Below are 72,089 nucleotides of genomic sequence, written 5' to 3'. Positions count from 1 at the left end.
CCTTTATTGTAAGAAATAAAGCTAAACAGCTGCCGGGGGGAGGAAATGAAAGTCGGCTTGGTTTTTGGAAATGCTGGATCCAAACACCCACCCATCCACACCACCTCTCACATGGCAACCGTGTCCTTAATCCAGTGGTGAAGGAGAAGGGAATGGGAGCCCTGAAAAGATGGGTGCTGCTTTGGGACTGAACCCAGAACCTTGCTGCTGCTGCTGCCATCCTGTGCTTGGCCAGGCTAGGGTTCAGTCAGCCCTCGGGTTGTACAAAGAGGGACAGGCATGTTGGATGCCTCTTCCTTTTCCTCCTTTTTCCCCTTTCCCTAAGAACTCTGGTCGGCAAACTGCCATTCGAAAACAGCTCACAGGCCTCATGAGGCCTTTTTGCCCTCTTAGGTATAGCTCTCCCATGAAGTGCCAAGTGTGGGCACTGCTTCAATAAGGAACGTGCTTACATATATAGTTTAAATTTAAAATTGTCTCTTAAAAGAAATTTCAGTTATTGTACTGTTAATAATTGGCTCTATTAACTAATAGGTTTTCCAATCACTGGGTTAGGAGTAGTGACTTATTGTTCCCCCACCATTGTATAAAAAAATAATTTCCATGTTAAAATGTGTGTGTTGTTTCAAAGGCCTTTTGTTAATTCTTTTATTAACTCTTTTATAGCTCTGTAATATTGAAATCTTAGTTTAAATATTAGGAGTTGTTAATAATTTCTTTTTATGTAATGTTTAGTTTATTATCATCTTAAAACAATATTGTTCAATGCTAGGTAATATAAAAAAAAGAGTTGTATCCTGAAACTTCTGCAAATCTATATTATCATGCTTTTGTTAAAATTTCTTTTGAATGCTAATGTACTGAATTATTCAGCAGCAAAGAGACTCTGGAATTCTAAAAGAGACACCAAAACCTGTTTTTCTTGATTTAATCCAGCTAATAACGCTGTCTTTTGTCTTTTTTTCCAAGAGTTTATATAGATAGAAAAGGGCTCTCAAACCCTTCAGTGAGATTTTCTGAGCATGGCTTTTAAGGTCTATAATGACCAAGAAAGGAGACAGAAAAGGCAAGTGGATCCCAAAAGAGATCAGGAACAATACCAGCTTTTGGCATATAACCTTAAAGGCTCCAGTTCCCCAAAGGGGCTTCATAGATTTCCATCAGGGCCATGCTTCAAGAGTGGAAAGAAAGGTCATTGAGCTGAGGCCTGCCAGGCTTCTCAGACCCACCAGGGGACATACCTCTGCTGTGAGAAAAAGGGACATGAGAAGGTAAGATGCCCCCTTGCTCCATGGAGGGAGGGTTCAGTTTCTTCTATCCCTAATCCTGTGACATGAGCTTGCCCAGCCTGCTGGGACCTACCACTGAAGGATCATTGGCCCTCATCTCATGACACTGTTTAAGAGCCTAGGGAATTTCTTCCAAGTAGCAGGTAAACATCTCATTTCTTGTAAACACGAGGGCCATTTACTATGCCTTGCCTGAAATATTTAAGTTTTATTTATCCCTCAAAGATCTCTATTGTGGGTATTAACAGTCTAATTTCTGTCATTTTGTTTAATGTATAGTGTCTCCTTTATTCCTCTTGTCTCAATGCCCCCATGCCTATTGTAGGCTGAGGCCTGCTCCTAATTCCAATTAAAAGCATTAATCATTAGGACTTAAACTCTAGCTACAAAGTGTAGAAATGTGACCACAGTTCCAGTGCCTTGTAGACTTTTTCTGAATGTGTATGACTCATGCTCTTTAGGACATTTCTCAGACAGAAATAGAAATTAGAAATTACAAATGTAAATAATATAAAGCAGCAATAGTGTCAACATAGATTTAGTGAAATTATGTTAATATGTTAAGAACATTTGTGACTGTAAGAATTTTATTTTGGATCCTGTTATATTAGTTAGAACTTTGGTCATTTAATAATCGAATAGGTTTTAGTCATTTTATTGTATTAAAATGCTTGTTATAGTATTTGTTAACATTAGCTATTTAAATTTTATTGTTTATTTTATATTTTTCCAATCTACCTCAAAATCGAAACATAGTAATTCAAATGAATAGATGTAACTCCAGAACAGTGGCATCTTAGGACCCTTATTGCCAAAGATTCATTCAAAACCAATTAGAAAAGATTTTAAAAACAGAAAAGAAAGGATTTTTTTCAGGTAAACATTTAGGAATATCTAAAAATAGACTTTAATAAAATAATTTACAAGTAAATAAAAGATTTTCCTTCTAAAATAGGCTATAATAATAATTGTTAGGAAATTAGTATATAGAATTCTTTCCAGGTTTAGCTTTCCCATTCTAGTGTTGGGCCTGCATTTGTGTCCACTGTCTCAAAGCTAGTAAGAAAGGAACCCAATATTAATTAGAAGCTAATTTGAAATTACATTGTGCCTACAGGCACCCAAAGGTTCAGGGCAAGTAAAATTGCATGAATCAAATAGTAAAGGAAATGTAACCTCCCCTTTCCTAAGTACTTGTAGAATTTACAGGTTACTCAGCAAACTGTTTAAAAGACTGTTTGAGAGGCGCTACCAACATTATTAGGAGATCCAGTGCATCCACATGGATGGGTCTACACACCGTGAGCCTGACAACTCCCACTGCTGCCAAAATAGAAGGCGTGCCATACTCCAACCACAAACCGGAAGCTGATTGGTCTATGTATGGCAAATGTATAAAGAAACTTATTAAGGACTCCCATTTTAATCAGACTTTGGGGAGAAGGGAAACTAGGGTAAAAGGAAAGCCAGCTTAATTGTCACTAAAGTTTAAAAGTTTTTAAATTAAGAGTTCTGACTAAAAGTAAATTGTTACAAAAGCCAGTTAATTTTATGTAAGTTACAAGAGGTTTGTGCAGTTTATAGAATATCAGTCAGTAATATTTGTTTGTTTAGTGATCTATATTGCTATTAATGCTGTCTGTTAAATATCTATTATACATTATAAGTTAATATTTTGTACATGACAACATGATCTTCAGTAAATTAAGTCAAGGATTTGACTTAGGAAATAAAAACAGTGGGGATTGTTGTAAGGTATCAAAAGGTACAGAATTAATATTAATATTTTAGGAAGCTTAAAGAACATTTTATTAATTTGGGCTAGGGCAGAGAGATTTTGAACATGGATTTCTATGCTTTGTATTGTAAATGCAGAGGGGAAGGAGAGTTGGATTCTCTGACCTCCCTTCCACACCTGTGAAGAAGTGAGTGAATAGCTAGCCAGGTACAGAAAGAGAAAAGATTAAATTAAACCTTTCTTCATATTGATGGGTCATTTACAGGCATTTGTCCCCATGGAAACTACCCCCCCCCCACTCCTGAAAGCGTGTAGTTAATGTATCTATCTCTGAACAAAGGTTTTAAGCTTATGCCATGATGTCAGGCTTTTTCCCTACCCATGTTTAATTAAGGGTATATAACCAGCCCCTAGATTATTAATCAGACACACAATTTGGGGCTGCTACCCATGTAAGATATATGCGGCCGGCATATTTAATAAATTTCCTCCTTTAATAAAACTTTTCAAATTTTATCTGGACTTGGTGTCTCTATGAAAACCTGCGGAATTGTGAATTGGGTACTTTACAACATTACTACCAAAGTCTCCTTTACCAGATAAACTTGTGAGTTTCAGAGTGAAATAGATAAGAGTATCAACTTCATAACTTTGATTATTTGCCTAAGAATATTATTTCTTACATGGACTTTTGTTGTCTTTTGACTGCCTAACACAAGGGCCCTCCTCCTTATGTTTGGGGGATTCCCTGTTTAATATGACCTGCTATGAGACATAGCCCACCTTGTGCTATGTGAGAAAAATGCTAGATACTTGCTTTCCCAAGATTCCCTGCAGCACATGGGTTTGGCTCTCTGAGCAGGATGCTTCTACCTCAGAAACTGAATCAGCAGCTAGTGTCCACAGAAACCAGGAACTACAGAGAATTTCTCTTTAGCATCAATAGCAGTTGCAATAAAATTAAATTTTCTGGTTTGTGGTAGCAGCAATACACGCTATAGCCTGAAGTACTTCCTGGCAGTGGCAATGACATCTTCAGTAGACCAATTCAGGCCATAGTTTTGCCTGATGGTTCTTTCTGTGCAGCTTTGAGCCTTGTATGTGACTTTCTTAGAAATTTAATAATTGCGCTGATATTAGCCCGAGTCAACTTCTTGCTCGTATGCAGGATTGCTTGGCTTCTTTCTGTGCAGCCACACAGGGCTCTGCACTTGGCTTAATGCTCAGCCATAACTGTTATGAAATCCCTAATAATTTTAACAAGAGAATCTACATTTTTATTTTGTACTAGGCCCCACCTTTTCTGTAGCTGGCCCTCCTGTACCTACCAATGATGACTGATAAAATATCTTTTTCTAAAACACCAGTTAGTCAGATCAGGGTGTTCTGAATTGGCTAAGAAGAAATCAGGAGCAAAGACAGGTGTTTCCTTATGTTACTTTCTTGGGCAGTTATAATGTTTCCATGTGCTAATGTTATTTGTATATCTATATTGTGTCTTCTATTACACTGGGAATTTCTGAGAGTACAAATCTTGCCACTACGATATCATATCCTCTATCCTCTATCATCTGTCTACGTACGTGCAGTTGAACAACATGTTTTGATTATATAAGCTCATCTAATTCTCATCTAAGCTCTCTAGGTGTTGTCACTATTATTATAAATATACACATCTTATTGCTGAAAGACTGTAAATCAAGGAGGTCAAATATCTAAGTTCACTCCCTTCATTATAATAAAGTTAGGGTTAAAACAGGCTGATATGGATAGCTCCTCATTCTATACACTTTACATTTTCTAAGCTGTTTCTATAATCATATCAGGAGTTGCACAGATAAAGATGTTCCAGAGATGTGGGCTGACTGCTCAGAGTATAAGCATAGTGATCAGTGGGCTCAAAGTTTGGTGTAAGGCTGCACAGAATTTTTTATAGTGGTAGGGAAAAGAAAAATTAAGGTATATATACAACCAAACTATTGTCATTTGCATTCCTCAAGGTTTTTGAAAATGGTATGTTTGTATAAGCACATTTTTTTTAAGACAGGAGGGAGGATGAGAAGATACTACTTGTTTCTTTTTATCTCTGCAATTTTATTTATTTTAAAAATGTTTCTTCATGTGCAATCTCAAAATCTGCACAAATATAGTTAAAATAGTTTCAGTGAGTCTGATAACACAGATGTCTTTGGAAACATAACCAGCAGGTACACTCAGTATCTTGAGAGTTCATGGCAACAAAAATAATTGTAAAAGTTATATACACAAGTCAGGTTGCTCAAGTATTTAAACAAATATTTGATTATCTCATTAGCTCTAAAACAAATACTTCCAACTAATGATTAAAAAAAATTCTATTCAGAAAAAAATTAATCTTTTTTGGAAGAAAGTGAGATTTGTGTTGGAAGAAAGCACCCTGATGAAATATCAATTTTCTAAAATTAAATATAATTTGAAATCTGCAATGTAATGTTTATACAATATGACTTATAATTCATTAATCGTTCTTGTAGATATAAGAAGTTAGCTAGTTTCAAAGTTTTTCCACTAAAATAAGTTTTATTTTATTGCCCTGTGATGATATTCTCTAATCTTTTGAAATGATATAATTTTGGTTTGTAAAGAAATGTGTTTTCTGTTTGAAGACAGTTACTCTCTTTTCGTGTGTGTGTGTGTGACAGAGACAGAGACCGAGAGAGAGACAGATAGAGACAGACAGGAAGGGAGAGAGATGAGGAGCATCAATTCTTCGTTGTGGCACCTTAGTTTCTCATTGATTGCTTTCTCATATGTGCCTTGATGGGGGGGGGGGGCTGGAGAGAAGGCTACAGCAGACAGTGGCCACTTGTTCAAGCCAGCAACCTTGGGCTCAAGCATGTGATCCTTGCTCAAACCAGATGAGCCCGTGCTCAAGCCGGCGACCTCAGGGTTTTGAGCCTGGATCCTTTGTGTCCCCATCCAACACTCTATCCATTGCACCACTGCCTGGTTAGAAAACAGTTACTTTCTTGAAATTTGAACATTTATTAGACATTTAATAATATTAAGGAATTAATCATTTATAAGGAGTGAAACTGCAACTTTAAGCTGATCATTTTCTCTGATGCAATTACTACAGAAAAATCTAGCAAAAGACTTTGAGATAATAAGCAAGACTTGCTTATGGATAAAAACCAACACACTCCTTTATGGAAAGAGGGGAGTAATTGATTCACTCAGCTATAAAATCAAATCAAAAGATGGAAAACTGCCCATGGTCAGAAGGAAGCACTACCTATCTCTCTTCTTCCTCACAGAGAGTTTTTAGTTACGAGTTGTGCAATCTAGTTGATGTCAGCATAGAATCATTTCACCCTTGACCTTTGGTCAGAGCCGGCCTCATGGTGGGGTGACCTATGCCATCTCCTGGGGCCCCACACTTGGTAGGGCCTGTGATGCTGCTTGTTTCAGTGCCGTACTCTTGTTGTTTTGAAATTCTAAATAATTTTTGGACAAGAAACCTGATTTTTATTTTGCACTTGGCCATCACCTCCCTAAAAGCCATGTGGCTACTTCTGCTTCTGAGTCAGCCAAACCTGTTTGGCAACCTCTGAGTGGAAACTCCCAGCTAACATCCCATCCCTGCTGACTTTTCTTTCAATATAGGTTTTGTTTCTTGTTTTGTTAGTTCCCAAAGTGTGTCTAAGAGTTACCTGCATCCTGACCTCTTGTTTTTTTCCTGGAAAAGGGAACCCTTTCATTTGGGATATAGGAGCCTTGTCTTGTTTTGTGTTCTCCCGATCCCTGTTCCATCAATTTTCTCCCTCTCCAATGCCTCCAAACTTTCTCTCTGCATTGCTTCATTCTCCTCAACAAACAAGCATAGGCTTTATGAACAGCCCTCTTGCTGGGCAAACTGGCTTAAGCCCCAGGCAACTCCCACAGGGTCCACTTGTGTAATGAAACTCAATCCTTGCTGGGCTCAAAGGAGCAGGTGTAACTCCCCCTTACTGGTTAAGAGTAGTGACTGGAGCCAGCTGCATGTCTCTGTTACAACTCTGTTATTTACTAGCAATGTGGCCTTGGTCAAGTTACTTAACCTCTCCAGACCTCTAAATTCTTGTGAAAAATGAGGATCATAACAGTACCTCCTTCAAGGGTTGTGAGAGAAGTACAATTAAATGTGTTGAGAACAGTGCATGGTACATGGTAACTACTATCTAAGTGTTTTTAATAGTTACTCTACCTTTCTTCAGCTCCACTCTCTCTCTCCTGCCCCACTCTACATATTTAAAACATGGTGTATTGGGGAAAACAATTATTGTTCTGCCTGTTAAAGAATTTATTAGCTGTTTGGAAATAAGTGGAAGAGAACAGGCATTGTGTCTTTCCAATGTCAGAACTATTGTGCTCAGCTGTGGGTTTTGGTTATCAAATTAAAAAAAATTTTTTTTTGTTGATGAGAGAGAGTGAGAGAGAGAAAGAGAGAGAGAAGCATCAATCAGCTTGTTATTTCATTCAGTTGTGTACTCATTGATTGATTCTGGTACATGCCCTGACAGGGGGTTGAACCTATGACCTCTGGTGCACAGGGTCAATGCTTTACCTGTTAAGACATCTGGCCAGGGCTAGATGTCAAATCTTGAAAACAGGAGAGATACCATTTCATATCCTGTACCCTTCTCTTGCAATCTTGCAAACTATTAAATGAAGACTAAAGTTTACCGTTAAAAGCACTGCCAAGCCAGTGCTTAGCATTGCCTGTAGTGTCTTCCTCAGAGGGAGGTGTGGAAATTGTTTTATATATATCACCAAAGGTGATATATTCTTCATTTTTTAATTTTTTTTTTTCATTTTTCTGAAGCTGGAAACAGGGAGAGACAGTCAGACAGACTCCCGCATGCGCCCGACCGGGATCCACCCGGCACGCCCACCAGGGGCGACGCTCTGCCCACCAGGGGGCGATGCTCTGCCCATCCTGGGCATCGCCATGTTGCGACCAGAGCCACTCTAGTGCCTGAGGCAGAGGCCACAGAGCCATCCCCAGCACCCGGGCCATCTTTGCTCCAATGGAGCCTTGGCTGCGGGAGGGGAAGAGAGAGACAGAGAGGAAAGCGCGGCGGAGGGGTGGAGAAGCAAATGGGCGCTTCTCCTGTGTGCCCTGGCTGGGAATCGAACCCGGGTTCTCCGCACGCTAGGCCGACGCTCTACCGCTGAGCCAACCGGCCAGGGCCCAAAGGTGATATATTCTTGATACTCTGTCCTCCTGTGCTCCCCCCAAAGACTGTAAAGGTATTGAATCCTTACCATCAAAAATTGGAAATGTCATTTTCTTCCAAATTCCTGTTCTACCATCAAATAAAGTATAGACTCATTGGTATCTTGCTGAAGTAGTACTTATTTAATATGTATATATATATTTAGAAACATCTTGTTCCTTGGGTGAAGTTTTCTGAAACATTGTTTGGTACAGTTTCATGCCATCAAAATCAATCCAGTAGCCCAAGTGAGAAAACTAGGATGTGTCTGAATTCTATGGGACCCCTGTTCCTTACTCCTTTACTATCCCTTTAATCACCACATTTCCTGGTTTTTATCCCCAATCTCTCAGATCTACCCCTTCTCCCAATTTTAGGTTAAGAACTTTCCTATCTTAGTGGCTCATAACCTTCATAGTACATTTGAATTTCTCTGACCCTAGACATATATATTTATTTATTTCCAGGCCCACCCCAGGCCAGTGGAACCAGAACTTTTGGGGAAGAGGCCCAATCATTGCTTTTCAAGGTTCTCAGGTTGTTCTGATGCTGACCTAGGGCTGAGGATGTTTTGGGGTACTGTGGTAAGTGCTGGCAGGTCTCACTGCTTCTGCTCACCCTCTTCTAATGAATTCCAGAACCAACCCAGAGTGATTCTCTCACAGATAAATTGAGTATGTCCTACTGTGCTTAAACTCCTTCATGGCTTTCTTTCCTTGTAAGTTAAAATCTGAACTTGTGTTGGCAAACACAATCTGTCATGATTCCACTAATGCCATCTTCACACTTGCTATCCCATCCATCACACTATATCCTCTTACAGCAACACGTTCATCATTTTCCTCAGCACTGTTTCATTTTATTTCCTTGACCTGGAATGTCTAAAGATTCGTCCTTTTTTAGAGGTTCAACTCTCTATAAATGCTTTCCTTTTTCCATTAGTTCTTCAAGGCACTCCTTCCCACATACTATCAGTCCAGCTTGCCCACACATTGCCCAACTCTCACTTATAAAAAAAGACTAATATTGACTTGAAAGTATTGTAAATACTGGTGTTTTAGTTTTCCTCTTCTATGTGATTTTCTTCTCCTCAAGAATTCTTATCCATCCCTAAATGGACTTAGCACATATAAGACGATACAGTAAAATCTGTTAAATAATAAGTGTGCTTGAAATTAGGTCAAAAACAGAGTGTGAAATAAGATAATCATGGAATGGGAAGAAATCAATGAGTACCCCAAAGCTTCAGGTTCCTTCCCCTTCAGGTTTCTGTTCTAAGTCAGTTTGAAATCCAGAGAGCCAAACAACCTTTTAAGGGACACCTGGCACCAGCTAAGGGCAATGGTAAATACAGAGGTGGAGTCAGATTTAAGATGGTATAGCCTGTACCTCCTTCCCTCCTCTCTCTCCCCTCCCCCAAAGCGACGCCACAACAAGTCACAAAACGATGACCACACTGACTGCATGTCATGTTGTCCACCCATTTCTAATTTACATCTATTTTCTGATGTAATTATCAACAATGCTCACTTTTACTCTCAAAGTCCTAGTTTGTTTGACAAGTTCTATATCAACTCTGATTCAAACTTACTTCAGTCAAAATACATTTCCTCTGTTTCCTAACTCACTTGGTATGAATGAGTACAAATATAAAAGATGTGACTGCACACACAACCTTCCAGCTAAAATAGAAAGTTAATTGTTTCTATGTAAACTGAATACTCTTTTCCTTTTTCTGGTTTTATTTTGGTGATGATAATGGTGAAGTTTATGAACAGATTATCAGAAGAGCACTTCATGAAAATCAGAAATTAATTCCCTCTATTTGCTCAGTTTCTCACTTTCTAAATGCTTTAAAATTAGTGATAAGCCATGTTGATGCAGGTTGAATATACTGATTTATATTTCCTACTATATATATATTTTTCTTTTTTCTATTAAGCTGGAAACGGGGAGAGATAGTCAGACAGACTCCTGCATGCGCCCGACCGGGATCCACCTGGCATGCCCACCAGGGGTGACACTGGCTCTGCCCACCAGGGGGCAATGCTCTGCCCCTCCGGGGCATCACTCTGCTGCGACCAGAGCCACTCTAGCGCCTGGGGCAGAGGCCAAGGAGCCATCCCCAGCGCCCGGGCCATTCCTGCTCCAATGGAGCCTCAGCTGTGGGAGGGGAAGAGAGAGACAGAGAGGAAGGAGGGGGGGTGGAGAAGCAAATGGGCGCTTCTCCTATGTGCCCTGGCCGGGAATTGAACCCAGGTCCCCCGCACGCCAGGCCGACGCTCTACCGCTGAGCCAACCGGCCAGGGCCTTTCCTACTATATTTTATCTTTAGTTTATAACTAAAAGTTTATCAGTGTAAAAGGGTTTGAAATGTTTGTTTAAGACACCCTTTACAATTTGTTGAAATGTGAACAATAGGATATAGGTGTTAAATTAGGCAAAGGTCAGGAAGAAATGCTTCTGCATATAGACCAGCTGAGACTGAGCTGGTAAAGACATGCTTAGTACTAGAAAGAGAAATGTATTTGTATTTTAAGGGTTTGGTTTACTAAAGCTAAAATATTATTGTTTTTAGTCTTTGTTAATGTTTACTGAAGCTTAGTTTAGTTATTTTAATAAAGAGATCACTTTTTTCCTTTTTGGAATGAAATGAGGGGTATTATTGGTTAAGATTAAATCTTGGTGAGCTCAGGATAAAGGTACCATTTAAGTCGCAGGCTCACTTCAGTCTTTGAAGTTCATAGTGAGTGACCAGGATAAGATATAGTTATCTGGTGGCAGGAAATTCCAGGACATCTTTTTCAATTACAGAGATAGGTTTTCAATGCTTCTGTGATGAGATTGCAGAACAAACAGCAGAAATGGGAGTAGCAGTAGCGGCCTGTAGCCAACATTTATTATGTGCTAACCTTCTGTCAGGCATGGGGCTCAGTATTTTATATGAACTATTTCAATTAAACCTCACCACAGTCTTAGGATAGGAGCTTATCCTTAACTCCATTGTACAAAGGAGGAAGCCTAGAATTGGTCAGTGGCAAAGCCTGGAAAAGAAGAGCCTTCTGTCTAATGCCAGGATCTAGACTTTTAAGCAATACTCTCAGCTGCACCTCTATCAAGACAGTGTCATAATGGCTGCCACTCACTCAGTACTTACTATGTATAAGTGCTTCAAAATTATTTTTAATCCTCAAAGTACAAATAAATGACTTCAGGGTTTGCCAGAAGGAAACTAAGGTTCAGAATGCCTGGATTAGTTTTCTGTTATGCAAATTACCACAATTTTAATGGTTTAAAGCAATGGTCCCTAACCCCCAGGCCGCCAACCAGTACCGGTCTGTGGGCCATTTGGTACTGGTCTGCAGAAAAAGAATAAATAACTTACATTATTTCCGTTTTATTTATATTTAAGTCTGAATGATGTTTTATTTTTTAAAAATGACCAGATTCTCTCTGTACATCCGTCTAAGACTCACTCTTGACGCTTGTCTCATAAAGTCGACAATTATATTTAAAAATACCATAGTTTTTATGCCAGTCGCATAATTTTTTTTAAAAAATTTATTTACAGGGACAGAGAGAGAGAGTCAGAGAGAGGGATAGATAGGGACAGACAGACAGGAACGGAGAGAGATGAGAAGCACCAATTATCAGTTTTTCGTTGCGACACCTTAGTTGTTCATTGATTGCTTTCTCATATGTGCCTTGACTGGGGGGCCTTCAGCAGACTGAGTAACCCCTTGCTTGAGCCAGCAACCTTGGGTCTAAGCTGGTGAGCATTTTTTATTTGCTCAAGCCAGATGAGCCCGCGCTCAAGCTGGCGACCTTGGGGTCTTGAACCTGGGTCCTCGGCATCCCAGTCCAACGCTCTATCCACTGCGCCACTGCCTGGTCAGGCTCCCGGTCGCATAATTTTATTTTGTGCATTTATCCGTCCCACCCTGAAGGCTGGTCTGTGAAAATATTTTCTGACATTAAACCAGTCCGTGGCCCAAAAAAGGTTGGGGACTACTGGTTTAAAGTGACACCAATTTATTCTCCTACAGTTCTGGAGGTTGAATGTCCTACAATCAAGGTTACAGCAGGCTCTTTTCCTTCAGTCTCTGCCTTCAGCATCACAGCTGCACCTCTGACTCTGACCTTCCGGCCTCTTATAAGGACCCTTGTAATTACATTAGTACCTCCTGAAGAATCTCTCCATCCCAAGATCCTTGATTTAATTACACCTGCAAAGTTTCTTTTGCCAGGCAAAGTGATATAATTACAGATCCCTGTGACTAGGAGGTGGACATCTTTGGAGGAGCCATTATTCAGCCTAACTCATTTCCCCAGATCACAGAGCTTGTAAGGATTAAAGATGAAATTTTAATCTAGATGTTTTTAGCTTGCAAAGTTCACGCTATTTCTGGTGAGGATCCCATCAGTCATTTAAAAAACATTTATTGAGATTATGAAAGTAGCTAGATACTGTGATAGGCACTGGGAAAATATGAAGTGCTCTAATGAATTTGAGTCATCTCTGTGCAGGTGCCTTATTAAACTCTGCATTTTTCAAAATGCAAAAGATTAAAGATTAATAAACTTAAATAATTAAAATAAATAAGATAAAATAACTCCCAGAATAAGTATTATTAAGCTTCAATTTTTTACATTAAGATATTTCTTTGCTTATTTTTCTCTTTCAGACTCTAACACCAGGCAAAAGTTTCAGATAGTGTGCTCTTTTTAATATTTGGTCCACCTTCTTCACCCGGACCTATGATATGGCAATCTTTCCTGCATAGCATAAAGATAAGAGCAAAATATCTGGTTTGGTTTGTTTTTTCAATATTTATAAGATTTTCTTTCTCTGCTACTAAAAAAAGCAGCACAAAGCTCAGTGGTCTTCTTTGTATTTTAGGAGGTGCATATATATATCTACTCCAATCTTTCAATGTGGCCTGAAAGGCTGCCTGCCAGCTTGGAGTGGGTTCTAGAGCAAGAACACATTCTTTCTTTAAAAATTTTTTTATTAATTTTAACTTATTGTGTTAATATGGATTCAAGTGTCCCACTCAATATAACTCCCTCACCCCACACCTTTGTTCCCCTCCCCCTAACTACCTCCTCCCATCCCTTTGAGATTTGCTGTCCTTTTATCTATATCTATGTATTATGTATATATAATTTCAATAATCCCTTCACCTTCTCTGACTCCATCCCCTCATCCCCCTTCCCTCTGACAGTTGTCCCTCTGCTCCCTGTGACCCCGCCTCTGCCTCTATTCCATTCCTCAGTTCACTTTGTTCATTAGATTCCACATATAAGTGAGGTCATATGATGTTTGTCTTTCTCTGCCTGGCTTATTTCACTTAGCATAATAATCTCCAGGTCCTCCATGCCATTGCAAAAGGTAAGATTTTCTTCTTCCTCACAGCTGCATAGTATTCCATTGTGTATATGTACCACTGCTTTTTAATCCACTCATCCACTGATGGACACTTGGGCTGTTTCCAGATCTTGGCTATTGTGAACAATGCTGCAATAAACATGGGGGTGCATTTCTTCTTTTGAATCAGTGAATTGGTATTCTTAGATATCTAAAAGAGGGATAGCTAGGTCAAAAGGCAGTTACATTTTTAATTTTTTGAGGGATCTCCATACTGTTTTCCACAGTAGTTGCACCAGTCTGCATTCCCACCAGCAGTGCAGGAAGGTTCCCTTTCTCCACATCCTCTCCAGCACTTACTGTGTGTTGATTTGTTAATGAGCACCATTCTGACAGGTGTGACGTGGTTTGTAATTGAGGTTTTAATTTGCATTTCTCTAATGATTAATGATGTTGAACATTTTTCATATGTCTATTGGCCATCTGTATGCCCTCTTTGGAGAAGTGTTTATTCAGTTTTTTTGCCCATTTTTTAACTGGATTGCTTACCTTCCTGATGTTGAGTTTTAAAAGTTCTTTTTTTGTGTGTGTGTATGTGTGTGAAAGAGAAAGAGACAGAAAGAGATAGAGAGAGGGACAGACAGGGACAGACAGACAGTAAAGGTGAGAGATGAGAAGCATCAGCTCTTTGGTGCAGCACCTTAGTTGTTCATTGATTGCTTTCTTATATGTGCCTTGACCGGGTGGCCATTGCAGACTAAGTGACCCCTTGCTCTAGCCAGTGACCTTGGGCTCAAGCTGATGAGACTTGCTCAAACCAGATGAGCCAATGCTCAAGCCGGCGACTTTGGGGCTTTGAACCTAGGTCCTCTGCATCCCAGTTCAATGCTCCACCCACTGTGCTACCACCTGGTCAGGCAAGTTTTAGATCTTTATTAATTTTGGGTATTAATCCCTTATCTGATGTATTTGCAAATATGTTCTCCTATTGTGTGGGTTGTCTTTTTGTTTTGTTTATGGTGTCTTTTGCACAGCTTTTTAATTTGATATAGTCCCATTTGTTTATTTTTTCCTTTATTTCACTTGCCCATGAGATAAATTGGCAAAAATATTGCTATGAGAGATGTTGGAGAGTATACTGCCTATGTTTTCTTCCAAGATGTTTATGGTTTCATGACTTACATTTAAGTCTTTTATACATTTTGAGTTGATTTTTGTGAATGGTGTAAGTTGGTGGTCTAGTTTCATTTTTTTGCATGTACTTGTCCAATTTTTTTTAACATTACTTATAAGAAGACTGTCTTTACTCCACTGTATGCTCTTATCTCCTTTGTCGAATAACAATTGACCATAGCTCTTTAGCTGGGCCAGCAGATCTGTGGGAATCTTTTAAGACCCTGGGGATACAAGTATCCAAAGCAGATCTGAATGAATGAAATCTATGCAGGCCCTACTGGGGAATCTAAATGGTCTCTTTGACAGATAACAATTCTATTGAGAAGCAGCTCTTGGTTTTCTTTTTGTTTTTAATGAGATTAAATTCTTGGCCACTATACCCTAGGTGTTCCAAGGACCTGCACTGCCCATCAAGCTCTGGTTGATATCTGAACCTAAGCAATATTCTTAAGTGACATAGCAGCCCTTTAACATGAATTTGAAATGGTATTTTGCTGTTCCAAAAGACCAAATTGAATTGGATAAGCAGATGGTTCACACTCCTAGTATGTATACTCTTGCTACATGGCCACATCTTTCTTCAACTCTTGCTTTTGGTTGTAGGGGGAGTTTTCTTTAGATGAGTTGATTGAGAAGAAGAAGAATAAACTCATTTACTGATGGCTATGAACCAGTTGGAACTGGACTGTGGCCCAATTATAGACTTAGAGATGGCCCTGAAGGAGAGTAAGGAAAAGAAATCTTCCCACTGGACAAAACTTGGACCAGGACATTGTATTGTCTAATTTGCCTGGAAAGATGAATCTATATCCAGAATATTTTCAGAATCTTATGCAATAATTCTGGAGGATTTGTGACTAGGACACTTGAGGAAGTGGTAGGTAGTTACATCTTTTAGGATGTGAAAATGTGTATGCTCCATGTATATGCATATGAGAGGTGAGTCCCTCTCCCCCTATAGAGAGGATCTGAATGATCAAGTAGACAAGAGAACTTGCCACTCTGGATTTTTTTTTCTAGTTTCCTTAGTACTTGCTTAATGAGTTTATATACAAGGTAGCATAGAGATTTTTACCAAGACACAGATTATACATATCTTCAACAAAAAGACTTTCTTATACTACAGGTAAAGATAAATGGTAAATTGCCATAATTAAAAATACTCAGACACCAAGGACTTCAATATGTTAGGAATGAATAAAAGTTTGAGTCACTTTATTTGACAAATAACCCAAACCAGCTGAGTTGCTGGCTTAGAACAAAGGAAAATGAAAGATGTGGTAGGAGAAGTAAGTCTTATCAACTGTAATCTTATGATCATTTGCAGAACTGTATCATTGGTTTCTGTTTTCACCCTTGCTTTCTCAACAATTTATTTTAACAAATATTAAATATGGGATGTGCTGGTACAGTTTAACATTACAATTTAGTTCACAGTTTATAGAATGTCATGATAAGGACAATAATATGATAGAGATCTAAGATAATATCTATCATGGATATTGTAGATAGGTTATGGTTTATATAATTATAAAACATAATAAGATATATTATAATATGTTATATTATAGATCATGGTTTGTTGCTGCTGTTTACAAATGTAAATATAGAAGAGGGTGTTTACTGATTTTACAAAGTGAACTGAAGTGGAGGGGACCTTTTAAGCTTTGTCACTAACATTTCCAGAAAACTACTCTAGTTTGAAAATTTTTCCATATTATAATGGAAAGTTATCTTCCCTAAGATAAAAACCTGAAATTAATTTTCCCAGTTATATTTTGCACTTAGGGCATAGGCACTGGCTTTACCAGTGAAATATTTAAGATTTTCATATGGAAGACTGGAAACTGAGGACTGTGTGTCATACAGAATCCATTCTTTTCTGGCAAAAGAAGTCTGACTTTTAGGGGAATCAGTGATGCAGAGTCTGTTCTTTTGTTTAGTATCAGTAATTTGAACTACAGTGTCTGTTCACAATGATATCATCTGAGTTTTTTCTACTGGGGCCAGTCCTAGTTATTTGATGCTGTTTTTGCCTACAGAATACTCAAAATGGATCCTGGTCCTCCTAGAGATTGTGAGAGCCACAGAACATATTTTATAATTTCTTTTGTTTGTTTTTGGTAGCTGCTGTATCCCTCTCTCTTAGAGAACTTACTCTGTACCAGCTGCCATATTGCCCTATGGAGAGGATTATATGTCAAGGAATTGAGGCTTCTGGACAATAGATATATGTAAGTGATGAGTGAGACTGCACGTGAATCTACCAGTTCCAGGCAAGCCATCAGATGACTGCAGTTCTGGTTGTCATCTTGATTGTAACCTTGCGAAAGACTTTTTACCAAAATCATTTTACCCACAGACACTAAAGTAATAAATGCTTCTTGTTCTAAGATATTTAATTTTCAGGTAGTATTTTACTCAGCAATAAATAGAAAACACAGGTAGATTTAATGAAATGAGAAATTCCAAGATGATTAAGGAGGCACTGTGCAATGAACTGCTAGAATAGCTGAGTTTCCATGTTTTCAGAACTTCAAGAACTTTGCACATGATACCTGATTTACTACTTGTATGTATCTTTTTTTCTGCTGCCTAGATTTGATGCCAACAACAGGGAAGCAGAATCCATCAAGTTGGCTGTAAGTGTCTGTTTCTCTAGGTAGCTCACCAGCAGAGCTGCTATGCATGCTACACTCTAGTGAGGCAGTCTACAATGACATTCAATAGGAGACCTATAGAGATTGTGGTACACAAGAAACTCATCAAATGACCAAGGACAAAGGTGTTATTCCATGTTTCTGTAAAGCTAAGGGAATTGAGCATTTTCTTAGCACATGAAAGACTCAATAGCAATAGATCATTTTGTGAACTAAACCCTATCTCAAGAAGTGGAGAGTGGAGGCCCTGGCCGGTTGGCTCAGTGGTAGAGCGTCAGCCTGGCATGCAGGAGTCCTGGGTTCAATTCCCAGCCAGGGCACACAGGAGAAGTGCCCATCTGCTTCTCCACCCCTCCCCCTCTCCTTCCTCTCTGTCTCTCTCTTCCCCTCCTGCAGCCAAGGCTCCATTGGAGCCAAGTTTGCCCAGGCACTGAGGATGGCTCTGTGGCCTCTGCCTCAGGTGCTGGAATGGCTCTGGTTGCAGCAGAGCGACGCCCCAGATGGGCAGAGTGTCACCCCCTAGTGGGCATGCCCGGGTGGATCCTGGTTGGGCGCATGCAGGAGTCTGTCTGACTGCCTCCCCGTTTCCAACTTCGGAAAAATACAAAAAAAAAAAAAAAAAAAAAAAAAAAGAAGTGGAGATATGGTCAGATTTTATGGTATGCTTTGGAAACTTCAATTAATCAAACTGTTTGAATTCTCTGTTCTTTATACCCTATTTTTTTCATTCTCCCCCAAATAGTTCAGAAAACAAACTTGTTCATAGATGGTTCTGGAGGTTAAATTGTCATCTTTAGAAGAGCCATTTGCCAATTCAACAATGACCTCATTTCATTTCTCTTTCACTTTGACATGTGTGTAGAATTCAGCACTGCTGAAGCAAAATGGTTCATTTTCTGATCCCACATGATCAAATTCCTCCTCTTTTCATTTCTGAGACATTCCACCACCAAATTCTTCTCCTGCTTTCTGTGTGTCCTCCCTATTCAACTCCTTAGGTACAATAATTATAACAGTGAAACTGAGGGCTAAAGTTTTTGATATTTTGAGTTTGAGTTAATAAGGAGTGTTAACACAGCTTTGTTAGGAATGGAAAAATGGTCCATTGGACACCTTCATAGACATGATCTTTGAAACAAGTTGTGCATGAAATCATGGGGAAAAGGATAGAAAAAGAGGCACAGAGAATTAGACTTAGTAGACCTTAGCAGGGAATTAAAAAAAAAGGCTAGAAAGAAATGGATAAGTTGTATTTAAGTCACATATTATAATTATAATGAAATATCAATCCTTTACCAGAACTACTAAAAAAGAATTATAACAATATCAACTAATTTTCAATTGTACCTCTTATTTCTCCTGACCGTTTTAAGTATAAGACTAAATTAATAAATATTGAAAGAGAAAGGACAACTAGAGATTTGTACAATGTATATACTGGGTAATTGGTCACTGGAAAAAATATCAGTTTATTAAATAAGCAGTATTTTAAATGTTTTATTAAGGGTAAATAGGAGTCAGATAGCATTATTGAAAGCTAACTAGTCATTGTTCAAGGATAAAATCACCTCTGGAAAAATTGAAAAGCTTAATTTCCTCATGTAGAAAAGAGCACATGTGATTCTTATTCTTTAGAATAAGAATCTATTCTTTATTTGCTGTCAAAGTGTAATTTCAATATTCCAGAAGAGAGAAAGCAGCCCAAATCCTTCTGAAATAAAATTAAGTCACTAGATGGTTATATGAGGAAATGAAAAGGAAACAAACAAAACTTGTCAGATGAGTTGTTCATGCAGTGGTTTGGAAAACTTAATATGAATGAAATTCTTGTATAAAATCATTTGCTAAATTTTATGGACATGGCATAAATTTCTCTTAAAAAGAAAAATTAAGAAAATTTTCATAATGAAGAAAAATATTTCAAATATTTTTTGTTTATTCTATTATAGCAAATGAATGTAAGGAGTTTAAATTACTGTAAAAAATGATCTGGTTGAAAGTTAGAGTGATCTGGCAGCCAAAGTAGGTGGAATAATGACCCCCTAAATATGCCCATGCCCTAATACCTGGAACCTGTGACTATGTTAGCTTACCTGGCAAAAAGGACTTTGCGGATGTGGTTAAAATGACAAATCTTGAAATGGGGAGATTATGTTAGATCACCTGTTTGGACTCAATGTAATCGTAAGAGTCCATATGTAGAACAGAGGAGTCCAATGCAATCATAGGAGTCCTTTTTGGGCTGGGTAACAGAGATGAGATAGAAGAAGAATGAGAGATTCTCAAGGACTTGACCTACCATGCTGGTTTTGAAGATGGAGAAAGGGGGTGAAGAGCCAAAAAATGCAGTGTCCTCTAGAAGCTGGAAATGGCATTAAGCCAATAGCCAGCAAGGAAAATTGGACTTCAGTCCTACAATTGCAGGGAGCTGAATTTTTCCAACAACTGAATGAGCAAGGAAACAGATCCTTCCTTAGAAACTCCAGATAGAAACAGATAGCATTGATTTTAGCAGGCAAGACCCATGTCAGAATTATTAACTTCAGAATTGTAAGATAATACATTTTTTGTTGTTTTAAGCCACTCTACATTTATAATAATATGTTAGAGCAGCAATGGAAAACTAATACACTGTTTTTTTTTTGAAATATGTCTAACTCTTAAATGAATGGTGTTCAGAAAATCTCCCAGTCTAAACATGCTTGTATTAAAGATCTTACTACACTTTTTAGCTTTTTTTTTTTTTTGCTTTTTTTCTTTTTTTTTTTTTTTTTTTGCATTTTTCTGAAGCTGGAAACAGGGAGAGACAGTCAGACAGACTCCCGCATGCGCCAGACCGGGATCCACCCGGCACGCCAACCATGGGGCGATGCTCTGCCCATCCTGGGCGTCGCCATGTTGCGACCAGAGCCACTCTAGCGCCTGGGGCAGAAGCCACAGAGCCATCCCCAGCGCCCGGGCTATCTTTGCTCCAATGGAGCCTTGGCTGCGGGAGGGGAAGAGAGAGAGAGGAAGGCACGGTGGAGGGGTGGAGAAGCAAATGGGCGCTTCTCCTGTGTGCCCTGGCTGGGAATCGAACCCGGGTCCTCTGCACACTGAGCCAACCGGCCAGGGCTACACCTTTTAGCTTTTAATTAAAAAGAAGATCCAATCCAATTCTTACAATGTCTATCATTGTTTTGAATTACACTTTATTAAAAAAGATAAAGTTGAAATAATGTTTTTAGTTGTTATTACAAATCATTAGCAATAATAGATTTCTACTTTAACATTTTTATCCCTATTACAATATAGTTATTTGTGAAAGAAGGAATTTGCTCTCATGACTTCTATAATATGATCATCTTGATAGATCTGTCTTTTTTTTAAAATAAATTTTTATTAATGTTAATGGGATGACATTAATAAATCAGGGTACATATATTCAAAGAAAACATGTCTAGGTTATCTTGTCATTAAATTATGTTGCATACCCTTCGCCCAGAGTCAGATTGTCCTCCGTCACACTCTATCTAGTTTTCTCTGTGCCCCTCCCCCTCCCCCTAACTCTCTCCCTCCCTCCCTCCTGCGTCCTCCCTCCCCCCACCCCTGGTAACCACCACACCCTTGTCCATATCTCTTAGTCTCGTTTTTATGTTCCACCAATGTATGGAATCATGTAGTTCTTGTTTTTTTCTGATTTACTTATTTCACTCGGTATAATGTTATCAAGATCCCACCATTTTGCTGTAAATGATCTGATGTCATCATTTCTTATGGCTGAGTAGTATTCCATAGTGTATATGTGCCACATCTTCTTTATCCAGTCTTCTATTGAAGGGCTTTTTGGTTGCTTCCATGTCTTGGCCACTGTGAACAATGCTGCAATGAACATGGGGCTACATGTGTCTTTACGTATCAATGCTTCTGAGGTTTTGGGGTATATACCCAGTAGAGGGATTGCTGGGTCATAAGGTAGTTCTATTTTCAGTTTTTTGAAGAACCACCATACTTTCCTCCATAATGGTTGTACTACTTTACAGTTCCACCAACAGTAGATGAGAGTTCCCTTTTCTCCGCAGTCTCTCCAACATTTGCTATTACCCGTCTTGTTGATAATAGCTAATCTAACAGAGGTGAGGTGGTATCTCATTGTAGTTTTGATTTGCATTTCTCTAATAACTAATGAAGCTGAGCATCTTTTCATATATCTGTTGGCCATTTGTATTTCTTCCTGGGAGAAGTGTCTGTTCATGTTCTCTTCCCATTTTTTTATTGGATTGTTTGTTTGTTTGTTGTTGAGTTTTATGGGTTCTTTGTAAATTTTGGATATTAGGCCCTTATCTGAGCTGTTGTTTGAAAATATCATTTCCCATTTAGTTGGCTGTCTGTTTATTTTGATATCAGTTTCTCTTGCTGAGCAAAAACTTTTTATTCTGATGTAGTGCCATTCACTTCTCTTGCCATTGGAGTCAGGTTCATAAAATGTTCTTTAAAACCCAGGTCCATGAGTTTAGTACCTATGTCTTCTTCTATGTACTTTATTGTTTCAGGTCTTATATTTAGGTCTTTGATCCATTTTGAATTAATTTTAGTACACGGGGACAGGCTGTAGTCGAGTTTCATTCTTTTGCATGTGGTTTTCCAGTTTTCCCAACACCATTTGTTGAAGAGGCTTTCTTTTCTCCATTGTGTGTTGTTGGTCCCTTTATCAAAGATTATTTGACCATATATATGTGGTTTTATTTCTGGGCTTTCTATTCTGTTCCATTGGTCTGAGTGTCTATTTTTCTGCCAATACCATGCTGTTTTGATTATCGTGGCCCTATAATATATTTTGAAGTCAGGTATTGTAATGCCCCCAGCTTCATTTTTTTTCCTTAGGATTGCTTTGGCTATTTGGAGTTTTCTATAGTTCCATATAAATCTGATGATTTTTTGTTGCATTTGTTTAAAAAATGTCATAGGAATTTTGATGGGAATTGCATTAAATTTATATATTGCTTTGGGTAATATGGCCATTTTAATTATATTTATCCTTCCTATCCAAGAACAAGGAATATTTTTCCATCTCATTGTGTCTTTTTCTATTTCTCTTAACAATGCCTTGTAGTTTTCATTATATAGGTCCTTTACATTCTTTGTTATGTTTATTCCTAGGTATTTTATTTTTTTTGTTGCAATCGTGAAGGGGATTACTTTTTTGAGTTCGTTTTCTAATATTTCATTGTTGGCATATAGAAAGGCTATGGACTTCTGTATGTTAATATTGTATCCTGCGACCTTACAGTATTGGTTTATTGTTTCTAGTAATCTTTTTGTGGAGTTTTTTGGGTTTTCAATGTATAGGATCATATCATCAGCAAAAAGTGATACCTTTACTTCTTCTTTTCCGATATGGATGCCTTTTATTTCTTTGTCTTGTCTGATTGCTCTGGCCAGAACTTCTAGCACCACGTTAAATAAGAGTGGAGAGAGTGGACAACCCTGTCTTGTTCCTGATTTAAGGTGGAAAGTCCTCAGTTTTCTGCCATTTAATATGATGTTGGCTGATGGTTTATCATATATGGCCTTTATTATGTTGAGATATTTTCCTTCTATACCCATTTTGTTGAGAGTCTTAAACATAAAATTGTGTTGTATTTTATTGAAAGCCTTTTCTGCATCTATTGATAAGATCATGTGGTTTTTGTTTTTTGTTTTGTTGATATGGTGTATTACGTTAACCGTTTTACGTATGTTGAACCATCCTTGAGATTCTGGGATGAATCCCACTTGATCGTGATGTATTATTTTTTTTAATATGTTGTTGTATTCGATTTGCCAGTATTTTGTTTAGTATTTTAGCATCTGTATTCATTAGAGATATTGGTCTGTAGTTTTCTTTCTTAGTTCCATCCTTGCCAGGCTTTGGTATGAGGGTTATGTTGGCCTCATAAAATGTGTTTGGAAGTATTGCTTCTTCAATTTTTTGAAAGACTTTGAGTAGAATAGGAACCAAGTCTTCTTTGAATGTTTGATAGAATTCACTAGTATAACCGTCTGGGCCTGGACTTTTATTTTTGGGGAGGTTTTTAATAGTTTTTTCTATTTCCTCCCTGCTGATTGGTCTGTTTAGGCTTTCTGCTTCTTCATGACTCAGTCTAGGAAGGTTGTATTATTCTAGGAATTTATCCATTCCTTCTAGATTGTTGTATTTGGTGGCATATAGTTTTTCATAGTATTCTACAATAATTCTTTGTATATCTATGATGACTGTGGTGATCTCTCCTCTTTCATTTTGGATTTTATTTATTTGAGTCCTGTGCCTTTTTTCCTTGGTGAGTCTTGCCAAGGGTTTGTCAATTTTGTTGATCTTTTCAAACAACCAGCTCCTTGTTTTATTGATTTTTTTCTATAGTTTTTCTGTTCTCTATTTTGTTTATTTCTGCTCTGATTTTTATTATCTCCTTTCTTTGGCTGGTTTTGGGTTGTCTTTGTTCTTCTTTTTCTAGTTCCTTAAGGTGTGAAGTTAAGTGGTTTACTTGGGCTCTCTCTTGTTTGTTCATATAGGCCTGAAGTGATATGAACTTTCCTCTTATTACTGCTTTTCCTGCATCCCAGAGATTCTGATATGTTTTATTTTCATTTTCATTTGTCTGTATATATCTTTTGATCTCTGTGCTTATTTCTTCTTTGACGCATTCATTTTTTAGAAGTATGTTGTTTAGTTTCCACAATTTTGTAGGTTTTTCCCCCTCTTTTTTACAGTTGAATTCTAGTTTCAAGGCTTTATGATCAGAGAATATGTTTGGTATAATTTCAATTTTTCTAAATTTGCTGATATAGTCTTTGTGGCCCAACCTATGGTCAATTCTTGAGAATGTTCCATGTACACTAGAGAAAAATGTATACTCTGTCGCTTTCGAATGAAGTGTCCTGTAGATGTCTATCGTGTCCAGGTGTTCTATTATTTCATTTAAGGCCACTATATCTTTATTGATTCTCTGTTTGGATGACCGATCTAGAGTCGTCAGCAGTGTATTGAGGTCTCCAAGTATGATTGTATTTTTGTCAGTTTTTGTTTTAAGGTCAATAAATAGCTGTCTTATATATTTTGGTGTTCCTTGGTTTGGTGCATATATATTAAGGATTGTTATGTCTTCTTGATTCAGTGTCCCCTTAATCACTTTGAAATGACCATTTTTGTCTCTGAGTACTTTTTCTGTCTTGTAGTCAGCATTATTTGATATGAGTATTGCTACACCTGCTTTTTTTTGGGTGTTGTTTGCTTGGAGTATTGTTTTCCAGCCTTTCACTTTGAATTTGTTTTTATCCTTGTTGCTTAGATGTGTTTCTTGTAGGCAGCATATAGTTGGATTTTCTTTTTTAATCCATTCTGCTACTCTGTGTCTTTTTATTGGTAAGTTTAATCCATTTACATTTAGTGTAATTATTGACGCTTGTGGGTTCCCTATTGCCATTTTATAAATTGCTTTCTGTTAGTTTTGTATCTTATTTGATTCTTCCCTTTGTTTTTCTATCATTTGTTTTTGTTTGTTTGTAATCCATACTTCTTTCCTCTGTTGCTACCTTTTTTAAGTCAAGTGTTTTTGTGGTGTTTTTTTCAAGGGTGTTTACCATTAAGTAATGAAAAGGGTACCTACCATATTCATTGTAGTACCCTATCTTATGAGTATTTCTGTGTTTCGTCGTCCTTTGCTACGGTTAATCTTCATCCTTTCCCCTCTTTTTTGCTTTTGTTGTAACAGTTTAAGTTTAGTTTTATTCTTTTCTTGGTGGAGCTGTTACTTGTGGTTTTGTTTTCTTTTGTTCTTTGAATCTGGTTGGAAAACCCCTTTTAGTATTTCCTGGAGTGGGGGCTTTCTGATGATAAATTCCCTCATCTTTTCTGTATTTGTGAATGTTTTTATATCTCCTTCATACTTGAAGGATAGCTTTGAGGGGTATAGTATTCTTGCCTGAAAATTTCTCTCTTTCAGGGCTTTAAATATTGGTGTCCACTCTCTTCTAGCTTATAGAATTTCTGCTGAGAAATCTGATGATAATCTAATAGGCCTTCCTTTATATGTTGTACTCTTCTTTTCCCTGGCTGCCTTGAGAATTTTTTCTTTGCTGTTGGTTTGTGTCATCTTCATTATGATGTGCCTTGGAGTGGGTTTGTTGGGGTTAAGAAAACTCGATGTTCTGTTTGCTTCTTGAATTTGAGGCTTTATTTCTTTCCACAGGCTTGGGAAGTTCTCATCTATTATTTGTTTGAGTATATTCTCCATTCCATTTTCTTTCTCTTCTCCCTCTGATATACCTATTATTCTTATGTTATTCTTTCTGATGGAGTCAGACAATTCCTATAGGGCTTTCTCGTTTTTTATTATTTTTGAGTCTCTTTCTTCTTCTCTCTGTTGTGCCTCAAGTTGCTTGTCTTCTATTTCACTAATCCTATCTTCTATCTGGGCTGTTCTATTAGCTAAGCTTGTTACCTCATTTTTCAGCTCGTGAATTGAGTTTTTCATTTCTGTTTGATTTGTTTTTATAGTTTCAATTTTCTTGGTAATATATTCTTTGTGATCATTGAGTTGTTTTCTGATCTCTCTAAATTGCCTTTCTGTGTTTTCTTGTATATCTCTGAGTATTTTTAAGATTTCTAGTTTAAATTCTCTGTCATTTGGCTCCAAGGCTTCCAATATGTTAAATCTTTTCTCCATAGATTTTTCCACATCTATTTGTGTTACCTATATTTTGTATCCATAATATTCGATTTCCTTTTTCTTATTGGCATTTGAGGGTGGTCTTGTTGATAGTATTAATTAGAATTAATAAAGAATAAAATGGGAAAAAAAGGAAAACACCCCACAAAAAAAACCAGTAATAATTTATTATTTCCCCTTTTTCTTTCTTCTCTTCCCCTCCTCTCCCCTCCTTAGGGAAATATCGTGATGACCTGTGAATTTTATTATGCTAAACGAAACAAAAACTGCTTATAATGGAGGACCTGATTTGGGGTCAAGAGTTCAAGGGGCAAAAAAGGGAGTAGGGAGCTACTAAATGCAAAAAAAAAAAAAAAAGGAGAAAATCTTAGACAAGCACAAAATGATTTGCTTGTAAGTGATGATCAACTAAGAGATATAATGAGAGGGGTAAGAGGGAAACAGAAAAAAGGAGAGAAAAAATAATAATAATTAAAGAATAAAAAAATAAAAATAATAAGTTAAAATCTGTTGTATTAAGTGAAGCGAAGACTAACTACAACAGAGACCTTGGGTTGGGAGGAATGATAGTGAGTTAAAAAGCAATGTAAAAAGTACCCAAAATGCCACAAAAACAAACAAAGGAAAACCAAAAAGAAAAGCAAAGAAAAGAAAAATAAAAAAATAAAACCAAAAAAACTTGAGTCCCAAATTAAATAGTTTGTTCGTGATTGAGGATTGAATGGGAGGAAAAGTAAAAGGAGAAAAGAAGAAACGAATAGAAAGGAAAAAATAAGAAAAAGAGAGAAATGAAGGAAGAAAAAAAAGAAGAGAAAAAAAAGACAAAAGGGGAGAGAGTGAGAGTTAAGGGTTTTGGAGTGTAATCCTAAAGGAGAGTAAGGATGAAGAAAAGAAATAAAATGTAACACTCATGGGTAGTGTAGTTCAAGAAAAAGGAAGCGTAAGATGGGCAGAGAATAAAAGGACCGAGGTGAGGAAATAAAATAATAATAAAGGCAATAAGATAGAAGAAAGAAACAACAACAAAGAATTAGTGGAACAAGTTATAAAGTTTGTGGATTTTTCTTGATTTTGAGAGGTTAACTTCTTCCTTTTTCTTTTCTCTCCCTCTTCTGGTCGGTGACTCTGTACACCAGGCTCTGCCCCTGTGTCACGCTTAGGTAGAGATTTGCAGTTGATGGGATTCTATGGCAATGTCATATAATTGGCTTTAGTCTCGCTGGTAGTCAAGGCTTGTTGGCATTTGTAGGGTCCAACGATGAGAGAGTTTGCTTTCCTGGAGTCTCTCTCCTAGTCTCCCCTTCCTTAATTAGCAGCCTGGTGATCCAGTTATGAGGCTGCCACTGCTTCTGTCTGGGGAGTAAGAGGCTCAAAGAGCTGGGAAATCCCCACTCTATCCCCACTCAGCGCAAGGCTCTGGGTAAGGTTCTGGCAGTCAGAGCCTCCAGCATAATCAGGTGGGGCTGGGAGTCAATTGTTGTCAAGGTGACTGTTCAGCACCTAGCATTCAGTTGGACCACTCAACCCAGGCTTTCCACACTTTGTAACCTATTTTGGCTGGGAAGAAGAGGCACTAGTCGCTGCTTGCTATATAGATCTTAATATCTGCCAAGTCCCTCTTGTTAGCGTATATCCCTGAATATGGAGGCTCTGTCAATCAGAAGTTGCCCCCGCCCCTTTAGCAAGAGGCACTGAAAAATATCACACCTCTTGTCTTGGATCGCTGAATGGAGAGAGATCTTATCAATTAGAGCCCTGTGGGTACGCAGATTTCGTGGGTTAAGCTAATTTCAGTGATTGGATCCACAGCTGTGCTCCAGAGAGTATTTCAGGCTGCCTGAACGCCCCTTCCCCAGTGCTTGATTGTTAGCTTGAATGGCTGGGTGAGGTGCCCCGCCCACGGAGAGAATCTCCGGAATGGGGAAGACAGCCTTAGCGCCCCTCCCGGACTGCGGCACGGGTGCGCGCGCGGTTTCTCAGGGCACTCCGGTGGTTGGGGACCCTCACTTGCAGTGCGCGGGCCGCTGTGGATGCTGGTGGTGTAAGGGAGCTCACTCTGTGCCCGGACTGCAGCACAGGGTGCGCGCACGGTTTCTCAGGGCACGCTGGTGGCCGCCAGCGCCCAGGCTGCCGCTCCCCGAGTGTGGGCGGGCAGTTGCACGCGTGGGTTGACTCACCACAGGCGTACTCCCTCCTCGGCTTGAATGAACGTCAGTGTGTTAGTTAGCTTCCTTCACTCCGTCAGCTCTGACCCATCTCTCAGATTCAAGTGATAACATTCCTTTCTCTTTCAGTGTGTGTGGAATTCCGGAATGCTCCAAGGATAAATTTTTCTGTTTCTAGTTGATAAATTTGATGAGATTTTGGGGAGATCTGTCGGACGCGCTGCTCACGGTGCCATTTCCGTGATGTCACTCGATAGATCTGTCTTGATTATACATGCAGATGTGGTTTTTTTCTTGGCTATGCTAAGAAAGCTGACATACAATGTTACTATATATTCCCTTTAACCAAAGACGAAGAATTCAAAATCACTCAGTAATTTTTAAATGCATGCAGTATGGCATTGTAGAATGAGCATGACTTTTAAAATAAGAAAACCATCTTTGAATGCTAGCTTCACCACATATTTTATCAAACAAGTCAATGAATCTTTCTGAGTGGCAGTTTCCTAATACATGATATAGAAATAATATTTTTTATTAAAAGTTTGTTCTTGAAGTAGAATGTGAAATAAGCTCAGTTACCCAGAGAGAAGTTGTTCAGTCTCTTATTAAGAAGTCAAAAGTCCCTGGGGCAAGGGCTGCCAATAGCCAAAGCCAGAATAATGTGAACAACTCAAAAAAGAGTATTAAATTACAGCTCAAAATATAAAATAAATATTCATGAATTCAGGCTAATATAAATAAGTGATTGAATGGATGAATAAATAAGAAAAAAGAGACACACACATCTCCCATGTAGAAAAGCTCCAAATAATTTTTGTAGATGCTGTGTCTTTAAGGAAGTGGAACGTAATTTACCAGTTCTTATCTGCCAATTTTATAGGGTGGCTTTCTCCCAATTACTACAGTATGGAAAAAGGGGAAAAGAGAAACTTTAGAGGGGAGAAACCTGACCAACACCACCTCAGCCAGGTGATCAAGGTCAACATCAACAGTGATAAGTAATGTTGATAGCATGCACCCTTGATATGATGTGATGAGAATAACAATTTATCTCTGCGTTTTTCTTCATCAAAACTGTAACTCCAGTGTAATCATAAGAAAAACATAATATGAATTTTAATTGAAGAACATTTTACAAAATACCTAATGAGTATTCTTCAAAATGGTCAAGGTGAAAAAATATATAAAAAAATAAATATAATGTATCAATATTGGTTCATTAACCGCAGTGAATATACCATACTGGTGGAAGACTTTAATAATAGGGAAAATAGGATGTATGGGGTTTACAACCTTCACAACTTTTCTGTAAGTTTAAATTTACTATAAAATAAAATTTTGTTTAAAGAAATCCTTGGAGACAAGACTGATGAACTCATCTTGACTCAGATATCCAGCTTGAGCCAGTCAACTGAAGTCAAGAGTAGTGAGGCCAATTCTCAGATATGGTAGCGTATTATAGTTATAGTCATGTTGGTGTAAATGTGTGTGTGTGTGTGTGTGTGTGTGTGTGTAAGGAAGCAGGAATGTTAGTGGAAAAATACAAGATAATAATTCTGGGCAGATAATTTAATAGGTGCCCATTTCATTTGATTTCCTTCCTTACCCACATATCTTGTATGGTTATATTAAAAGACTGAGATTTTCTCCTGATATCACAAATAATTCTTTCATTTTCTTCATTCTAGCTCCCCCTTCTCTTTTACCCTAGGTTGATGTCTGTTGTCTCCACCATGCTAATGCCCCTTGTACCTTCCATGACATCACTGCTGAGGAAACAGTCCAAGACACTGACCCTCAGGGTAGCAAAATATTGCTAAAAAAATTAATAGAAACTTTGGAAGATAGAGATGAGAAATTGGCCAAAAAGTAAGACAAAGCTGAAAAAGATACATAAATCTAGACACAAAAGAAACCTAGAATCCTACAAAGAAATAACAAAGAAGCTGTAATGGAGAACACTGTCAAATAAAAAATACAAAGCAATTTCCCAGTGCTGAAACTTGCAATTAAATACTATACTGCATTCCTGGAACAGTGAATAAAGACACAGCCCAAGACACATCATTGTGAAAATTCAAATAACTAAGGACAAAGAGAAGATTCTAAATTTTTCTTGGGAAATAGAAATGTAACCTACAGAAGAATGACAAGTCTGGTATCACGTTTTCCATCAACAGTGTTCAATGTTAGAAGACAGTGAAGAAATCACTCTTAAGTTCTAATGATAATGTCATAAGATTCATAAAATATTTCCTGCACCCTCGAAAAGAAGTTTATTTGAGGTTGGACTAGATCCAAATGAGGAAGAAAATTAAGACAAAAAAAAATCTTGGCATCCTTGAAATAGTGGAGCCAATTTGTCTCTAGAAAAGCAGCAAAGGGAAACTCCTGAACTACAGTTATGCAACAGGCCTGGAGGTCAGCCAGTCTAAACCAAGGCAGCTGAAGAAATGGTATTCAATGAGCACTTATTACTTTGTGTCTATTGGTATTGGGATAAAGGCAAGAAATTATTACAATGAGAAAACTGAAAGCAAAGGCTGTTAAAAACACATCACAAGAACCAATCTACACTGCTTGTGTCTGCAGGAAACCATATTTACATTCTCAATATTCTTATTGACTTTCATCTTTTCCATCAACCAACAGATAATGCATAGAAGAATTAATCATACACAAATGTTATTATCTTTAACCTTGCCCCAGTTATTATGCAGATGGTAGAAGTTGTGGGAGCAAAGAACAGAGTTATGCTGAACTGATAACAGTGGTCATTAATATCATGTTAAAAAGTGGGGAAAAATTATGGATGCAGCATGTTTGGATTTGCTTTGGTATTTGGCCAAAGTATGCATTTGGTTTACTGCTATAAAATATACTGTCCACAGCTGTTGAAATGAGGAAGAGAGATGTTATTATTTCTCTAAATATACAAAGTAACTACGTGAGGAACTAAAAATAAAAATACATATGACTGGTTGGAAGGGGGCTGGTTGTAAGCCAGCTCATTCTTTATTATAATAAATTAGAGTATATCTAAAATTTAAAAATCAAGAAATAGAGTGAAAAGCATATTATTAAAAGATATAGAAGTAAAAATCAAGCAAAAATAATGTAGGGGTAGAATAGTTATTTCTAGAAAATAGGCTTATAGATAGAAAAAAGTAACAGTGCACATATTAATTTAATAAAATGGAAAATATCTTTAAAAGAGATCAGCAAGTAGCAAAATGATGTTTGGTAAGGGTGAGAGAATTATATTTATAAATCTTACTATGATTCATCTCAGAAAAGAAGATGTGTTTATTTAGAAAGCTCTTTTGATAAATTGCTTAGAGCTGAAATTCCTTTTAGGTTCTAGTAATTGTGCATAATGTTTCCATTCATCTAAATTTCACTTAATTTATTTTAATTTTAAAAGTATTTTACAAATAAAATATGACTTTTATTATCTGCCTGATCTCAATAAGAACAGTACATTTAAGGGAACTGGCTGAGTTACTCAGTTGATTACAGCATCGTCCTGATACGCCAAAGTTGTTGGTTTGATCCCCAGTCAGGGCACATACAAGAATCAACCAATGAATGCATGAACCAGTGGAATATCAAATTGATGTTTATCTCTCTGTCTCTCCATTCCTTTCTCTAGAATCAATCAATAAAGAAATAAACAGTACATTCAAAACAGGAAATTCAAGGAGGGTTTGTTTACAAAGGAATTATTAAAAAGGTGCAGAAGGGGGACCTATAAGAAATGGTTCACTTACTTGGAGCCTAGTAGCAAGCCAGCATCACCAACCTCTAGGTCTAAAGCAACAAGAAGAAGGAATGGTTTCTAGAATTTAAGAGGAAAAGTTTGTGTATAGTGTCACCATGATGGGGTATTGACTTTCAAATGGAGGATATAGTCAGCTTGAGGTGACCTTGCAAAGACAGATTTAGAGGAATAAATACACTGGTTTCACTCTTTTGCCTTAATCTACTGTCTGACCAGAGATATTTATCAGTAGAAGCCAATTAGAAGCAGAGGGCATAGGAATCTTGTTATAAGTCAGCATCTGGAGGCCAAGAAAAGGGTAGAGAGATATATTGTAGTTCAACCCTTAGACATTTACTTTTCTTTTCTTTTTGTGTCAGTGGTAAACTTGAATTTCCAACACAAGTGAACAAATAAATTTTTAACAGCTCTTGCATCATGGCGGGATACAATCAACCCAGTCACAGTCCTATTAAAACTTAGATTATTCACCATTAATATCCTCCATATAAAGTAATATGGGGAAGGGAAAAATTTAGTCGCTGTAAAGCATCACTGCTATTTTCCTCAGGCAGTCATTAAGCCTAAGTTGCATAAAAATAAGAGCTGCCTCAGTGAATTTCTTGAGTTGCAAGAAATCTTTCCTTCTTTCTTTTTTTTTTGTGTGTGACAGAGAGAGACAGATAGGGACAGACAGACAGAAAGGAAGACAGATGAGAAGCATTTATTTTTTGTTGCGGGATCTTAGTTGTTCGTTGATTGTGCTCTTGCAAGAAATCTTTCTTATCTCTAATAGGTACTAGTAACTCCATGTCCCCCAAGGTAGTTGCTATCAGTCCCTCTTCTCATAAATTAATCATTTTTCTCTGCCTGGTGGTTCAGTTATCAAGAGGCAGTTTCTGCTTCCAACTTTCCAGTGCCACTCCACATTCTCTGATAGAAATATCTTCCTATTGGACCATAGGACTTACAAACACACCCAGCTTGAGATCACAAGATGGGAAGCAAAACTATTTCCAATAGTTTATTTGAATGTTTTATAAAATATATATAATAATATACAACAATGCTTTGTTTTCAGTGGTTGATATAGGTATTAGAATAAACATTCTTAACTTCTCAGTCTACTTAGAGATAATTTTATATTATTTCACGTGACATAGGGAAATATTTGCAATTTTATAAATACATTCACGTCTTCCACCATATTTGAGGCTATATGTGTTATGTATTATATCTACATACATGGTAAAACCCACAAATCAATATCATAACTTTGCTGTAAATAGTCATATATTTTAAAATACAGGATATGAATAACCTTCCATATTTACTTAGATATTTACTATTTCTGATGCTTTAATTTCTTCCTGAAGGTTTGAGTTTACTTCTAGCATATTTTTCCTTCTGTTTGAAGAACTTTTTTTTAACTTTTGCAACCTATAAGACTCCTGGACTATAATATTAAATAAGAATTAGGTAAATCTTTATTTTATATATTCAGAAAAATTATTTTTTTATTTATTGCTTAAACTGAAGCTTGTGTTAAAAACAGAGGTAACAAAGTATTAAAAAATTTTGAGAAAAAGGAATAATGTAGTGTAGTATGGGTGTCCTCAAACTACATCCCATAGAACAGTATAACATTTTATGAGTATAAGAACCATGGTCCACAAGAAGCTTGTATAGACAACAAGATTTGGGTTTAGGTATTTTTGTTACTTCATGTCTATTCACTCTTAAGAGAATCATTTCAGCACTCTTAATATAACTTGTAAATGACACAAGCCAAATTTTCAAATACCTACACAATTCAGGCAGGACACCCAGATGAATAGAGCATGTGGTGACAGTAGCAGCAGAGCTTGGTGAGGACTGTGGGAAAGGAGAGAATACCTGTTCTGTACTCAGACATCATTGGCTATAGGCTCCAGCTCATCATTACTATGTGGGAACACCAGCCTAGTTTTGCCAGATCTTTCAATATCAATGTATTGTACAATCTCCACATTTTGAAATGTGATAAATAATTTAAAAAGTTCAAAAAGATTGTGTGTGCTAAACAACACATCTCTTTAAACTGAACTCTCCTTATTATTTTTTAAATCTTATTTGTATGTTTCAAGGAATTTGTCCATTTCATCTAGGTTGTCTAGTTTTTTGGCATACAGTTCTTCATAGTATTTTCTTACAATCCTTTGTATTTCTGTTGTGTCAGCTGTTATTTCTCCCCTCTCATTTCTAATTTTATTTATTTGAGTCCTCTCTCTCTTTTACTTGGTGAATTTAGTTAAAGGTTCATCAATCTTGTTTACCTTTTCAAAAAACCAGCTCCTAGTTTCACTGATCCTCTGTATTGTTTCTTTAGTCTCTATGTCATTTATTTCTGCTCTGATCTTTATTATTTCCTTCCTTCTACTACATTTAGGCTTTACTTGCTGTTCTTTTTCTAGTTCTTTTAGATGCAGGGTTAAGTTTTTTATTTGAGCACTTTCTAGCTTTTTAAAGTGTGCCTGTAGTGCTATGAACTTCCCTCTCAGGACTGCTTTTGCTGTGTCCCATAAATTTTGAGTTGTTGTATGCTCATTATCATTCATTTCTAGGAATTCTTTTATTTCTTCTTTGATCTCATTCTTAATCCATTTGTTATTTAACAACCTGCTATTTAGTTTCCATGTGTTTGAGAATTTTTGAGGTTTTCTGTTGTGGTTGATTTCTAGTTTCATGCCATTGTGATCAGAGAGAGTGTTTGATATGATTTCAATCTTCTTAAATTTGTTGAGACCACTTTTGTGCCCTAACATGTGGTCTATCCTAGAGAATGTACTATGAGCACTTGAAAAGAATGTATATTCTGCTGCTTTAGGGTGAAAGGTTCTGTAGATATCTATTAAATCAAGTTGATCTAGTGTGTCCTTTAAGTCTGCTGTTTCTTTGTTAATTTTCTTTCTTGAGGGTCTATCTAGTGATGTTAGTGGGGTATTAAAATCCCCTACTATTATAGTGTTGCTGTTGATCTCGCTCTTTATATCCATCAAAGTCTGCTTTATATATTTAGGTGCTCCTTTATTAGGTGCGTAGATATTTATAATAGTTATATCTTCCTGTCGGATTGCTCCCTTTATCATTATGTAGTGGCCTTCTTTATCTCTTACTATATTCTTTATTTTAAAGTCCACTTTGTCTGATATAAGTATTGCTACCCCAGCTTTTTTTTCACTTCCATTTGCATGAAATGTTTTTTTTCATCATTTTACCTTCAAACTATGTGCAACTTTTGTTTTAAGGTGTGTCTCTTGTAGACAGCATATGTACGGGTCCTGTTTTCTTATCCATGCAGCTACCCTATGTCTTTTGATTGGATCATTTAATCCATTTACATTTAAGATTATTATTGATATGTAGCTGTTTATTGCCATTTTATTCTTTAAAGCTGTATTTCTCTTTTGCTATATTCTTTTCCCACTTTGATCTGTTTACACCATGCCCCTTAACATTTCCTGCAGCATTGGTTTGGTTGTAATGAATTCCTTGAGTTTTTTTGTCTTGGGAGACAAGGCTGGTACAATATTCACAAATCAATCAATGTGATTCAAAACATAAACAAAAGGAAGGAGAAAAACCACATGATAATTTCAATAGATGCAGAAAAAGCATTTGATAAAATCCAGCATCTGTTCATGATCAAAACTCTCAGCAAAGTGGGAATACAGGGAACATAACTCAACATGATAAAAGCCATCTATGACAAACCCACAGCCAACATCATACTCAATGGAAAAAAATTAAAAGCAATCCCCTTAAGATCAGGAACAAGGCAGAGTGCCCCCTTTCACCACTCTTATTCAACATAGTCCTGGAAGTCCTAGCCACAGCAATTAGACAAGAAATAAAAGGCATTCAAGTTGGAAAAGAAGAAGTAAAATTATCATTATTTGCAGATGATATGATATTGTATATAGAAAACCCTAAAGTCTCAGTCAAAAAACTACTGGACCTGATAAATGAATTCAGCAAGGTGGCAGGATATAAAATTAATACTCAGAAATCAGAGGAATTTTTATACACCAACAATGAACAGTCAGAAAGAGAAATTAAGGAAACAATCCCCTTCACTATTACAACCAAAAAAATAAAGTCCCTAGGAGTACATTTAACGAAGGAGACTAAAGACTTGTACTCGGAAAATTATAAAACATTAATAAAAGAAATCAAGGAAGATACAAACAAGTGGAAGCATATACCATGCTCATGGTTAGGAAGAATAAACATCATTAAAATGTCTATATTACCCAAAGTAATTTATAAATTCAATGCAATACTAATTAAAATACCAATGCCATATTGTAAAGATATAGATCATATATTCCAAAAATTTATATGGAACCAGAAGAGAACACGAATAATCTCAGCAATCTTAAAAAAGAAGAATAAAGGGGGAAGTATCATACTTCCTGATATCAAGCTATACTACAAGGCCATTGTACTCAAAACAGCCTGGTACTGGCATAAGAACAGGCACATAGATCAATGGAACAGAAAGGAGAACCCAGAAATAAACCCACAGCTCTAGGGACAACTGATATTTGACAAAGGAGGTAAGGGCATACAATGGAGTAAAGACAGCCTCTGTAATAAATGGTGTTGGGAAAATTGGACAGCTACCTGCAAAAAAAATGGAACTAGACCACCAACTTATACCATTTACAAAAATAAACTCAAAATGGATAAAAGACTTAAATGTAAGGCGTGAAACCATAAGCATCTTAGAAGAAAACACAGGCAGTAAGCTCTCCGACATCTCTTGCAGCGATATATTTGCCGATTTATTCCCACGGGAAAGGGAAATAAAAGACAGGATAAACAAATGGGACTTTATCAAACTAAAAAGCTTTTGTACAGCCAAAGACAATAAGAACAGAATAAAAAGACAAACTACACAATGGGAGAACATATTTGGCAATACATCTGATAAGGGGTGGATAACCAAAATTTATAAAGTACTTGTAAATTCTCAACACCAGAAAGACAAACAATCCAATCAATAAATGGGCTAAAGAAATGAATAGACACTTCTCCAAAGAGGACATACAGATGGCCAATAGGCATATGAAAAAATGCTCAACATCACTAATCATCAGAGAAATGCAAATTAAAACCACAATGAGATATCACCTCACACCGGTCAGAATGGCACTCAACAACAAAACAACACAGAATAAGTGCTGGCGAGGATGTGGAGAAAAGGGAACTCTCCTACACTGCTGGTGGGATGCAGACTGGTGCAGCCTCTGTGGAAAACAGTATGGAGATTCCTCAAAAAATTGAAAATCAAACTGCCTTTTGACCCAGCTATCCCACTTTTAGGAATATATCCCAAGAACACCATAGAACTGCTCCAAAGGAGAAATGCACCCCCATGTTTGTGGCAGCATTGTTCACAATAGTGAAGATGTGGAAACAGCCGAATTGTCCGTCAGAGGATGAGTGTATTAAATATTGATAGCTTTAGTACATATATACTATGGAGTACTACTCAGCCATAAGAAATGATAATATCAATCATTTACAATAACATGGATGGACCTTGATAACATTATATGGAGTGAAATAAGTAAATCAGAAAAAACTAAGAACTATATGAATCCATGCATAGATGGGACATAAAAATGAGACTCAGAGACATGGACAAGAATGTGATGGTAACGGGAGTGGGGTGGGGTATAGGGGTGGGGAGGGGGCAAGGAAGGAGAGAGTGGTGGGGGAGTAGGGGAGGGGCACAAAGAAAACCAGATAGAAGGTGATGGAAGACAATTTGACTTTGGGTGAGGGGTATGCAACATAATCAAATGTCAAAATAATCTGGAGATGTTTTCTCTGAACATATGTACCCTGATTTATCAATGTCACTGCATTAAAATTAATAAAAATTAAAATAAAAAACATGGTAAAATGCATATAACACAAAATTTATCATCTTAACCATTTTTAATGTAAAGTTCAGTGGCGTTAAATATATTTACATTATTGTGTAACTACCACCATCATATGTCTTCAGAATTTTTCATCTTCCCATAATGCTTTATTTATTCACAGAATGAATAATAGTCATAGTAGTCTGGATATTCATTATAAATTTGGAATAGTTGTTTAGATGTCCATATATATAGAGGTGGACCCAAGTTTATCCAGATTTTGAGTGATAGGGAGACTTCATATGACATCTGGGCTACAAATCAAAAAGAGACATTTCTTGGAATGATATAGTGTTGTCCTGTAGACCAGTGGAGGCAGATCAGTGGATTTCATTGGCACCCTGAAACAGGAGAGAAGTCAGGGAACAAAGTAAATCCTTAGTAGAAAGCATGCTTATACTCTTTGCATCTTCTGTAGTCTTCAGTTTCTTCAGGACAAAATTATATTTCTACTATGTCTGTAGCTCCTGCCTCGTCAAGTGCCACCAACCAACTAATTATGGATTCTGAATACCAATTCCATGTCCCTAGGAGAGGGAATATGATGGCCTGATTCATGTCCACTCAGCCTCACCTCTGATTTAACTGTGACTGGAGTGGAGAGCTCTGGACAGGCTCAGACATAGATATTTGTTTTTTGCCCTGGAACTCCTTTGATGTTAGTAATGCCCCTGGGAACCACTTTGTCCATGTCCACTGGTTTGTAAATGTGAGGGAGTCAGCATCCCTGGGAGCTGACATCACTCAAATGATGAGTGAGAGCTGCTGCAGAAGTGCTCCTGCCTTTTATTCTTTGAGCACGTGATTCTGGGAGGCATTGTGTACATTTTTCTGGAAGTCCAAGTAGAGTTAAGTTCCTTGTGTCCATGGTGACAATCTTGATACACACCTTTACATTGGCTCTTTTTCCTTCTCTAACCCTTTTTATCCCCTCACATGGCTCACTGGGATCACTTCCTGGAAAATGCATTTAATTCCCTTCTAATATCTAACCCAATGTGCACATGAGTCTTATCACAGGCTCTGCTCTTAGAGGTGATGCTGAGATAGGCTGGTTTTTGCCAAGTGTTTATTCATTTGTTATGGCTTGAACTGTGTTCCCTCAAAAAGATATGTTGAAGTACAAAGCACCTCATATTGTGACCTTATTTGGAAATAAGGGTGTTGCAGATATAATTAGTCTTTAGTCCAATAGAACTGGTATATTTATAAGAAGAGACACAGAAACAAAGAGGAGAGAACACCATGTGATTATGGAGGCAAGATTGAAGTGCTACAGTTGCAGCCAAGGAACATCAAGAATCACCAACAATAATCAGAAGCCAGGAAGAGTCAAGGAATAATGTCCCTTGTAAGTGTCAGAGGGAACATGGACATGATATAATGTCAATTTTATCTTAAAAAATTAGATTATGGTTAAAGACAAAAAACAACTTTCCATATGATCTTAGAAAGACTGTGCAAGGTTGTCCTAGTCCACTGATTCTCCTCTGGAGGGGATTTTGCCTATCAGGGACATTTGGCAACATCTGTAGATATTTTTGATTGTCATACGGGGTGAGGTGGGAACGGTGAAGTGGGAATGGTTTGCTACTGGTATCTAGTGGGTAGAGGTCAGGAATGCTGCTACATATTCTACAATGCACAGGCGCATGCCCCACAACACAGATTTTTTTGTGGCTGAAATTTTCATAGTGCTAAGGTTGAGAAACTCACAAATTTTTAAACAAAAGCTGTGTAGTTACTGAATTTGTGATGTATTACACAGCATCTCTTTTATTTATTTATATTTTTAAAAGACTATTTTAGAGAGGAGAGAGAGAGGGAGAAGAGGGAAAGAGCTTTTTATCTCTAGGTTGAGAATTTTAACATTTTCATTTGAGCTAAATATATATTTAGTAAAATAAGACATCAGCCTTCATATTTAGAGTTTTCAAATATAGTAATCTTTAAATTGGAGTATGCATATTCCTGGAGATGTTGAAGGTTTTCTAGAAGACATATCATCATAGATTATTATAAGGGGATTGACTATGGTTGCCACAACTTCCATATGCATAATCCTGGAGCTAATCTGCCTGAGAACCTCCGTGGTAACCAGGCTTCTTTCCTAACCTTCTTTCATAATCTTCTTTCTTTTACCTGGAAAAAGAATGACATAACTCTTACCCTATAAAAATTGTATTATATAGCACATTATAATTATAAAAGCCTTTGAATACCATTAACAAGATTGTTTGGGAATGTATTCCTCTGGGAGGCGAGCAAAGGGAGTTTTAGGATGAAATATTAAGGGCAGTGGTGACATATTTAATTTAAGATCCCAGCCTAAGACAAGGCTCTTTGCTTCTGATATTTATCTTCCTACTTTAAGAACTAATTTAGAAGTGAGAGGGTTGCTATGTAAATGGATATTAATTTTGTGAATTTTAAAAATTAAGTTAGATTTTGGGGGTTTAAGTTAATTATGAAATCCAATTATTGTATTGCTCTTAAATGCAAGGTTGCCACCAAAGACAAATCAAAAAGGTAATATTGTTTATGTCTAAACTACATAGCCACACTTTTTGAAAGATCATACGTTGACTTCTCTAGTCTCTTTTCTGTCTATAAATTGCCTCTTGTTCCATGAGTTCTAAAATATAATAACAATCATTATTCAATTTCTTTCTTTAAAATTTTTTTTCTCCATTGATTTGGGGGTGGGAAGGGGAAGAGAGAGAGAAAGAGAAGGATGAACTCATTGTTTTACTTAGTTGTTCCATTTAGCTGTGCATTCATTGACTGCTTCTCTTAGGTGCACTGACCAGGGGTCAAAGCGTGACTTCTATTGTGTGCAGGAGACGCTTTATTCACTGAGCCACCTGGCCAGGGCTAATTTCTTTTTTCTTAATCAAAAGGCTGAAAATAAAGATTTTTTAGAACTCCAGGGTTAAAAAGTTAATAAACGTTCTTGTTTATATATAAAATATTTAAGCCTGGCCTCCTAGGGGTCACCCCTGTGACAGCATAGCTTAGTGGCCTGTCTGTCAGTTCAGAAATTGTGCTCAAATACCTTGACCCAGGAAGATCCCTGTTCTCTTCCTATTGGTCTGATTGTGTGTTTGGGTCTGTCCCAGTGTTAGCTTTCTTCCAGCTCCCTTCGCTGTCTCCTGTGCCTGCACAGGCCTCATGGTCTGCAGGGAGGGATGGGCACTAGCCGATGAAGTCCTTTCTGGTCCCTTCTGTGCACGTGCAGCCATGCAGCCCTCCAGATTTCCAGGGACTTGTAAGAACTTATCAAGTCCTGCTTGAATGTAACTGTGAGACTATAGTAGCCTCATTCCCCAATCTTCTTACTTTTCTAGCTAGTCTGCCATTTTGTTGCTTGCTCTGACCAGGACTACAACATCTGTTTGCCACAGAAGTTACTACTATTTTGGACCATGGCCACAGCAGAGTTGTTCAGCTTTCTACTCCAAAACAAGTGATCTCCTTGCAACAGCAAAGCTGAAGTTTTTTCACAGTTTGCCTGCCCTTGTGTATCATGCCAACAAAGCTGGGGGACAATGGGGGAAGGGAGCAGACCCAGACAAAAATGTTATAGACATTGACAGTTCTTTCTGGAGATTTCTTGTGAATAAATGATTCCCAATTTGTTGTATGCCTTTTTTGGTCAATTTTTAGAGTCTTGAAATAGTTGATTTTTGACAATTTTCTTGACCTTTACCATTGCTTTTTTTGGGACAGCATTTGCTGAGCTTCTTATTTAGCCATTTTGGAAGACTCTTGCTCTAGAATATTTAATTGTTGACAAGTATTATTTACTTCCTTCCTAGTTTTCAGTCATGTGGAAGATAGTTAACGTGCTTAGATAATAAACAGGTGTATTTTACTTGTGGCTCCATAAATCTATTCTGATTTCTGGATGGATATATATATATATATATATATATATATATATATATATATACACACACACACACACACACACACACACACACACACATACACACATATTTATATATATATATAAATGGGCTAATTTTCTTCATGTTTTAGAATGACTATTTTATACTTATTTTTTGATTCTTTGCCTATCTCAACTTTAAGCTGTGGGGTGATGGAATAGGAAATAAAATTGAAAGCTCTTGATATTGTCTATAGAGTAGAATGAATATTTATGATGTCTTTTCTCTTTCTTGCTGGCTTTTCAGTAGTATGAATTACAATGTTCAACCATTAATGGTTGCACAACTTTTTGAAACCAAACCTTTGAAGCCTTCCAAGAGCTGCTCTGACAAGCTTTTGCAGGTCAAATGCATAATAATCTTGTAAGGAAAATAATCTGACCCTTTACCCTCACCCATAATGACAAATAAAATGGAACTGCCTTTAATTTGATAGCTTCAAGGAGATTGTACATATATTTATGAATATTCTGAAAATAAATTATGATATCTATGTTTTGAAACTCATGATCAAATTCATCTTCTCATCTGTGGGGAGTTTAGTGAAGAACCATATTAAGTTAAAAAAATAAAAAGCCCAAACACTGTCCCTCTATTTAGGTAAAATGGAATTTTACTAAAACAATGGAATTTAAAATTTAAATTTCTTCAAAGCAGTTGTAGTTATAATTGTTTCCACTAAGGTGTGCTAGATCTCCAAATATTATTCATGCTCTCCTTGTGTTACCAAATACACTGCACTGAATTCAACAATGTTTGCTGTCTTTCTTGGGCTGTGGAGCCCTGTGCCACATAGGTTTTTGAGCTGGATTAACAATGTACTGCACACAAATTCAGCAAAAATACAAAAGAAGATAAGAGACCACTTAAAAATTTTAAATGAGAAGGACAAATAGTAGCTTTTTGAATTGGTGATTTTTACAAACAGACTTGGAATATTGGCTTTGGTTTTGTAGAATAATTTGTTTTGTCTGAGAAATGCTAGAAGGTTAACCTGATAAAAGGGAGTTTCTCATGCAATTTTTTCTTCTGCTAAAATTCTCTAATGTCCTATTATTTTTATAACTAGTGTTACCAATGTAAGTTATCTTTGCCTTAGTAGCACATCAGTCTATCATTATTCATGATGATTTAAATCCCTGTTGGTTTCTGAGATCATCTAGTGAAATTCAAAAAACAACACAAAAGAGCAGTTCTAAATCAGTGTTTCAGGCAGGAAATGGCACAGATTCAAAAGCATAACAAAAAATTTTGTGGGTGGGTGGAAATAAAAATTATTATTTTTTATTTGAGGTAACAAATTTAATTTTTTTTCAAGTCAAAGTTGCCAATCAAAAATTTAGCTACCTTGACCTGACCTGTGGTGGCGCAGTGGATAAAGCGTCAACCTGGAAATGCTGAGGTTGCCAGTTCGAAACCCTGGGCTTGCCTGGTCAAGGCACATATGGAGTTGATGCTTCCAGCTCCTCTCTCTCTCTCTCTCTCTTTCCCTTTCTCTTCTCTCTAAAATGAGTAAATAAAATAAAAAATAAAAAAAAATTAAAAAAAAATTAAAAATTTAGCTACCTTGTTAAAGCCTTCTACATAGCTGGTAATTTAATAGTAGAACTTTGAAAGATTTGTCAGGAGAAGATGCCAACTGTTCCCATTAACCAAATAGGTTCTATATGTAGGGTTCTACATGACACCTTAGTCTGGAAGCTCTTCTATATATGCAAAGAGTTCTTTTTGGTCATATAATTTTATTTGGAATATGCTTTGAAACCCTTTCTTTTCTTTATCTTGCTGTAGTTTCCATTAAAAAGACAATTTACCCTTCACCTCCAAACCAATGTTACTATTAGCTTCAGCACCTTGTCTACTGATATAATTTGGTTCTATAACTTTCATTATATTGACTAATTGTTGTGATCCATGACTATTTTAATAATAAATAAAAAACATTAGCTCTAAACTTAAATTAATCTTAAAGAAAATCTTAAATATTGTAGCAATTAATCTTAAATTATTGGCATGATTTATTTTTATACGCAAAAGTACTTTATATGCAGGTAAAGAGCCAGGAATCAATTGGTAAGTAATTGCTTATGGGTTGTTTCAAAAATAAAAATATTTTGGACTGACCTGTTCCACCAAAATATATCTTCATACATAATAACTATAGTTCTGTAGTTTATATTATTATAAAATATTGCCTTCTATACTCAGACCAAATTTTGTACTATTTAAAAAATATTTTTGGCTCTGGTATGATTCCTTTGGTTTTGATGAATTTTCAAAATAATGGTAGAGTGCATAATCAAGTAAGTGAATTTTCATGGATATAAATTAATTTTTGAAAAATTTTCATTTGAATATTTGGGAAAATGACAGCCTTTGTCATTCTACTGCTTTCTCATCTGATTATTAAGTTAATGAGCTAGAAAATGTAAGATGATATTGGTACTTTTGCTGAGATATGTTGTTTAAATATGTAATTAATAAGAAATAATCAGGAAACAATTCAAGACTACAAAGTTTTTACAGTGTTAACCCAGAAAACCCTTTTATTTGTGAGATCTTTTAAAATGATTTATTAAAATAATTGTCTCCATAATTATTGCCTGATGAATAAATTATTAATCATTATTTTCTAAATCTTTAAAAAGAAGTCATTAAACTCATTTTCAGTATATCGAGAGGTAGACGAGAATAGTATGTTTCTCAACATGAATGTTTAGAAAAATTTTTCTTCAACAAAACACAAATAAAAGTCAATTGAAACTCTTTGTGCATGATGTTAACTTCAAGTTGTTTAAATATGCTTTCTAAAATTGAAGAGGGATGGCTGCTGGATAGCACAGAGCTCAAAGCTAATGGGAGAAAGTTAGGAGCATGCAGAAATGTATCTAAGCATGCTAATTACTTTCTAAAAGACTACAAAAGGTAAAATAAAGATCTTTAGCATTTAGGAACCAGCAGCTCTTGTTGAATGGGAACCAGTGTGCAAGTGAGGGTGGATGGACTCGAACTTAAGAAGGCATGTCAGTGGTGCTTGACTTTCATTAAGATGCAACATTTTTGTCTGTTTTAGTTAAGAGTTGAGGCATTAATTCTGTGCTTTAAAAGAACTGAGTCCTGTTTGAAATTTAATTACAAGTGTGGAACTTCACCAGGAATATTTATACCAATTAATGATTGATATTTAATATGAGAGAAAAAAATGAAAAAAAAAACATTATGTTTTTCATTTGACAAGAAATAAGACTAGAGTGTTCCTTTGAACTGCTTTGCCAGAACTATTTAAAATAAATAAAATAAATGCGAATTCTGTACCTAATGCTTTTTTGAGAAACACATGTATGTATTATAATAAATTGTAATTATTATTTTTTTGCTTGAGTAAATGAGATAAGGTGCAAACCTCATATAAATTAGAAAATACTACTCATCTGCACTTGAGAAATTTGGCTTGGTTCAATGTCAAAGTCATACTAAGAGACCAAAACTACATAAAGCCATTTCAAGTTTTGCAACAAAGCTATTTTATTATGGAAATGAGCGATTCCAAACTAGCTTTGCAGCAGGAATGGAGAAGTTGGTGGATTGGAGGCAATGGAGCTAAAGGGAGGGTGGGTTGAATAGAAGTTTGAGGTTCCTAAGGTAGAGGTCATGGAAGCCTGAAGCTTGGGAGACTTTAAAGAGGACAGAGGAAAAGGACATGGCCTGATTTTATTTCACAATGTTATAAGAATCACTCTGAATTGATTTTTTCTTTAAGTAGAAGAACTCTATTATGCATATGAAAGCTTAAGTATGAGAGGAAGAAAGTTGAAAGGGACAATTTCCAAACCATTATGCATGGGTGGAACTAGGTGGTGGGACCAAATCCTGGAAGACATAGTAGCACTGGTATTATGCACATATCTTTATTCCCCATGAAAGCGAGGCAGCTTATAAAGATTCAGGACCAGAGAAAACATCAACTATAATAGGAGATCAGAAGTGAAATAATATAGGCCTAGCATCTGAAAACATTATAAAGGTAGGCTCTAAATTTGGCTTTATAGTTCTTGATACTTAGAGTAAATTATTTTCATCATCCATAGAGAGAAATTATATTAGTTTCTCAAGAGAAGCAAATAATTTTCTTTTACTGTGTTCGAAAAGAATTTTATTAATAGTTTATTGCTTTGCATTGCATTTTTTTGTCCTTAATCTTTCTTTGAAAATATAAACATCCAAGGAGATTATATACTTATTAAATCACGAATACCTACAAATTATAAATAATTTTCCTAAAACCTGTGATGAGAGGCTGGGCTTAATTTTGCTAAGGGTGAGTCATGGACTCAGTAAAAGATTTTCCTTCCCCAGATCTTATTATTTCTAATTCTCTGAGTTTATGGTTACCTACCCAGGAAAAGAAATGAAACACATTATGACTTGTATAGAAAATTATTTAATGAAGCTACTAAATGATAACTTAATGATAATTTTAGACATTAGGTACACAGGTATACCTTTATGGTCCTGGATTAATTCATATGAGCCATGTTCTCAGTAGACCCTCACGTTTTAACACGCCAAGACTGTGAATAATTTTTGAGAACATATTTTCTACTTAGATTATGTTCACTATTAGCTGATTAAAGGATACAATTTTTTAAAAGAAATATTTACAGAGCAGCTTCCAATTTGTTCTTTGACTGACTGGGGGTGAGAAGAGCAATATTGTATGTTTAAGCTATCTATCATACACTTGCAGTGAATTGTCTTCTGTTCTGATCATGAGAAGGCTGTATTTGATGTTGACAGGCCACCTCACTGCTTTTTCATCTCCTTCTTACCTCATGTTTATTACTTCATATTCTTGAAAGTGCTGCTTGTTGACTTTATTAATATATCTTAATCATCACAGCCAAAGAAAGCATTTTATCTCAGAATATTTCTTTATATATGTTGGCTACTTTAATTTTTTTGTTTTTGTTTTTAATAATTAATATGCAGATAAGAAAATAAATTGCATTTAAAAAGCCAAATAAGCTCCACAACTCAATAGCAAATTAAAGGATGAGACTGAGATAATGAGCACTGACATCAAAATCATGAGTCAAAATATAATCCACATTTATTTTTAGCTGTAAATATTACTTTTGTAATTGATTTTTAACATTATGGTCATGTGATATCTATAACAGAAGAGACCTGACAGTTTTTATTGGGTTATGTATTGTGTATACTTTTTTTTCTTTCCTGAAGTGGGTTTGAATGGTTGAATATATAGTTTTTTGTTTTTTTTTACTGTGATCTCAAAGGACAAAATTCCCTGTTCTTCCCTAAGATGCCAAATATTCCAAAAGAAAATGAAGCATACCATGTGTTTCTTCATCTAGTCTTTCTTAAGGGACTATTTAATATCCCTGAGAAATCTTAAGATGCTCATCAGTTTGTCTCTGTTTTATCTCTTGCTCAAAAATCCTTTGTCATGACCATCCTCCAATTATAGAAAAGAATACAGGGTCTCTTACTTTAATTGGTCAACAAGAAAATACCTGCCTTATGACAAATCTTCTCTTTCATTATTAAACACCGTATTTTGCTTTTTTGTGTTTCCTGTTCTTGCAGTCTGTAATTTGAGGGTTTCTTCTTCTCCTTCTCCTCCTCTTCTTCTTCCTCCTCCTCCTCTTCCTTCTTTTAATCTAGCACACGGTAGTAAGAAGAAGCTTCTAAGAGTATACTGGGCAAAGCATTGATTTCATTTTTCTAGCTATTTTCTTGGGAACCTGAACAGCATCAAATTTCTCAAACAGGATAGGAAATACTGCATGTGCACGAAATATTTCTACCTCACAAATCTTTATCCAAAATAAGTGCAAAAACAAGAAAAGGGGAAAGAGCACTCAGTATGTGAAATGGAAGAGCTAGAAGCCTTTTACGTGAAGAAAAATTATATCATGGGTTGCCAATGTGCTAATTCACTTCAGCTAATAAAGAAGAAACTAAAATTTAATTTTATTTGCTACATGAGGCTGGTTCCTCTTAGGTCAATGACTGAGGAGCTATTGCCCATAAGTACTTTGAATAGATAGCAGTTATAATATCAGCTTTCTGTTCCCTTCGTCTATTTTAGGCAGAAAACTTTCCACTGACATTTTGTTGTCAACTGTGTAATATGTGATGATAAAAGGGATTTCCTCCTCTTAAAAAGCTTTGAAAATAAATATTTATTGCTTCTAATACTTAATATTAAGTTAAATGTAATATTTTTGTAACTAATTCATATGAATCCCTACATTTTGGTAGCAATTGTTAATTTTGGTAATTGAAAAACTTAAATTTGCATTCTAACATAAAAATAAGTCAAGTTTTAACCTTCTGCATTTAATAAACAAATTCTTATTCATAACTATAACATTCAAAGTCAATTTAAAATACACATGATTTATTTTTATTGGTTTTATTTTATTTTTTTTATAGCAAATTAGTTGTTTTAGGCTTCTGTATATTTTTGGTAACAGCATGTATATTTAAAATTTTTTTTTTGTATATTTTAAATTTTTATTTTCATTTTTTATTTTCTTCCTGAGTGGTTAATTTCTCTTTTAAGTTTTCTGAGCATTATTTCTGGAAAAAAAATATACTCCTCAAACTTTCCCTATACACATATGAAATATAATGTTTATCTTCAATGCATTCTCTACTGGAAAATAGAAAGTTAATACCGGCAAATGCACAAGAAAAAAAAAAGGTGCTCCCCCCAACCCGAATACTGTAAAGGATTTTGGTCAGATAGTAAAAACCTAAGGTTAGAATTTATTGCACAAGAAATGGAGGGCAATCTGTGGTTATGTTGGGATTTTCACAATTTTTAAATTTAAAAATTTACCACAGATTTTATGTGGCATTTATAAAGGAAAATATCATCTTTACTGTATGTAGTCATGAATAGTATTTTATAGAGTGTTTTAGGGTAGTCGTGGTTTGAATTTTGAATTAATATAGAAAAACTAAAGAAACCGACATAAGACAGTCATATTTATGCAGACTCATTTAGTCAAAATAAGGCATTTATCTGAGGTAATATTTACACAGCATAAGAAGTCAGAAGAAAATTTCTTTTTCATAAGATCTTCATAAAATAGTGTCCTAAGAGACAACTATTAAACTATGTGTAAGTGCTGTTTGTTTTTAACTTTCTTCCTCATTAACTCACTCCTTAACACTGCTTAGCAATCCAGAGACGGTCAGAAACTATTTTGTTCTCATTTTCATTTAGATTCTTATGAGCAAAGTATTTATGGATGTGAGTAATGTATTCTTTAATTCTTTTCAGTGTGCTATTCTGGTCATAATGTTCTTTTAGGAACTTAGAAAGTTGATGTTATATAAGGTCACTAAATACATGATTTATTAGCTATGTGACAGATGGAAGAAAATGGCCAGCACATGCTTGTTTTGAATGACCTTAGAATTCTGTACTTATGGAAAATTTTAAATACATGAAATAAATATAAAAGTCCAAAGACTTAAATGCAATAAAAGCACATGCTGTATGCACCACTAAAATTGTGTGTCATAATGTTTGAAAACATTAATATTCACAGGCATTCTAACAAGTCAGGGTTAGAAATTATTTTGCTAGGGTATACATGCATGTTCTAACTTAATGGTTTTTTTTGTGTATGTGTGACAGGGACAGAGAGAGACAGAGAGAGGAACAGATAGGGACAGACAGACAGGAAGGGAGAGAGATGAGAAGCATCAATTCTTTGTTGCGGCGCTTTAGTTGTTCATTGATTGCTTTCTCATATGTGCCTTGTCCGTGGGGCTACAGCAGACCAAGTAACCCCTTGCTGAGCCAGTTCCTTGGGCTCAAGCTGATGAGCCTTGCTCAAACCAGATGTGCCTGCGCTGGAGCTGGCGACCTCGGGGTTTCCAACCTGGGTCCTACGCGTTCCAGTCCATCACTCTATCCACTGCGCCACTGCCTGGTCAGGCCAATTTAGTTTTGATGGAAATGTCTTACTATCTATTTAGTGTAGATATTTAGAAATCCACAAAATAGAAGTGATAACATTGTCCTTAAACTCTTTCAAAGGATTGTATTTAGGGAAGAAAAAATTCAGATATTAAAGTGGTAATCAATAAAAATTCAGCAATGCAACCGAATTTGGACTTGTCTAAATTCGTGGATAGTCTACAAGCTTTAAAGACATTTTTATTATTTTATGTGAACAGGCAAACCAAGTAGGCCAAATGTTGCCTTTTAAAAGTTGCTTTAATTACTAGCTAAGAATAATTCGTAATTAGTTGAGTGTACAAACAATACATGCCCTTGCTTATATAGCAGTTACTTGCATGAAAGTAGAGAGACTTGTAAATTTGTAAAATAATTTTTTTCTTTAAGAAGAAAACTGGTTTTCTTTGGAATTCACTTACAAGGCTTCCTTTTCTATAAATAGTGCAAAAGTAATTTCACCCAACTTCTGACTGAATTAAGATAAATTCTCTATACATCAGCTTTGAAGTAATGAACTTTAGAACCAGTGGATTTTCAAGTAAGTGTAATTTATGTGTTGCTTGTTTCCATATTTTTTTCCAGAACATTTTGTTTCTTTATACTTCTACTCCTGTGTCTTGATTGGTCTCCTCCTTGAAGCCCATATGCAACAATTCCCTATTGACACCTAAGATAAATTAGAGATAATTTGTTTTAAAAGGGATTCTTCATTTCATGAAAACATTCACACCAGAATTACTTTGAATAGTAAGATACTGTTGATGTTATTTTAACACACACACTTTAACTCATACATTTTTAAGATTAGAATTTGATTCCAAGATCAACTGAAAGAGTGCTTTCAAACTTTAATGCATATACACATTACTTGGAGGCATCGTTAAGATGCAGAAATATTTCAGTACTCTGGAATGAGGCCTGAGTATGCATTTCTAACATGTTCCCAAATGCTGTGAATCTAAAGACTATACTTTGAGTTACAAGGACCTAAAACATCCTTCCAAATGCAGTTATTGCTGGGGTGATTTGATCCTTATAGAGTTCTTTATCGCATTAAGATATATACTGCATAGCTGTAAAGCAGATTTTTTTCTACATTAATAGTTCCTGAAAGGCTCAGAAGAAGGGAACCAACTAGATTAACAATTGGATTTAAACTAAATTTGTTTTCATAGATTCAGTCTACTTCTGTTTTTTCAAACAAATTTGTTCTCATTTGTGAACTTGGTTAAGACGTCTTAAATCATTGAGTTTTAGTTCTCTCATCTGTGAAATGAAGGTGTGAAATAAAAAGCTGAGCCTGAAATAGAAATACAAAGATATTTGTTGCATGAATAAGAGAATTACTTCCAGCTTTATATACTGTGGTTTTATAAAGCAAGGGTGAGGTGCTTTCCTTGAAAAAAAATGTAGGTTTGGTTTTATTAACAAAAAGCAGTTAATTCTATTTGGGTTTAGAAAACACTAAGTTGATCCTGTGGATAGCCAGGAAAGAGAAACAACTTGGATGAGAATGTTTTACAACTGCATTTTCAAGTGACAACACTCTCAGTGACTCAGTCCCTAAAGTTCTGAGGATGGCCACAAATACATTAGCTTTGTCTAAACTGACTTATTTCAGGGAAAATATGCATTCTCTTGAGTGGTCTACTTCAGGGATTGGCTGTTGAAAGCTGAAAGATAGTCTTCAAGCCCTTTACTTCAATGAATCTTTCCTGATTAATTTATAAAGCACAAAGAAAGTACTGAAACCCCTCAGATACCACATTTCTCTACCCCTCACCACATATTTGTTCTTATATTTGGCTTTTTAAATTTTCCAAAGCATAAGTACTTTTATGTTTTACATAAGATTTATTATATGCACTATAGTTATAGACTACAGGGACTAAACCGAAAAGGGGTGAATATGACAAAAAAAATGGCACAAGCTATTTGAAAGTATAATATCCAGGATGTACATTTGGTGCTAATCATAATTAAAAATAAATTGTGCTTTCTTTCTATACCAATTCTATATGTCTCACCTTCAATTTACATTCTCAAGAAGTTTCTGAGTTATTTAACTCTAAAGCTTCTTAGGACAAATTTATGGGTTATGTGTGTGTGTGTGTGTGTGTGTGTGTGTGTGTGTACGTTTTCAAGGTGAACAGAGGGGAACAGAATAGTATTAGGGAAGGCAGAATAATCAGTAATGGAAAATAACACCACAGGCTTGCTCCAATCTCCTTTTTCTAACTGGCCAGACCTGAATCATGGATTACGAACACACTATCTTCAGTAGGTTCAACCTGGCAAGGAGAGAAAAGCATATGGAAAAACTGTCTTGTGTGTTAACAAATAAGCACTTGGATTTAGAAAAAATCATTTTTAAATGAAAAGTTTTCTTAAAGTCAAAATTTGGCTGGTAGGAACCCATATGACTATGCTAGTTGTTAAAAAATAATAGCATACTTCTCTCCATTGTTGAATGGCCATCTATTGAGTCTACTCCTTCCCAACCACATCCCATCCCCAAGAGATGTCTCCAACAGCATCTGAAAAGGGAAATGATGATCAAGTATATTCAAAGAAGAAAAAAATAATGCATATATAAGGTCAAATGTGAGTTAGCCAGGTATGTAATGACAGTAAGATTTCTTTTAGACTGCTACTGTCGATGACAGTGGACCACTAGAAAAATCAGCAACAGAAATTTCCTTGCCAATCTCAAATAAGAAGCTTTTGAAATGCAAAATGAAAAGATCAGGAGAGGTTACTTCCTTATTTTCCAAATCTTTGATGTCCTCTTTTAATTTAAAAATTTTTTTTGATGCTCTCTTAAGAAAGGTGACTCTGGGACTGAAATCATGGCATGGCTTTAAAAAAATTCACAGAATAATCTTAATCAAACTTGTCTAATTAAAACATCGGTTTTAGGATATGTTAAATTAGAGTTGGTTTACATGTTATTTCAAGGGATGTTACTCCATAAATATCTTCTCAACCAAGTGCCATGATCTTTAGAAACTCATTTCTAGTTGAGTTGAATGTTCCAGTTGATTTGAATGTTCAATGCAAATGTTCTTCAGAACATTAGCAGATATGGCCCACAACTCTGGCTTTCACTCTATCTCCCACTGTTACGGGGCGTTGAGATGAAGAACAGGCAGAGATCTAGTGGACAGCAAATTGGGAGAAGGAGCCTTCCTGCTCTGAGACCAGTGACAGCTGTTTGGAGATGATGGTTTCAAAAGGCTATGCAGATCCGCTGGCAGAGGAGGTCACCTCTCTGGCAGACCTGCAAATGCTTTCCTAGTAAAGGAGAAAATCAGACAAGTTCAGGGACATCATTCCTATGGGTATGTTCCTGTCTCAAACTTGAAGAGAATTAAATTATAATTATTAGTTTGAAAATTAATTAATGTAGGTAGCTCTTATTAGTTGTAACATCCTCTACATTCCCAAGATTAACAATACTGAGTAATTTTGGAAAAGATTTATTTCCAAAATCTCTGTGGCATTTGTTAGAGTTGATCACACTGTATTATAATGAGAATTCTTTTTCTCTTTTGATTTCTTTGATGTTACCTTGGCTCTTTGGCTATCTCTGAATACTAATTTCTCATTTATCCCTTTACTGTTTTCTTTTGCTGTTTCCTTTTCTTCTTTCCACAATGCCATAAAAATATTTTTCATACAACCACCCTCCCATACAGTTTGTTTTTATCTAGTTCTCACTATTTGAGATGTAGCAGCTTTTTATTGCTTCATGCAGATGACTCCCAGTTCTACAGTTCTGCTCCGTGACTTTGCTACAAAGCTCTAGCTACACATTCCAACTGCTTGCTAGACATTATTATTTGCATATTCTTCATTGTTCTTCAGCTAGAAATTTCTCAAACCAGATTTATCACCTTCCTCTACAAAACAACTAATCATTCTTAAATTTCCAATTTCTGCCAAATATAGTGACTTTCTCCCTTTTACTTAACCCTGAAATATATGGAGTTTTGTTGAAGTCTTTCATCTCTGGTTAATCTGATCTCTCCTTCCTTTTTAATTCTGCCTATCACTGCTTTAGTTCACAGCTTAATACTCCCTCCTCACTTGAGTTCAAGAGCTAGTATAAGATCTACTTGTATATTTGATATAACCTCACCAAGGAACTTAAAACTAATATAACAAAAACTGTGACTTCATACCTTGTAAGCCTGGAACACATAGAGTAGCAAATACTTAATAGATATTTGTTTAATTAATTATTTTATTATTACTCCATGTAATAAGAGTAATACAAAATAAGACAAAAGTAATCCTGAAGCTTGGTTATTAAAACAGAACATTATAACATACCAACCAAGTATTGCCCTGGCTAGGTAGCTCAGTTGGTTAGAGTGTCGTCCCAATACTCCAAGTTTGTGGGTTCAATCCCTGGTCAGGGCACATACAAGAATCAATCACAATGAGTACATGAATAGGTAAACAACAAATTGATGTTTCTCTTTCTCTCTTTCTCCTTTCCTCTCTCTAAGATCAATAAATAAAGATTAAAAAAATATAGCAAATATTTTACTGGTTTGATTTGGGAAAGAGCCTTGGCTAGCCAATTTAAGTTTAAATTTACACTGGAGGTTTTTTTTTTTTTTTTTTTAACAGTACTTGCCATCAGTGTAACAAATCCTGTCTCATAAGATTGACTTTAATAATTTCAATGTTTCTTTGGATTTTTAGACTTGAAAGCTAAGTGTATGTGGGTGCAAAGGGCTGATTCTGACTGGAGTTGATAGGATTAAGAAATAACTCAGCTGAGTAAGCTTTTGTGACTATGATCCACTTAAAATGCAAAGGATAGAGAGTTGTATAACTAATGCTAGAAACAAAGACTAATTTAAACTATAGGAGCAGCATTTAGACTACTAAGTAGCACCTTACTTATGCAGTCAGAAATACTTTCACTTTTTTCAAGACAAGAATTGAAAGTGGGCAATGAAGCAAGTACAATGGTCAAGCATCTTCAATTCTCCACCTAAATAAAAATCAGATGACAAAACTGGGAAGGAAAAAATGGATGGATATACCCTTAGATATTAGAATTGCCAATACATGAACTTCTTAATGTTTTTTCTGGTCAGCTTTTGCATTTGGCAGTAGCTTGCTGTTAGCCCTGCCTTCCCCAGTATTGATCATCTGGAATCAGAGAGTTCCAGAACCTTCTGATCCAGTGTTATCCAATTTTGGAGCTGACCCTAGATCAGGCCTGGATGAATATTCACAGCCCACAGTCACCCAAAAACGAGACATACTTAAACCCAGTCTATCTTGTGTCCTCCTCCTAATCATCATCTCTTTCTGGTCTTCACTTTTCTTCCTGTTCAGCTTAGATTCTATATATTAATAATTAAAAAAATTTTTTTTTCCTGCCTCTGGGCTAAATGGAGATCAAGAGTGAAATCAAATTCAGTTAAAGGAAAATAGCACGTCGTATTATTTTCCATAAGTAACCAATTTAAATACCTCTCTAAATAGCAAACTTGGCTTGCTCTTCTGTCTGTCATCACATCTCTATGGCAAAACACCAACTCTGCTTCAACCCAAATATCTGTTTTCTCTAAGCCTGTGCATGACCAAATGAACACTACTAGCAAGAACATGAACTCAGCAGATTGCTTCTAAAAGAAATTCATTAGTTTCTTACTTGGACCCTAAATACTATCCAGCAGACCAGCTGCATTTTATGGGCCAACTCTTCCACTTGGTGCAGAAATGATTTCAAAACTTTTCTACACTCTTTATTTAAACTTCTGGATGCAACTTTATTACATTTCTTCATAGAGTATATAGAAGCTACTAGAAGAATTTTCTTAATTTTTCATCACCAAATTTATCTGTATACATCCTCTCTTCAGTCCTTCTCTACAGAGGATAAATTGTCCTTTCTAGCTAAGCGCTGGTACTCTCTCCCTCTTGGTTTTTAGTCATATTCCTTCCAGTTTTTTGTACTGGTCAGTCTTACAGAGAAACAAAGGGTGCGCGCGCGCGCGCGCGCGCGCACACACACACACACACACACACGCACACGCACACGCACACGCGCGCGCGGATTAGGGAAGCTGAGAAGTCCCATGATCTGCCATTTATAAACTGGAGTCCCAGGAAAGTTCATGCTGCAATTCCAGTTCAAGTCTCAAGGTCTAAGAACCAAGATAGCTGATGGTGTCTCGGTCCGAGGAAGGAGAAAATATTGAAGTTCCAGTTCAACCAGGCAGGCAGAAAACAAATGCTCCTTTTCTTCACTTTATTTTAAAATTTAGGCTCTTAATAGATTGGATAAATCCCACCCCCTTGGGGAAGGCAATTTATGGGTTTTGTTGATTCCAGTGCTAATATTATCTGGAAACACTCACAGAGTGAATGTATCTTCAAGTAATTTTCAGGAGTGTGTAAGAAGTTTAAGCTTTTCTAATTATTTTGGTATTATAAATCTTAATAAAGTTACCTATGTTTATCTCTAAAGCTCCCATTATCTATTATCTATCTTTCTGTGTCTATCTTCTATCTATCTATCATCTATCTATCTATCTATCTATCTATCATCTATCTATCATCTATATCTATCTATCTATCATCTATCATATTTCTATCTGTCTATCAATCATCTATCATCTATCTATCTATCATCTATCATCTATCTATCTATCATCTATCTATCTATCTTATCTATCTATCTATCTATCTCTCATCTATCTGGTTTTTATTCATTTTTGTTTAATTCTGCCTGCTTCGCCCCTCTCTGTTTGGACTCTCACCTTTCTATAGCTTTCAGAAGTGTTTTTCTATGTTTCTTTGATGTTTTGCTTTCATTTTGTATTCTCTGTTCTCTCTTCTATTCTATTAAATGGATGTTGGATGTCCAGGGTTGATCCTATATAACATTTAAATTTTCTTTTGTAGTAAAATGTCATTTCTTTATCTTTTTTACCTTTTATATTCTTGGATATGAAGTCATATTTTCCTCTGGCCTCTCCTCCCTACATCTAGAAATTTAATGAATGAGTTAAATAAATTGGAAATGTACTTTATGTGCATACTTGGAACCATAGTGCATGAAAAATGCTCAGAGGTGGTATTCCTAGAATTAAATATTCATTGACTGAGTATCCATTATATGCTGGGCATTGTTCCTGAAATTGATACACTGATGAACAGAACAGGCAAGCTCCCTGTTTCCATCAACTCAAATTCTCTGAAGTGTGTGGAGGAAGGGAAAAAATAAACAAATAAATGCTAAAAAACAATGTACCAACCTATGTACATACATTCAAAAATACATGTCTGAAAAATGGTTGAATAAGTTAATAAGAAAGCATCATATCATGCTAGTGCTGTGCAGATAATTAAAATAACAGTGAAGTGCTGGAGATTGATTAAGTATTCACTTTAGATTGTGTTGTCAGGTACAGCCTATTTGAACTGGTGACGTTTAAGTTGAAATCTAAATAGATGATCAGAGAGCATATTGGAGGCAGAAAGGATAGCTTGGAGGCATATTGGGGGCAGAAAGGATAGCAAAACCCTGAGACCAGAACAGAGAGAAGGTCACTGTGGTTGAAGTATGGTGTGTAAGAAAAGTGGTATGACTGAGATAAGAAACATGGGAAAATCCCTAGGGCTTTAGAAGCCATGGAAGAAATTTGGATTTTCTCCCAAGTATAATGAGAAACCATTGGGGAATTTTAAGAAGGGTAAAGGGCAATCTGATTTGTGTTTTGAGATGATTGTCCCAGTTGCCTTATGAAGAATGGATTGTAGTGGGGCCAGAGTGAAAGCAAGGGAGTCAGTCAGGAGGCTACTATAGTCATCCATGCAAAACACGATGGCAGCTTTGATCAAGGCTAATTGTAGAGATGGGAACAAATGAGTCCAGGAAAATTGCTGGGTCAACATGTATGTGGTTTTTCAATTTTGTGAATTGTTCCCCAAAAAAGGTTTTACTAATTCACAATCTTCTAATTGTATATGAACGTATATAATAATAATGTGAAATTGCAAATTGTTTTAGAGATCCACACTTTAATTTTTATTTTTTCTATTGATTAAAAAAGAAAAGAGAGGAAAAGAAAGAGAAAAAGAAGTATCAACTCATTGTTTCCCTTAGCTGTTTCATTTAGTTGTGCACTCATTGATTGCTTCTCCACAGAGACCTGACCAGGTGTTGATCTTGTGACTTCTGGCACTCTGGGTCAATGCTTTATCCATTGAGCAACCCTGCCAGGGCCACACTTTCATTTTCTATAGGGTGAAAATAAGGCCCAATGATTTTCCATATATTAGTTCAGATGATAAGTTCCTGTCCTAGGAAGAAACTCTTGGTATCTACCAACTTCTGGTAATCTATTATACACCACAATGTTTTCTCAGCATTTCTCTTTTCCACACTGTAAGTTCTTTTGTTTGACACTCCTCTGTAACATCTCTCCACATTACATAGTCACATGTATATATATTCTATTTCTTTTTCTAGGTTGTAAACTTTAATAGCAGGCAGAACTTGTCAACCTATGTTATAGTGTTCAACAAGACTGGTGCATGGGAATGACCCCGGATCACATGAACAAATCATTAGAAAAAAGAAAGTGATCATTTATTATGTTGATATTCTCTCACATAGTTTTGTTACTGAAAGTGGTGAATTGCAACATTTCTAAATTATTATTCAATATCTATATTCACATTTCAGATACTATTAGAGAAATAATTCAAAGAACCCCTTTTAGCTGTATATAATGGAGAAGATTTGGAATTTAGACTCAGAGACCATGGATTCATATTTTGGCTTTGTTACTTGCTGATAGTGTGACCTTGGGTCTTTGTTTCCTCAGCTATAAGCCAGGCTAATAAGAGGTACTTGTCTTATCTAGGTCACAAGATTTTGTGAGGTTCTGAATGTTATATGTGAAAGAACTTGTAAACTATAAAGTACAATATGTGCTGCTATTTTACAAAATTATGGTTGATTGAACTCTTAACTATGCTTCAGATATTGTTTAAAAAATTTCACATATACCAACTCATTATTCCATATGATACTCTTATGAGACCAGGGCTATTCCTATACTCATTTTTTCAGGTGAGAAAATGTAGAAGAGATTAAATAACTTGTCTAAAGTCACACCTTCAATAAATGACAGAGCCAGTACTTGAGCCTGAGTTTGATTGTAGAGTCCTTGTTTTTAACCATATACTCTGTTAGTACTCTATAAAGTAGACACTATTCAAATATTCAGAGCACATATATTAGAATATATATTAATATAAAATTTATGCTAGGCATTGTGCTATAGGACTGAGGGAACAAAAAGGAAAGGGCAGGGTCAGTTAAGATAAGTTAAATATCTGTGCTGGTGGAAAATTTTTTTTTTACTTGAACAAAGAAAAAACCCTGATTCTCGAACAATTGTAAGAACCCTTTACTTAGTTGAATTCATAGATAATGAGTCAACATAATAATATTGATTAGCACACATTTTACTAGGTAGGTATTCTATTAGTTAATATTCTTTATTAATTGAGCCATAATTTTTAAAGAAACATAACTTTCTTTTTTAATATTCTAAAGAGATTAATTTTCTTTCAAAGAGATAACATTTTAAATTATTTGTGGATTTTCAAACCCATTCAAGACTTCAGTCATGTTTGAAGACCTCAGCTAATGGGACACCACTTTCATTTTCAACTTAATGGGCAAGGTAACTTTTACTTTAAAAATTATAAAATAGCCCTGGCTGGTTGGCTCAGTGGTAGAGTGTTGGCCCAGTATGTAGAAGTCCTGAGTTTGATTCCCAGTCAGGGCACATAGGAGAAGCGACCATCTGCTTCTCCACCCCTCCCCCTTCTCTCTCTCTCTCTCTCTCTCTCTCTCTCTCTCTCCCCTCTCCTGCAGCCATGGCTTGATTGGAGCAAGTTGGCCTTGGGCACTGAGAATGATTCTGTGACCTCTACCTCAGGTGCTAAAAACAATGCCTCAGTTGCAGAGCAACAGCCCCAGATGGGCAGAGCATTGCCCCCTAGTGGGCTTGCTGGGTGGATCCTGGTCGGGGTGCATGCAGGAGTCTGTATCTCTGCCTCCCCTCCTCTCATGAAAATTAAAAAAAATAAAAAATGTATAAAATAAACAAGTGCAGGTGTAACCATAGCACCATAGAAACTGGATTTCTGCAGCTTTATAGAATATGTCATCTTAGCTGTCTAATGGAAGTATGATTTTTAGAATATTTAAAAAAATTTTCTTCAGTTGCGTGTCATATAAATTTAATCTCTTGCATGGATTTTCCGGAAACACAACAGATGATTACACAAGGCCATTTATGTAAGTGAATTGCTCAGTGGTATTATCAGCCAAAATTGTAGGTTGAGGTCAAGTAATGTCAAGTCATTATTTAAAGAAACAAAGACAAAGGGAAAAAGACAAATTGTAGAGAGAAAATTTAATACATTTTGGCAACATAAGTAGGAAGGTCAGTAAAGGACATGAAGCTCAAGTGATGTCATTATGACTGGCTTCAGTTCAGAAGTGGCAGGGTGGCAGTTAGCCAAAAAGGCACTTGGATATTATTTGTTTATATATTGCTATTTAGCTATCCATAACCAGAAGTGGAGACTACAGCAGATAATTTTATAATAGATAATTGAATATTGTGGTTCCTGTATTATTTTAAGCTTTATTTCTAAAATATAATGTCTATATTTTATTTAGGGCTTTCATTTTCAGATGCATTTCCTCCACACATGCAGATCTGTAGAATCCTTTACAATCTAAACAGGACCAACTGCTGCAGAGGTAATTTTTTGAGGAAGTGATCTGGTTATAGATTTTGAGTTCAGACAAAGTATTTAGGAAAGAGTCTCATGATCTGTTAAAATTATGAAATAATCAGCTCTCTGCAGCCTCCTATCCAGCTTCAGGGATGGTATTCCTGCCAAGCCTATAAAGAGAGAGAAAGAAAGGAGTCCGCTGGAAGGATGTTTTTCTTTTTTAGTTTTTCATTAGCCTGCATTATGTACTTTTCTTGCTAGCAGATTATGGCCACCTAAATAGCTGTTACTCTCTTGGCTAAATCACATGTATGTAGCAACTGATGGCTTCCTATTGATTAGAGGTTTTAGGTGAAATTTTTGTTGCATGCAGATTGGACAGCAAACCTGTCCAATAGAAATGTAATTCAAGCCACTGATATGAGCCACGTTATTTTACATTTTCAAGTAGCCACATTAAAAAAGTCAAAATTGAGCTAATGATATATTTTCTTTAATGCAATATCCCCAAACTGATATTATTTAAATATGTAATCAAAAACAACTCTAATGCTTCAGTTGGTTTTGAGGCTACAACTGCTACTTATTGCTTTACTCCTTTTCCACACATTCTGGGTTCTCTTCACCCTTGTTTATCACTTTTGCTCACCTTTGTGGTTTATCTAGTGTGTGATCCTGTGCAAGTTCCTCTTAGGTCATGCAGCAGGCTAATAACTGACTGTCAAATCTGGGCAGAGACATCCACTTGGTCTTTCCCACTGATGGCTCTTCCCTCCAAAGGCCAAGACACCAACCTGGGGTAGAGGATGGGGTTTGCCAACCATGTGTATCTACTCTAATATAACATGAGGGATAGAAGAAATGAATACTGGGCAGTTCTATGGCCCTGTTGCACCCATTGTAAACTGGACTTAGTGAATCTATCTATATTTACTACCATGTGTCCTACTCTGACATGGAGTCTTGGATGACTTTGGGTTCCTGAATGATCAATATGACTTGAATTTCTGTGTATTCTTTTCCTGCAGTGTATGATTGCCTGAGTAAATGTTCAAAGGTTTCCATAGAAAAGGACTGGTTGAATTATTAGTGTGAAATGTTGCCTTAGAACAGCAAAGTGATTCCTCAAGGAGTCTTTTTTTGTGTGTGTGTGACAGAGACACACAGAGAGAGACAGAGAAGGACAGATAGGGACAGACAGGAACGGAGAGAGATGAGAAGCATCAATTCTTTGTTGTGGCTCCTTAGTCTCCTTAGTTGTTCATTGATTGCTTTCTCATATGTGCCTTAATGAGGGTAAGAGGGGCTTCAGCAGAGCAAGTGACCCCTTGCTCAAGCCAGTGACCTTCAGCTTCAAACCAGTGACCTTTGGGCTCAAGCCAATAGCCATGAAGTCATGTCTATGAGCACATGCTCAAGCCAGCGACCTTGGGGTTTCAAACCTGGATCCTCTACATTCCAGTCCCACAGTCTTTCTTCTGTGCCACCACCTGGTCAGGCCTCATGTAGTCTTGCATCTTCATCAGTTACTAGAGGTCTTTTCAGGAGGTTGGGGTAAATCTTGGGAGGGACACATGTGTTGAAAGGCAGAAGTCTCTGCATTGTCCCTAAGTAAGGCGGAAAAGGCTTGTTTTTAACAGGAAGTAATAGACCATTTCCAACAGGCCTGGAAGGGTCAGAGAATCAGGATATTCAAGGCTTTTAAGTGCAGAAATCTAGTCAGCCCATTCCATGTTTACTAATTCCGAATTCTGGTTTTGGCATTGCAGAAATGCCTATTTTATTTTATTTATTAATTTTAATTTATTGTATGACCATAAATTCTAGTGTCCCCTGAATATAACACCATCACTACCCACCGCCGTGTCCCTATTTACACCCCTTTTGCCCCCCTTTCCCTAACTTCCACCCCCTTCCCTCTGGGATTTGTTGTTCTGTTATCTATATCTCTGTTTTATATATATATATATATATATATATATATATATATATATATATATAAATTTCACTAATCCCTTCACCTTGTCTGATCCCATCTCCTCATCTCCCTTCCCTCTAACAGCTGTCTCTGGTCCTTGTGACCCCACCTCTGCCTCTATTTTGTTCCTGAGTTTACTTTGTTCCTTAGATTCCACATATAAGTGAGATCATATGATATTTGTCTTTCTCTGCCTGGCTTATTTCACTTAGCATAATAGTCTCCAGGGCCGGACCAGGCGGTGGTGTAGTGGATGAAGCGTCGGTCTGGGATGCGGAGGACCCAGGTTCGAGACCCCGAGGTCACCAGCTTGAGCGCGGGCTCATCTGGCTTAAGCAAAAAGCTCACCAGCTTAGACTCAAGGTCGCTGGCTCAAGCAAGGGGTTACTAGGTTCGTTGAAGGCCCGCGGTCAAGGCACATATGAGAAAGCAATCAATGAACAACTAAGGTGTTGCAACAAAAAACTGATGATTGATGCTTCTCATCTCTCTCCATTCCTGTCTGTCTGTCCTTGTCTATCCCTATCTCTGACTCTCTCTCTGTCTCTGAAAAAAACAAAAACAAAACAAAACAAAAAAAATAGTCTCCAAGTCCATCCATGCCATCACAAAAGGTAAGATTTCCTTCTTTTTCATGGCAGCGTAGTATTCCTTTGTATATTTGTACCATGGCATTTTAATCCACTTGTCCAATGATGAATACTTGGGCTGTTTCCAGATCTTGGCTAGTGTAAACAATGCTGTACTAACCATTGCAGTGCATATATTATTTTGAATCAGTGACTTGGTATTTTTAGGATATATTCCTAAAAGTGGGATAGCTGGGTCAAAAGGCAGTTCCATTTTTAATTTCTTGAGGAAATCCCATACTGTTTTCTACAGTGGCTACACAAGTCTGCATTCCCACCAGCAGTGCAGGAGGATTCCTTTTTCTCCACACCCTCGTCAGCACTTATTGTGTGTTGATTTGTTAATGAGCACCATTCTGACAGGAGTGAGGTGGTATCTCGTTGTGGTTCTAATTCTCATTTTTCTGATGATTAGTGATGTTGAACATTTTTTCATATGTCTATTGGCCACCTGTATGTCCTCTTTGCAGAAGTGTCTGTTCAGTGCTTTTGTCCATTTTTAAATTGAATTGTTTACTTTTCTGGTGTTGAGTTTTGGAAGTTCTTTATAAATTTTGGTTATTAACCTCCTTATCAGATGTATTGTCGAATATGTTCTCCCATTGTGTGGGTTGTCTTTTTATTTTGTTAATGGTGTCTTTTTCTGTGCTAAAGTTTTTTAGTTTGATATAGTCCCATTTGCTTATTTGTCCTTTATTTCATTTGCACATGGAGATATACTGGCAACAATATTGCTACAAGGTATATTGGAGAGTTTACTGCCTATGTTTGCTTCCAAGATGTTTATGGTTTCACGACTTACATTTAAGTCTTTTATCCATTTTGAGTTTATATTTGTGAATAGTGTAAGTTGGTGGTCTAATTTCATTTTTTGCATGTATCTGTCCACTTTTCCCTCAAACCATTTATTAAAGAGACTGTCTTTACTCTATTGTATGCTCTTACCTCTTTTGTCAAATATCAATTGACCATAAAGGCATGGGTTTATTTCTGGGTTCTCTGTTCTGCTCCATTGATCTGTATGCCTGTTCGTAAGCCAGTACCAAGCTGTTTTGATTACAATAGCCTTGCAGTTAACTTGATATTAGGAAGTGTGATACCTCCCACTTTATTCTTCGTTTTTAAGTTTGCTGAGGCTATTTCTGTTCTTTTTTGGTTCCATATAAATTTTTGAAACATTGGTTCTATATCTTTGAAGTATGGTATTGGTATTTTGAAAAGAGTTGCAGTAAATTTATATATTGCTTTGGGTAATATAGACATTTTAGTGATGTTTATTTTTCCTACCTATGAACACAGGATATGCTTCCACTTGTTTGTTTCTTCCTCTATTTCTTTTTTCAATGTTTTATAATTTTCTGAGTACAAGTCATTTACCTCCTTGGTTAAATTTACTCCTACATAGTTTATTTCTTTTGTTGTTGCAATAGTGAAGGTGATTGTTTCATTAATTTCTCTTTCAGACAGTTTATTATTGGTGTATAAAAATGCCACTGATTTCTGAATATTAATTTTATATCTTGCCACCTTGCTGAATTCATTTATCAGGTCTAGTAGTTTTTGGCTGAGGCTTTAGACTTTTCCATGTACAGAATTATTTCATCAGGGAATAATGATAGTTTTACTTTTTCCAATTTGGATGTCTTTTATTTCTTCTTCCTGTCTGATTGCTGTGACTGGGTCTTCCAGAATTATGTTGAGTAAGAGCGCTGAAAGGGGAGCATCCCTGCCTTGTTCCTGATCTTAAGGGGATTGCTCTTAATTTTTGTCCATTGAGTATGGTGTTGGCTGTTGGTATGTTTATTATGTTCCCTGTATTCCCAGTTTGCTGAGAGTTTTGATCATAAATGAGTGTTGGATTTTATCAAAGGCTTTTTATGCATCTATTGATATAATCATGTGATTTTTACCCTTTATTTTGTTTATGTGATGAGTCACATTGGTTGATTTGCAAATATTATACCAGCCTTGACTCCTCAGAATAAGTCTTACTTTATCATAATGTACGATTTTATTCATGTATTGCTGGATCCGGTTTACTGATATTTTGTTGAGAATTTTAGCATCTAAGTTCATCAGGGATATTGGCTTAAAGTTTTATTTCTTTGTAGTGTCTTTACCTCGTTTTGGAATGAGGATGCTTGCTTCATAAAAGGAGCTTAGAAATCTTCCTTCCTCTTGAATTTTTTGAAATAGCCTGAGAAAGATAAGTATTAGTTCTTCTTTGAATGTTTGGTAAAATTCACCTGTGAAGCCATCTGATCCAAGACTTTTGTTTGCTGGGAGTTTTTTGATAATTGTTTCAATTTCATTTGTTGTAATAGGTGTGTTTAGGTTTTCTGATTATACCTGATTTTGTTTTGGAAGATTGTGTGGTGTGTTTCTAGAAATTTATCCATTTCACCTAAATTGTTCAATTTTTTGGCATATAGATCTTCATAGTATTTTCTTACAATTTATTGTATTTCTGCAGTGTCAGTTGTTATTTCTTCACTTTCATTTCTAATTTTATTTGATTCCTCTCTCTTTTTTTCTTGAGGAGTCTGGTTAAAGGTTCACTAATCTTGTTTACCTTTTCAATGAACCAGCTCTTGGTTTTATTGATCTTTAGTAATAATTTTTTTAGCCTCTGTGTCATTTCTACTCTGATCTTTATTATTTCCTTCCATCTACTTCCTCTGAACTTTATTTGTTGTTCTCTTTCTAGTTCTTTTAGATTCAGAGTTAAATAGTTTATTTGAGCTTTTTCTTGCTTTTTAAGGTATGCCTGTAATGCTACAAACTTCCTTCTTAGGACTGTTTTTTGCTGTGTCCCATAAATTTTGAGTTGTATGTTTCTTTTCATTTGTTTCAAGGAAATTTTTTATTTCTGTTTTGATATCATTGTTAACCCATTCATTATTTAATAATATGCTATTTATTTTTCAAGTGATTGAATGTTTTTCAGATTTTCTATTGTAGTTGATTTCTAGTTTCATGCCATTATGATCAGAGAAGATGCTTGATATGACTTCAATCTTCTTAAATTTATTGAGATTTGTTTTGTGTGCTTACATGTGGTCTCTCATAGAGAATGTACCATGAGCACTTGAAAAGAATTTATATTCTGCTGCTTTGGGGTGAAAGGTTCTGAAAAAGTTTATTAGATCCAGTTGATCTAGTGTGTCATTTAAGGCTGCCCTTTCTTTGTTAATTTTCTGTCTAGAAGATCTATCCCTTGATGTTAGTGGGGTATTAAAATCCTCTACTACTATAGTATTGCCGTTAATCTCACCCTTTATGTCCATCAAAATTTGCTTTATATAATTAAGTGCTTCTATATTAGGTACATAAATATTTACAATGGTTATATCCTCCTGTTGGATTGCTCTCTTTATCATTATGTAGTGACCTTCTTAATTCTTTACTATAGTCTTTGTTTTAAAGGTTATATTGTCAGATATAAGTATTGCTACTCCAGCTGTTTTTTTTCATTTCCATTTGCATTAAATTCTATGGTGTTTTTTTTTTTTTTCTGAGGTGGGTCTCTTGTGGATAACACATGTATGGATTCTGTTTTCTTATCCATGTCTTTTGATTGGAGCATTTAAGCCATTTACACATAAGGTTATAATTGACATGTACTTATTTATTGCCACTTTATTCTTTAAATCTACATTCTTCTTTTTCTCGATTTTTTTCTTTTGTTCTTTTTACAACAGGCCCCTTAACATTTCTTGCAGTACTAGTTTGGATGTAAGAATTCTTTGAGTCTTTTTTTGACTAGTGAACTTTTTATTTCTCCTTCAATTTTAAATGATAGACTTGCTGGATAAAGTAGTCTTGGTTGTAGGTTCTTGTTTTGCATCACTTTGAATATTTCTTGCCAATCTTTTCTGGTCTCAAGTGTTTCTGTTGAGAAGTTGGATGCCATCCTTATGGGGGCTCCCCTGTAGGTAATTAACTGCTTTTCTCTGGTAGTTTTTGGTATTCTTTCTTTGTCTTTTATCTTTGCCATTTTAATTATGATGTGTTTTGGTGTAGGCTTCCTTGGTTTCCTCTTTAATGGGATTCTGTGCTTCTTGAACTTGTGTGACTTTTTCTTCATCAATTTAGGAAAGTTTTCAGCTATGATTTCTTCAAACAGGTTCTTTTATTCCTTGTTTGTTCTCTTCTACTTCAGGACCCCTATGGTGCCAATGTTGTTTCCTTTTGTGTTGTCACAGAGGTCTCTTAGAGTTTCCTCAATCTTTTTGAGCCTCTTTTTATTTTGCTGCTCTGCTTCTGGGCTTATGTTTATCTTGTCTTCTAAATTGCTGATTTGATCCTCTGCTCCCTTAGCCTTATGTTGATTCCTTCTAGTGCAGTCTTCATTTTTGATATTGTATCTGTCATTTCGACTGGTTCCTTTTTATGATTTCAATGTCCTTTTTGATGCTTGCTATCTCTTAATGTGGGTGTTCATTATGTTGCTCAAAGACCCTTCAGCATCGTAAAAATCATTATTTTAAACTCTGTACCTGGTAGTTTGGTTACTTCCATTTCAATTAATTTTTTTCTGGGAATTTCTCTTGTTGATTCATTTGGGTTGCATTTCTTTATTTATCCATTTTGTCTTTGTATAGATTCCTCCTTTAGGTGTGCTGCTTGTATAGCTAGCTGAGTCTAGGGTTGATGCTGTCTGCCACCAGCTTTCAGTTTTGTTTGTTCTAGATCTTTTTTGGTTGGCATCAGCTGTTGTTTGTAACCTACTGTGGGCTACTTGTCTGCAGCTACTACTTTTTTTGCTGTTTGTGTCTGCATTTTCTGTGCCTTGGTAGTGTGAGATGGGTCAACCTATGTACAAGGATCAGCTTCCTCCTGCTTAGAGATGACAGCAGCTCCCTAAATGCCCCAAGATCTGTAAAATTTGTCTCCATTTCTCAGCTGCTCCTCCTCCTCTTGCAGCTGCCTGGTCTTCCCAGAGTCTTCTGTCAAAAGACTGTAGTGTAGGCCCAGACAGGCCTCACCCATACAACCCCTCAATAGGTTGCAAGCTTTTTGGGTTATGGTAGTTGAGGTTGAGAATACAACGTGAGCCTTTTTTGGCAGTAGCTCAGTATAGGGTTTGTGTCTCCTAATCCAGAGCCTAATCCTTCAGGTACTGCTGCATACTCCAATTTTATTTCTCCCTAATAAGGTGAGCTGCAGGTTCAGATCATGTGGGGCTGACAGTCCCCTCTGCAAAAGTTCTTACAGCTGATGAGACCCTGTCTCAAGGAGGAAGACTGAGAGGGTCTTCTCTTGGGGCTGACTGTGCCTCCCCCAAAAGTGGCTAAGCCCCTCAACCAGATCCTACAATAGGCTCACAGGGACCCACACTTTGAATGTCTATGCTCCAAGCCTCTCTCCCTTCCTCCTTTGGAGTCTAGCCCAGCAGGGTAGAATATCCAGCACCCAGGCCATCTATGAAGCTCCACCCTATTCAATGCACATGAGCTGCTATGCCATTGCTGATCACAGAGAGCAGAACTCACCTCAGTTAGGCCAGGTGTGAGGAGCCCTTCCCTAGGATACCACTCTAGCAAGGCTTATTAGGTCCTGAACCAATACTCTCTGCAGTTGGCCTTTGGACGTGCTAGTCCTAGGCCTCCCTGGCAGAAACATGGCACAGACCATTGGGAGACACTGCCTGTGCCTGACCCTCAGCAACCTTCTTGGAGCTCAATCCAGAGTTTGTGACTGCCTCTGCTGGGCACAGGTGCACATGAAAATACCAGCTGCATACCTATGCTGGCTTTTACCCACTCTGTGTCAGGGAGAAAGTTCACTTAAAAGTACAAGGTTCCCTGAGTCTGTCCTTCTGCAGCCTCTGTTTGCTGGCTGCTTGTTGGGCTTGGCCACTGAATAAACCTCTGCTAGAGTCTAGAGCCTGCAGCAATTCAGAGATTAGAAAGGGTGGTAGTGTAGCTTTGCCTCTCGGCCCCAGGTGTCAGTGTGTCCAGACTTTTTTCAAAGACTTCAGTAAGGTGTGTCCCTAAGAGTCCAGTGGGTATGGCCTCTGAGACCCAACGTGTTGTCTGCTCTGCCTCCTGACAGTTTCAACTGAGTCTTCTGTGAGGTGGAAGCACCAGTATTAGACTCAGGTGTGTGTGTGTGTGTGTGTGTGTGTGTGTGTGTGTGTGTGTGGCAAAGCAGGTAGCTCCAGCCTTCACACCAGAAAACTGAGTCACCGACATGCCCCCTGCTTTCTGGCTTCTCAGAATGACCTTTTGCCCTGACTGGAGCAGAAGATATTCCCTGGGGCAGAGCAGTTGCTTTTCCCCAAGCTGATGCCATTCAGGGGGGATTGTGCCACCCAAGAAAGATGGTGACTGCAGTTTTGGAGGATGACTCAGCACAGGAGTTCTTGTGGCCATCCCTCACAGTGTCTGTCCCTGGGCCTCCAACTTTACACTCTCCTCATAAAATTCTAGTCCTCTCAGCTCTATCTCCATTGGAGCCCTGGGTAAGTGGCTATAAATGAGGTTTTCTGTGTGGGCCCTTTAAGATGGAGTCCACATCTTAGAAAGCTTAGTCTTTTTCTCACAGACAGAAATCCTGCTCTTCTCACTGCCAAATGCTGTCTGGGCACCTCTCTTAGGCTCTGGGGCTCAAGGCTTGGGCTCTGGGCCTGGGGCTGAGGACTCAAACCTCTCATGGTGCCCCTTCTGACAGTGAGAGTCTCTCTGTACCCTCAGCTGCCCCTTGCCCTTGGGAGTAGGGCAGCCATTTTCGCATCTCCATGCTTTCTACCAGTTGCAGGTTGGCTTCTCCTGTGATCCTTGGAGATAGAGTCCTCTGCCTTTAGTCCAAAGTTGATTTTTCACGATGATTGTTCTTAAATTAAATTGTAATCCAATTTGGGCCTGGGAGGTGGAAGTTGGAACGTCCACCTACCTTGTTACCATCTTGGAATCTCCAGAATTGCATATTTTAGAATTTTACCTTCTCTGGAGTTCTGCTTACTTTACACTTAAGTTCTGGAGAAAAATCTCAGCTTTTATTGTCTTTCAGCTACAGGAGAACAGAGATTCTTTGTGTGCTGGTAAGAAATTCCTCTGGCTGTCACACTTTACCTTAAATTGGTGCTTAATTTTCTCTCTTTTTATTGTTTCCTCCTAATGAATTAGTACCTCTCAGGAACAAGCATTTCTTTTCTAGTCACTGTAAATTTTGTACTGCTTCTCCCAAATTTCTCAAATGCTTGAGCTGCTAGTTGTAGCTAGTGCTTTATTTTTTCATCAGGTTCACCCCAAGTCAAAGTCTTAATAATTGTTCTGCTACAGTATACTAGGAGGTATTAGCACTCCACCTATTACCAATGATGCGATCCTTACTACTAGTCATCAGCAGATGACTCAGCTCCAAAATTCCATTTCATTTTATTATTGTTTTAAACTTTATTTTATATTGTTTTTCAATTATAGTTTACATGCAATATTATTTTGTATTAGTTTCAGGTGTACACCATAGTAGCAAGACAATCTTATACTTTACAAAGTATACCCTCCAATACTTCCAGTACCTACTTGACAACATACATAGTTATTATAATATTATTGACTATATTTATTATTTTAGAATCTGCTTCTTAGGACCACTCCTGACTTCTGATTTATATCAGACGTCCAGATGGAAATTTGCACATAGAAATTTTATTGATGGGTGCTCTCAGGAATTGAATTTGAAGTCATTAAAAGAAGTAGAATCAAACAGAAGGAGAGATTGAAACTATGTTGTACTTGCAATAAAGAAGTTCTGGTATTTATATGGCTTTTTAGAATTGTCCCCAATTAAAGTATGAGGACTGGTCCTTTTACCTATCCTTACTCCTCTCCCTTAACCAATCACTGGATGTGGATTGCCACTCGGAAGTAGCATTGCTTTGGGTTAGGTGGCTTCCAGGTTACAGGAGAAAAACTCAGTTATGACCTATCAGCAGCCTATTCATTCTCCTGGAAGCTGGGACATAAGTGCCTTGGCTCACAAGGGTGATTGTGGGGTGCACTTTACTAGATCTGGGGCATGGAGTGATCAGTCTCTTTGTAAAACATCAAAGTACACAGAACAACACTCTCAGCCCTTGTTCCCAAGGTAGAGGGCAGCAAACTCCTGGAAGCAACATCTGGAAAGTTAAGTCCTAATTTTTGTGTCTTGCTTCTCTTCCCCCAATGTGGATGTTAAGGGGGAAATTCTTTAACAATTACTGAAATTTTTAGCCCTGGCCGGTTGGCTCAGCGGTAGAGCGTCGGCCTGGCGTGCGGGGGACCCGGGTTCGATTCCCGGCCAGGGCACATAGGAGAAGCACCCATTTGCTTCTCCACCCCCCGCCCCCCCTCCTTCCTGTCTGTCTCTCTCTTCCCCTCCTGCAGCCAAGGCTCCATTGGAGCAAAGATGGCCCGGGCGCTGGGGATGGCTCCTTGGCCTCTGCCCCAGGCGCTAGAGTGGCTCTGGTCCCGACAGAGCGACGCCCTGGAGGGGCAGAGCATCGCCCCCTGGTGGGCAGAGCGTCGTCCCTGGTGGGCGTGCCGGGTGGATCCCGGTCGGGCGCATGCGGGAGTCTGTCTGACTGTCTCTCCCCGCTTCCAGCTTCAGAAAAAAAACAAAAAAACACAGTGCAATTACTGAAATTTTCTTCTGGTCACAGAGGAAGTTATATTACTGCAAATTTGTACTTT

The sequence above is a fragment of the Saccopteryx bilineata genome, chromosome 2, assembly GCF_036850765.1.
Source record: "Saccopteryx bilineata isolate mSacBil1 chromosome 2, mSacBil1_pri_phased_curated, whole genome shotgun sequence".
Taxonomy (NCBI): Eukaryota; Metazoa; Chordata; class Mammalia; order Chiroptera; family Emballonuridae; genus Saccopteryx; species Saccopteryx bilineata.
The sequence above is the reverse complement of the archived record's forward strand: the minus strand, read 5'-3'. Positions refer to the sequence as shown.